The 71,756-nt window shown below is 42.7% G+C and overlaps 3 protein-coding genes across 5 annotated transcripts in view; 2 read left to right on the plus strand and 1 right to left on the minus strand.

The window, feature by feature from the left end:
• The window catches only part of CUL5 (cullin 5), an 87,148-nt gene extending 83,941 nt beyond the window's left edge, over window positions 1-3,207 (plus strand). For both annotated transcript variants that reach the window (XM_084895148.1, XM_084895147.1), the window contains one exon: window positions 1-3,207. This exon is cut by the window's left edge and continues 315 nt beyond it. The gene's annotated coding sequence lies outside the window, so the exon portion shown is untranslated.
• A 21,301-nt stretch (window positions 3,208-24,508) lies between these two features.
• Window positions 24,509-56,497, plus strand: ACAT1 (acetyl-CoA acetyltransferase 1). Its single transcript, XM_084895164.1, has 12 exons — window positions 24,509-24,716; window positions 38,212-38,259; window positions 40,000-40,117; window positions 40,395-40,490; window positions 40,714-40,814; window positions 49,474-49,617; window positions 50,150-50,300; window positions 51,103-51,198; window positions 51,692-51,805; window positions 52,805-52,869; window positions 55,639-55,796; window positions 56,205-56,497. Exons 1-12 carry the CDS (start codon window positions 24,651-24,653, stop codon window positions 56,323-56,325), a joined length of 1,278 nt encoding a protein of 425 aa, XP_084751290.1. The 5' UTR covers window positions 24,509-24,650; the 3' UTR covers window positions 56,326-56,497.
• Window positions 56,498-64,142: 7,645 nt separating this feature from the next.
• The window catches only part of NPAT (nuclear protein, coactivator of histone transcription), a 57,978-nt gene continuing 50,364 nt past the window's right edge, over window positions 64,143-71,756 (minus strand). For both annotated transcript variants that reach the window (XM_084895137.1, XM_084895138.1), the window contains 3 exons: window positions 70,945-71,005; window positions 69,688-70,840; window positions 64,143-66,889 (listed from right to left, as the gene is read on the minus strand). In XM_084895137.1, the coding sequence (XP_084751263.1) occupies window positions 66,812-66,889; window positions 69,688-70,840; window positions 70,945-71,005 (1,292 nt within the window). In that variant the 3' untranslated portion in view covers window positions 64,143-66,811. The remainder of the gene's footprint in view (window positions 66,890-69,687; window positions 70,841-70,944; window positions 71,006-71,756) is intronic.

Here is a 71,756-nt window from a genome sequence, read left to right on the forward strand (position 1 = left end):
TTACCTAACAAAACAACTATATTTTGCCAACCACATTAGTTAGCATGATGGCATTCCCTTCATGTCACACACTCTTTAACAGCATGCTCTTTTGTGGGAGACACTTGCATTCATGAAGAGCCCTTTATGAACTTTTAAAAGGAAATTTGACTTATACCCACGGAAGAAATACAGTTGGGAAGGGTGAGGGTGGGATTCTTACTGCTTTTTCTCCTTTTTTCTCTCTCACAAAAATGTACTTGCACAAGGAAGGATCTTCAGATATTTGTGCACTGAAAAATGTGTCATGTGTTGTTTTTAAAATGCAATTAAAACTAGAAATAGCACACTTGGTTTCCTTTGATCAAAAGAGTGAGCTGGTCTACACAACATTGGGAGAGGAGATAAGTATTTAATACATATCAAATTATTTGTTCAAACACTGCTTCAGTATAATAACTGGATTTTTATGGTGACCTAAAAATCGTATTAAATTTTTCCAACTTACAAATGTTGGCTTTCTTTAATCAAGAGACTGCCGTTTTAGTTGTTTGTTTTTTAATGATAAGGAGTATTTTTTATTTTATATGGCTGGAGAGCTTGTTTTGGAAAAGTGAAGCTTATATTAATTGCTTCTTCAGTTGTTTGAAACATGTATGGAGGTAGGGAGGTCATTTTGATTACAGAGTCAAAATAGCAAAGTTAAGTGTGTTTACTAATACACTTAATATATATACTATATATACCTAATATTGGTTATGCCATATCCAAATTCATTAAAAACAAGGCAGAAATTTCCTGCTATCATATAATGCAGTTATATAACTGATCCCTTACTCCGCAGCATGGAAATATTTTGGTATTTTAGTCTCTTGATTAGGGATTTGTAGCCTCAGGTTTCCTGATAGGAAGGCATTCTGCTTTAAACAAGTAATAAGTACCAGTTACCTACAAGGAAGAGAGAAACCACAACATAGGAAAGACCTGAAAACCATAAGTAAAAGTGTTGCAATCTTCATATGAACAGTGAACTTGCCAAATATGTGTACATATATATTTATATATTTGAAAAATAAACATTTTTTTAAATGTTCAGAAGGCAACTCTTACCTTGTTCCTCTTAGTCAATCCAAAGTAGCAACTGACTAGTTGCTGGTAACTGAATATCCAGAGAAGTGAAGATTCCGAACTTACGGACATGAGCAACTTAAAGAGAAAAACTCACCACTGGGAAAGTATGGCTCAACGTGGATTTTTATTCCTAATGATACACGTTTCAGATTTTCTTAAAAATTAATTTGCTTTTTGTTTGATATTGAGTGAAATGGTTAACATGTGATTTTGAAGCCAGTCGGCTGTGGTGTGCTGGAGCATTCTGGCAGAGTGATTTCAGGGGCAATTCACGGAGTCTGCCCTAACCCCAGAGGCTTTGCGAGCTGCCTGATGAAGGAAAGCTGATTTTAAAACATTTAAGGTTTTGCTGATTATAGTCCAATGCTTGCTCTGAAACTCATAGGAAATTGGAATTTTGTTTCTAATTTTAAATCTTTTACATGAGTTCTAAGATAGCATATGTCAATTATTAGACCAAGTCTGTTGTGAAGAGTTAATTTAGTGCTCATCGTTTTCTCTAATTAAATGACTGCTAACAATGGGCAAATTCTTTTAAGAATTGTAATAATTGTGGTCCTTGTGTTTAGCAGATAGTTTGCTCTTGGCATATTTGCTTATCCAATACAAGAATGCCAAAGGAAGGAAATATTACAGGCCATTTTTTCAAAGTTGAAGATTTGTTGTTTTAAATTATAATTGTTCTCAGAACGTGTTTGTTATTTCTAATCATTTTGGTGATTTAAGAGTGAGAGCCATGATGTTTTGATTTAATAAAGGCAAATTTAATGCAAAAGTGGGTAAACTCATAGCAAACTTTTCTATTAAATTTTATAAATTTTTAATAGCTAATTATGTCCTAACTGTATTTTGGAGAAATAGAACAGCAGTAAATACTGTAGACACAGCTTTCAACATTTTTTTTTTTGTTATGTACACAAAAGTTCAACTACTTTTTGGTGTTTATGAAAACCATTCAGTTGACAAGGTGCCTATGCCATTACTGAATTTTCTTTAAATATGTTTCGACAATAGATTTGCTAATTTAAATAAAAAGAATCTGAAGGAAAAGAACCATTTACCAGCAATTTGCTAAATACTTAATCACAGTTGTATCTTTATCAGGTCCCTTTTCTATAATGTGCACTTAAAATTAGTGCTGTCTGAGCAGGAATGAAACCTGACATAGTTAAGGGGAAAAAATATATACTTTTTTTTTTTTTTCCCATGACTAGTATGGCAATAGGACTCTTCACAGGTTAATTTAAGCTTCAAACATTCATCTTCTAACTTAGAGATGGAGCCATTCGGAAATGTTAACATTTGTTACCATCCCATTGCCAGAGTAAGTAGACGTGAAAAAAAACTTAAAAAGAAAAATACAGAACAATTTTAATACTTACAATGAGGTAAATATTAAACAATTATTGTTTCAATGATTTAATGAAGATCTTGAAAAACATCTGAAGTCTTCCAATTTTTACATTTATTGGAGGGGGTCTCTGCCTTCTGTCAACCTATTTAAGCCTCTTTCTTTGTGCATAAGTGTTGAAATTTCCAAAAATGAAATGTTAGCTTTTTATTTTTACTTCCTATTAAATTTAATGCAAAATATGGCCGCAGTTTAAAAGTATTATGCATTATTTGCAGTAGATTTCATTAGCCCTGCTCAAAGGGCAAATTTTAAAAATTCAATTTGGGTGAAAGATTTGCTAGTTTTCTGGAAAGATTTGCTATCATCAACTCAAGCTGGTTTTTCTATTTTCATGTAAATGACTGGAATGCTATCTTACAGACTCTTCAAGGTCGTGTGTGTGAAGTGAACATTATATGAAAGCTTTCCTGTCATCTACACTATATGTGTCGCCTGGAGTTTTGAACAAATTTGAGTTCCTAAGTTGTAATCTATCCGTATATGGTATGTCCGATTTTGAATGTGTGCCACTACATACTGAGGTGATAACGCTGTACAATTTTAAATAGTAGCAGTTTCTGTATGCAGTAGGCTGAAATATTTTGATGAACTGCTTAATTTTTTGGATTTTATTTTTTAAGTTGTATAATTTATTTTCTTGCAAAATAAAAATGTAATATAAAAGCTTGCACCTACCCAGAAAATGTTGATGTTCTACTGTAAATAGTTTCTGAGCTTAATTAAAAATTTTATGATAGGTACATTTATGTATTTCATGGAGAAATAGTAAATCTCAGCCAGCCTTAGGAATCAGAAATATGAAGAGTAACCCACTTATTTTTCTTTTTAGATTTCAAATTCTAGTTCAGAATGAAAGTTATCAGGAATATAGCTTTTCTGTTGATGCTAGCATATGGCCCTCATGCCTGGAAGAAGTAAAAAATTCTAAACCTGACAGCGATTAATGCATTCATTCACCAGTTTAATAGGCCTTGTCATAACATTTAAATTTCATATCAGATCAAATTTTAAAATATAAGATAATATATATGTGAAAATTTGTAAATTTAAGTTTTGAAGCTGTAATTTAGTAATAAGGTTATGAAAATGGACCATTTATACATTGGCTGCTGTAACAATGTATAAAAACTGGGTGGCTTGTAAGCAACAAATTTATTTCCCACAATTCTGCAGGCTGGAAGTCCAAGGTCAGGGAGCCATCATGTTTGATCCTGGTGAACAGCCTCTTCCAGATCACAGACTGCTGACTTCTCGATGTACCCTCACATCCTCACCATGGCAGAAAGAGGGCTTTATAAGGGCACTAATCCCACCCATGGGGACTCCACCCTCATTACCTAATTGCCACCCAAAGCAAGGGCCCTACCCATTCCCCTAATAACTTCACATATGACTTTAAGGGAGACAGATAATTCAGAGCACTTCATAATGATCCTAAACTAAACCATAGACTTTAATGGGGTTGTGGTGGGGTAGGAGGGTTGACTTGAAATGACGGAAAAGTATGGTGTGAGTGTAAGATTCATCAGAACCTAGATTTACCATTAAGCTTTGAGGCTCTTTACTTGCACAAGCCCTAGGGATTTTGTATTGTATATTTTTCTCAGAGTCCCCAAAATATCAGAAGTTGAATGCAGTCCTGATAACACTCAATGCATAAAGAAACCTGGCACATAGTGGGCACATAATGCCAATCGAATGAAGGAAAGCATGTGTGCTTGGGAACAGAGTAGAGTTCAATGTTTTAAGCTTTAGGTGGGAAAACGTTTATAGTTGCTCATTCTAGGCTATAAAATGTGGACTTTGTCACTGAACTGTTTTGACCAATGGAGCAGGGGTCTTAGATTGTAGTGATATTGCAGATGTTTATGAGCATCTGATTCAAGAAAAGACATGCAGCCCTAACCAGTTTGGCTCAGGGGATAGACCATTGGCCTATGGGCTGAAGGGTCCCAGGTTCCATTCTGGTTAGGGGCATGCACCTTGGTTGCGTGCACATCCCCAGTGTGCAGGAGGCAGCTGATCAATGTTTCTCTCTCATGGATGTTTCTAACTCTATCCCTCTCCCTCTCTGTAAAAGCCAATAAAATATATATATTTTTTAAAAAGACATGCATATAAAAGATACAAACAATTCTGTGCATAAACCTTAAGTGTTCCAACACCCAACATTAAAAACCATTTAGAGTGAGATTCTAGAATGAGGAAAGAGGAGCCGTTTGCTCTGTGGGTTGGTAGTGACCTAATGTCACAATTTTTTTTTTAATTTATTGATTAAGGTATCACATATTTGTCCTCAACCCCCCATTCCAATCCCCCACCCCACCTTCACTCAAGCCTCCACCCCGCTATTGTCCTTGACCACTGGTTAGGCTCATATGTGTGCACATAAGTCCTTTGGTTGATCTCTCCCTTTTATCCCCACCGTCCCTTTGAGGTCCAACAGTCTGACCCATGGCTCCTTATCTTTGAGTCTGTTCTTGTTCTTCAGTCTATGTTCACCATTTCCCCTAGATGAGTGAGATCATGTCATACTGGAAATATAAGAATAAAAAATGAGACAAACAATAATGGTTATGCTGAAAGGCATATGAATCAGTCTGTAGTGAGTTTCTGGGCCACCAGTTCCTTTGAGTCCCAATTTCAATGTCAAACAGTTCCTTATGTGTACATGTCAGCAATGATATTTCAGTTCTGGATGGTAATGTCACAAATTCTTATCCAAACTTTAATTTTGGCTTTTTATCTAAAAAAAAATGACAGGAAATTTTTCTGGGTGTTTTCCTTTTAATGATAAATGCAGTGTGTCCATTATTGTATTGTGGCTACTCAGGCAGACTGATACTACTTAAGATGTTTCCTCCACTGGCTGACATGGCTCAGTGCTTGAGCATAGGTCTATGAACCAGGAGGTCACAGTTCAATTCCCAGTCAAGGCACATGCCCAGATTGGGGGCAATCCCCAGAGTGGGGCGTGCAGGAGGCAGCCAATCAAGATTCTTTCTCATCACTGATATTTCTCTCTCTCCCACTCCCTCTCTAAAATAAATTGTGTGTGTGTGTGTGTGTGTGTGTGTGTGTGTATGTGTGCGTGTGTTTAAAAAGATGTTTCCTCCACAGTGATTGACAGTTCAGTGCTAGCAATGGGAACCAGAAAGGTGAAGTTTGAGGAAAGCGCCAATTTTGAGGAATGAGCTGGGTGTGAAAATGAACGCTCCTTGTTAAGAGAATGTATAAGTTATCTTGCCTATAAGAAGGAGTGGGGCTTGGGAACACTTCCACAAGTTTCTTTACCTGAGACTGAATGTGTAATGGTTCCCTTCTTTACGTTATCCCCTCCATTCTTAGCAGGAGACTGTGCTTTGAGAAACAAGCAGAAAAAAACAAACAGACCTTTGGCCCTCGCTAGTTGCCCCCGTGAATAGAGGTCGGCCTTCGGACTGAAGGGTCCAGGTTTGATTCCAGTCAAGGACACATATGGGATTGTGGGCTCCATCACCAGTAGGAGGTGTGCAAGAGGCAGCTGATCAATGATTCTCATTGAAGTTTCTATCTCCCTCTCCCTTCCTCTCTGAAATCAATAAAAATGTGTTTTTTTTTAAAACAGATCATTGGCGTGAACTTTCCTAACTTGCCTTCTCTCCACCTCTAATTTACCTCTAACAGTGTGTGTCTGCTTCCTGTCTTAGCGGAAAGAGATGCCTCACTTCTTACTCAAGGCCAACTATTTCATCCCTTCACTGAGTCCCTTCTTCACCTCTTCACTGAGTCCCTTCTGCCTCCTGTATTTTGCCCTAAAATATCTACATTTCCTATATCTGTAAAACATCCTTCTTTTGGTTATTTCCTCCTTAACCTCCTTGGCCTGCAGACCTGCAGCGTGATCATCACTTGTAAACTTGGAAATGCACGTTCTTGAGCCCCACCCAGACCTATTGGTTCCAGACTCTTGAGGTGGGGCCCAGCTCTCTGTATTTTAACAAACCCTGCAGGTGCACACTAGCATTCGCTAACCACTGGCTTACAAACATATTCAGCTACCCACCGTCCTTTTCAAAGAAAACTTTTTCCTCTCCCCTGATCGTGTTTTGCGTGACCTTATTTTCCTCCTTCCTCCTTTCTTTGCTAACCCTCTTCAAAGAGTAGTCCAAATCTGATTGTATTTTGCCTGGTACTCCTTTTTTTTTTTTTTTTTTTTTTAAGTTTTTATTTTTCATATTATTACAAATGTTCCTTCCCCCCCCCCCCACCATTGCTCTCCTCCACCAGGTTCCCACCCCACCCTCTGCCCTTTCCCCTCTCCCCATTGTCCTCAACCATAGGTGCACAGTTTATGTTCAGTCTCTTCCCACGCCCCCCTCTCCCCTTTTCCCCAAGAATCGTCAGTTCACTCCCCTTCCATATCTCTGATTCTATTATATTCAACAGTTAATATTGTTCATCAGATTTTTTTAATTTCCTTGGTTTTTAGATTCACTTGTTGATAATTACGTATTTGTTGTTCATAATTTTTATCTTTGTTTACTTTCTCTTCTGAAAGAACCCCCTTCAGCAATTCATATAATTCTGGTTTGGTGGTGATGAACTCCTTTAGCTTTTTTTTATTAGTGAAGCTCTTTATCTGGCCTTCGATTCTGAGTGATAGCTTCGCTGGGTAGCTTATTTTTGGCTGTAGGTTCTTGCTATTCATCACCTTGTATATTTCTTGCCATTCCCTTCTGGCCTGCATGGTTTCTGTTGAGAAGTCAGCTGACAATCGTATAGGTGCTCCTTTATAAGTTACTACCTTCTTTGCTCTTCTTTTAATATTCTCTCTTTATCTTTTGCTCTTGGAATTTTAATAATGATGTGTCTCGGTGTGGTCCTCTTTGGATTCCTTTTGTTTGGAGTTCTGTACACTTCCTGGACTTGTAGGTCAAATTCTTTCACCAGGTGGGGGAAGTTTTCTGTCACTATTTCTTTCAGTATGTTTTCGATATCTTGCTCTCTCTCATCTTCTGGAACCCCCATAATTCTGATGTTGGTTCGCTTGAAGTTGTCCCAGAGGTTTCTTACATTATCTTCAATTTTCTGGATTCTCTTGCCTTCTAGCTTCTGTGGAGGAGTGTCTTCTGGCTCTTTTTGTTCCAAATCTTTGACTTGATTCTTGCGATCTTCCCTTCTGTTTTTAGGACTCTGTAGAATATTTTTTATTTCAGACAATGTATTCTTTATTTCTTGTTGTTCCCTTATCATTTCTTGATGGTCTCTTTTCATATCCTCATAGGCCTTATCCATCTTTTCTAGGAAATTCTTGAAAAACCTTATAAGCGTAGATTTGAACTCTATATCCAGACGCTTTTTGTCCTCCATTTCTTTCGTTTGTGATCTATTTTGTTGTCGCATGTCGCAGTTACAGATGGGACGGGATTTCAGGGTGGAGCCTGCAGCTTTGGCTTCCGTCAGCCCCGCCCTATGCGGGTCCTTCAGTGCTCGCTGCCGGCGCCTCTGAGGAAAAGGTGCCCTCGATTTTCGCCTGCTGCCAAACAGTCTATGCTCTCCCACAATGAGCCCGGTATTGGGGTTCAGTTCAGTTGGAAGTGGAGTTGGAGGTGGCGTTCACAGCAGTCTGGAGCCCCAGTCTCCTTCCCGTCAGGGCAATCCCGCGGCACAGCCGACCGTCCCTTCTCTGGGGGCAGTGTCCGCGCCTCCGGGACCTCCTTTCTCCGCTACCCCGGGGTTCCGACTTACAGCCCAGCTCCCTATGGCTGAGCCTGAGTCCCTGGGGTCTGGCCCAGAACGGGGGTTCAGAGCAGTCAGGGGCCCAGCACAGTCAGAGTTTTATCTCCTTTCCGCTAGGGAACGCCCGCCAGGCACTCGGCCTCCCTCCTCTCCGGCTCCGTCCTCTTCTCGCGCGCCGCGTGTCTCCGTACCTTGGGCTTTTACAGCTCCTCCATGCTTCCTTCTGGTTTTCTCCTTGCTTCTTGTTGTAGGATTTCCAGTCAGTCGACTTTCCTGTAGTTCTGGGTAATGTCCATTTTATATTTTAGTTGTATTTTATTAAAATTGTTGTGTGCGGCTGCGGCTAGTTGCCTACCCGAGCAGCCATCTTGGATTCTCTGCCTGGTACTCCTTGACTTACGTTCCCACGAGTCCTCTTGCCAAGGTCACCAGTGACCTCCCTATTGCTTAGTCCGAAGTTCATTTTCAGTCTTCCTCTTGATCTCTGCAGCATTTCTACCATGAACACTCCTACTTACTGAATTTGTTCCATTAGCTTCAAAGATACCATTCTCTCCTGGGCTCACGCTTCTCTCTCTCAGCTTTCTCAGTCACAATGTCTGGCCCCTTTTCTGCCTGCACACCCTGGGACCTCATCTCAGTCCTCTACTGTGGCTGAGCTACATGCTCTTTCTGGGAGACTTCATCTACTCTGGCTTCACCCGTTGTTTGCATGTTGATACTCCAGAGTGTCTCCCGCCCAGCTTTCCCTCCTAAGAGCAGTGTGTGTATCCAGCAATTTCTTTTTATTTTCTTTTTGTGGAGAGATAGTAGGAGAGAGACGTTGATTTGTTGTTCCACTTATTTGTACATTCATTGATTGACTCTTGTATGTTTGTATCCAACCAGCAACCTTAGCCTATCGGGATGATGCTCTAACCAAGAGCGACCTGGCTCTTGAATATCTCCTCATCTTTCTCAAACTTGCTCCTTTTAGTAGCTAACTCAGCCTCCCAGGTTAGGAATTTTGATGTAATCTCTATTGCTCCCCTCCTTATACCACATACCTCCACTTCTGCATTATCTCTGGAACCTGACCTTTATTTACTTGTACTGTGTTCACTGAGTGAAAAGGAACATTTAATAGTATGCTTATACTGTTTGAGGTAGGGGAGGACTAGCTGCTGGGTTGTTTCTTGGCCATTTTTTTAAAAAAAATGATTTCAAAGAGGAAGGAAGAGGGAAATGGAGAGAGAGAAACATCAATGATGAGAGAGAATCATTGATTAGCTGCCTCCTGCACATCCCCTACTGGGGATCAAGCCCGAAACCCAGGCATATGCTCTTGACTGGAATCGAACCTGGGACCCTTCAGTCCGCAGGCCAATGCTCTATCCACTGAGCTAAACCAGGGCTTGGCCTATGTTTTGAAGTAAACTAAATGTACAGAATGGTAAGATTGTATTTGCTTTAAGTCTGTGGCATTTCTGGACCCAATTTTTCTCTGTATTGAGCCTATACCCCAGAATCTGAGGCCTGAGACACCAGATGTGAAATGGATCATTCCCTTTAGCCTATGGCTGAGGAATCACTCCAAATCTAAAGCATACAAGCAGGGAGAGGATTTCCATCATTTAAAAAGTTCTTACACTTCCTAGCACAGTTCTTTGCTCGATTAGGGGCTCACTCTTTATAAAATTGAAATCATAGGCATGGGAAGCACTGTTGACAGAGCTACATCTTCTAAAGATGGAGAAATGTCATTCTCTGGATAGTAAAACTGCTGTCTTACACTCATTAAGAACTTCTGCCGGGACTGGTTTGGTTCAGTGGATAGAGTATTGGCCTGCGCACTGAAAGGTCCCGGGTTCGATTCTGGCCAAGGGCATGTTCGATTCTGGTCAAGGGCACATCCCCAGTAGGGGGTGTGCAAGAGGCAGCTGATAGATGATTCTCTCTCATCGATGTTTCTAACTCTCTATCCCTCTCTCTTCCTCTGTGAAAAATCAATAAAATATATATTTTTTTAAAACAAAAAAAAACCTTCTGAGCCCTACCGATGTGGCTCAGTGGTTGAGCATCGACCCATGAACGAGGTCACAGTTTGACTCCCAGTCAAGTACATGCCCGGGTTATGGGCTCATTTGCCAGTAGGCAGCCGATCAATGATTCTCTCTCATCATTGATGTTTCTATTCCTCTATGCCTCTATTTTCCTCCAAAATCAATTTAAATATTTAAAAAAAAAAAAAGTTGCCAAAACCGGTTTGGCTCAGTGGATAGAGCGTCGACCTGCCGACTGAAGGGTCCCAGGTTCGATTCCGGTCAAGGGCATGTACCTTGGTTGTGAGCACATCCCCAGTGGGTGGCGTGCAGGAGGCAGCTGATTGATGACTCTCTCTCATCAATGTTTCTAACTCTCTATCCCTCTCCTTTCCTCTATGTAAAAAATCAATAAAATAAACAAAAAACAACAACACTGTGATATTTTTTTAAATATATTTTATTGATTTTTTTTACAGAGAGGAAGAGAGAGGGATAGAGAGAAACATTGATGGGAGAGAATCATCAATAGCCACCCCCAGCACATACCCTGACTGGGGACTGAACGCCCAAGCCTTTGGTGCATGGGACGACACTCCATCCAACTGAGCCACCCACCCTTGCTTTTTTTTTTTTTTTTTTTTTACCTCAACACTCCATTTCTATCTATAGACGTGATAAAGTAGGCAGCTAGAAAGATATGAGCTGGATGAGGCAGTTAGGGCTTAGAGGGGAGACATGACGGACCAAAATTCAGCAGTGAAGGCCACAGGCCCCTGTGTGAGGAGAGAGGATTTAGAGCCCCTTCCAGGGGGTGGTCCAACCGGGGCATAACGCCTGGGTGAAGGGGCCTTATAGCTTGAAGATTTCTATTTTTATTTTTAAGAAATAAGGGAGGAGAAGACGTCACTTGGGGACACTCCAGCCTAGCGGTATACATTCCCAAACCCCCGGACTGAGCGGGGCCCTGGGCTTGGCTTCGGCCCGCTCAGCCATACCTGAGGGCATCATTCCTTTTCTGCAAGCAAATCCTCACCTGCTTCTGCAGCATGCTATCGATCTGAATTCATTCCTTCAAGGAGAGGAGGAAGCAGAGTGCTGTCTCCGGCCAGAGGCCGCCCTGACCCCCGCTGACAGAAGAAGTTTCAATGCCATCGATTTCAGCTAACCTCAGTCAAATTCAGTTACTTTTCCTGAATCTCAGGCTCCAGCTCTGTCACTTTCTGGAGTGTTTCCTTCTCCCCGAGTCCGAGGCTCTCAGATGGTCCTGAGCTGCCTGCACGCAGACGCAGTCAGACCCCCACGCTGACTGTGCGGGGAGGGGCGGGTTCCCGAGCGGGGCGGCCGGAGGGCCAGCAGCTCCCGCGCAGAGAGGGGCCATGCCCTCCCCAGCACCCGGAGGAGCCCCCCACGCGCTGTGTGGGCTGGGTGGGGGGTCATGTGGACTTCCTGTGAGGCTACACTGAGGCCCTCATATCCAAGCACCCAGAGCAGCCACCTCAATCTTCTATTTAATCTCTAGTGCTCCTGTGGGCTACTTTTTTGAACAAATCAGCTTGAATCAGAGAACTTGGATAACACTGAATTTTGCGCACGTGTGTGTGTGTGTGTGTGTGTGTGTGTGTGTGCGCGCGCGCGCGCTTCTCAGGGACACTCATCACGGGCTAATCCTCTGACTTTCTCCCGAGTTCTACTTGACCAGTATTGGGTGGTGGTAGGAAAAGCGGACTCTCAAATCTTTCTTCTTTCACTTACACTGGGACTTTAGAATTTTAGAATAAAATATTTGGTGGCCTTTCATTTGTTTTGCTTCTGCTGTCCCTTGGGATGCTCATAACTTCACAGGCTGGATGTGAAGGGAGGAGGGTGCACAGATTTTAAAGGAAGCGGGGGTGGAGGGTGCAGCACATCTGAGCATAACCAATTCTCTGCTCCCTACCTCTCTTCACAATTCTTTTTTTTTTTAAATATATTTTATTGATTTATTTTTACAGAGAGGAAGAGAGAGGGACAGAGAGTTAGAAACATACATGATAGAAAATCATCGATCAGCTGCCTCCGGCACACCCCCCATTGGGGATGTGCCCCTGACCAGAATCAAACCTGGCACCTTTCAGTCCGCAGGCTGACGCTCTATCCACTGAGCCAAACCGGTTTCGGCTCTTCACAATTCTTGCTCTGTCTGCTTTGGAGTGTCCTCTTCCTCCACCTAAATGCAGTCTCCCCAAGTCTCTCTCTCTACGAATGAAATATGGTAGCACTCATACTTGGGTAAAAACTACTGTTTGAATTTTAACTCTACTATCCTGACTTCGACCTTCACTTACTTGCTTTGTTCATCGCGCAATGGGCTTAGGGAGGATGAGTTCAAGTTCTGGGCAAGGTTACAGGCAGAACTTTCTTTTTCATGAAAGAGCCAGCCCTATGTGCACTTAGTGGTTATCTCGATGCTGGCCTCAAAAACAATGCTGTTCTATCCAATTAAAAAAAAAAAAAGTGCACCTGGCATGGTATTGAGATTGTGGGCATATCTGGTCTCTGGGCTGCAAGGTCAGACAGCTAAGTTTATCTTCATCATTCTTCAAACGGGCTAAAGCAAACTAGAAAGCAACATTTTAGCTAGGAAGAACAGCAGAAAATTCCAAACAACAGTTTGTTGTAGAATGGGGGTTTTCCTTCTCAGAACCTTTAAAAAGAACTACCTGCCCCTGAAGCAGCACAGTCGTGTAGGGTCCACCTGCGTGTGGTACTCTTGTGGCTGCCCTGGCCAGTTCAATAAATTCTTGTTTGCTTTTTTTAAATAAATTATCAGCCTCCAGCGGTCTTATTTTGAACCCAGGGTTTGACCCCACAACATTTGGAGGCCCCCAGCGAGATACCTGAAAGAGAGGAGAGAGGGACCCCCCAGGGGCAGGATGCTCTCCCCCGGCAGGAGGAGAGAGGGACCCCCCAGGAGGGGCAGGAGGCTTGTCCTCCACAGGAGGCTCTCCCTCCTTTCGGGGACCTTTGCCGGAGACAGAAGCCGCAAGGATTTATTGAAATCGGGGAGACCGGTCTCATGAGGTAAGTCGCCCGGGTTATGGTTGAGATCTCAAAAGGGCATGGGTCCTTGGAGGGCTGGACGTGGCTTAACCTCCAGGCTCTGGCCGTAGGACACGATGGTGTCCTCGGCCCGGGAGGACACTATGGTATGTGTCCTCGGCCCTAGGTGTCCAGACGGGTTGTCTTGTGTTTTGTCGTGTTTGTATCAGGCCTATTTGTTTTGTGTTTTGGTCTCTGTCAAAATGGGTCAAGGTCTGTCAGTGTCTCTGTGTTCCCCTCTACAGTTTTTTTTTTTTTTTGAAAGATTTCCAGGACTTCAAGAAACGGGCGAACGAATACGTCTCTGATGTTAATGCTTTTGATTTAACCACTCTTTTTCCCAGGTCAACGCCGGTCTGTAGGATAACTTTCCCCTCACAGTTCCTAGAGTATTAGTCTTATTTCCTTTGTCAAACATGAGTGCCATTTCTGTTTTGCTGAAACATTGTAATAGTACTTGTTTACTGAAAGGGTATAAGTACAGACGTTTGTTTGATGTTTTGTTTGTCTACTTGGGTATAATTATTTGTTCATGTAAATGTGAAAATCTATAAAAAAGAGAAAGAAAGAAACCTTTAATTTGTTTAAAGCTGAGTGCTCTGATGGCTAGCAAACCACCCGGAGTGACCACTGGGATTCCTTTTTCCCAGGGGTGCTTTGCTTTCTGTCAGAGGGGAATCGGCCCACCTAAGAAGATTTATGTCTATGTGTATTGATTTAAAGGTATGAAATTATAACAATTGTGGTACAAAAAGTTAAAAGCAGAGACTGAATTCTAAAATTAACTATTTATAAGAAGGAAGCTTGAGCTAGCAAAGTAGCCAAGTCTGCCCAGCAAGCTCAAAAACTAAATGAATCTTATTTCTGCCACCACCCAGTCTTGATCAGTGGTGGAGGAACTGTTTGTTTCAATTAATCAATTTAAGTTTGATGTGATTAATGATTACAGTACATTGTAAAATCTTTAAAAGAAAAGGAAAATATTTTGAGGGCAGCTTGGTCCTTATGTGTGTATGTCAACTCTTAAGTTATAGTTTTAAAATCAGTAATATTAATGGAAACACATGTATAAGAGCTTTTCAAAAAGTTCAGGTGTGTGACAGTCAGCCTAGCCGGCCCAAGAGATAAAGACTCTGGAGACAGACCAGACCAGAGTAGAAAATTTTAAAAAGATAAAGTCAGTTGAAACTCAGTGCCTGGAATTCCTCTACAGTGAAACATGCAAACCTCCCTCTAGATCTAGCTAGGAGATTGCCGTCAGCAAAACCACAGCATCCTGCACTCCTGTTTGGAGTCAGAACAGACATTCTGCCTGAGGCAGAACAGGCAAGGTTGTGCAAACCGTCTAAGGAACAGCTAAGGACTGCCAGTTCTTTGTCCTGAGGGGCCAATCAGGGAGTGACAGACCAACAGTGGGATGGGATGGGGAAAGAGGTATAAGAGGAGGGACTGCCCCTCCATCGGGGCTCTTACCTGGGTGTTTGCCGGCTGCTGTGTCAGCCAGGGTTTGAGCCCGGATTCGAATCTGTAATAAACTCTTGCATGCTTAATCAAATTGGCTCCGGTGGTTCATCTCTTGGGGACTCGCTCCGTAACATCAGGGAGTCTGATTGCAGTATAGGGGTCACCAGGTCGCCCACACCACCTTAGTTAGCAAGCGGCGAACCGCCAGATGAAAACGCCTCGCCTGGGTGGGAGCTCCTCCTTCACCACCTGGGACCCGTGCTCCCTGCCTCCGCCCGCCTCCAGGGGTTGTTTTGAGTAGATGGAGGCGGCTGCGGCTAGGAGAGAAATTCCTTTGTGACCCCCTGCACCCCAATGAGACACCAAACCCCCGGGTGACTGCTTGGACACTTTTCACCGTGTTCTGTTAGGGGCCTTAAAGGCGCAGTTAGAAATTCTCCCATTCCCCATTTCAGGCCTATCAGAATCTGAGATCCTCATCTGTAGGAAAAATGTGGCATTTTAAATTTCAAGCGGCTGGAGGCCTGGGAACAGAGTGCTGAGCCTGCTCCCTCCTCCCTCTACCTTTTCTAAATATTTTAAAATAATGAGATTTGAGGCATGGTTATACATTTTTGAAAAACATAGAAAGAAGGTTTAAAGGCTAATGTAAAATAGTAAAAGTTTTTGTGAAGGTTATACATGTGATGAGAAGGAGAAACAGGGAGAGAAGGAAACAGCAGAAGTAGAGGTCTAGAGTGGGAGAGGGGGAAAGAAAGAGACGGAGACGGTCTGAAAGAAAGGGAGACTTAGACTCCAAGGGTTTTTTAACTTAGAGGAAAAAGACTAAGGACTGGGGCTCCTTTCCATTAAGCCCCAAGGGTAACCTTACAAGTGGAGGGCAAACCTGTTATACTGGGGCAGTCTATTCAGTCTTGACAGAGCCTATGGGACGTCTAGGAAGATATCAGTTCAGGGAGCCACCAGACAAACTGACTGTTTTCCTTGGACATCAAGAAGGACTGTAGACCTAAGAAGGAACACGTACTGGGGGAATGCAGCTGCTGAACTGGACCAAAGTGGAACAACGGGCCTTTGAGGAGCTAAAGAAGGCTCTCATCTCAGCACCTGCCCTATCCTTGCCGGATGTCACAAAGCTCTTCCATCTCTACGTGAGTGAGGTAAGGGGCATTGCCAAAGGGGTTCTCTCTCAGACTCTAGGTCCCTGGAAGAGATCTGTTGCCTATCTGTCTAAGAGGCTAGACCCTGTGGCAGCAGAGTGGACAGCGTGCCTCTAGTCAGTGGCCACCACAGCATTGCTGGTGAAGGAGGCAGATAAGCAGACTCTGGGCCAGGAGCTAACCCTGACAACACCCCATGCCATTGAGACCCTCCTTCGAGGTACTCCAGAGGGATGGATTGAATCACCCAGTACCAAGCTCTTCTCCTAGACCAGACCTGCGTCCGGTTCCATAAGACACTGGCCATCAACCCTGCCAGCCTGCTTCCAGATGATCCAGAGCAGGGGTCCTCAAACTTTTTAAAGTGGGGGCCAGATCACGGTCCCTCAGAGAGCTGGAGGGCTGGACTATATGAACTACTAATTCCTACTGTAACACCTCGGCTGCACTCACTGCCCAAAAAACCTGGCGGGCCGGATCAGACTCCTCTGTGGGCCGCATGTGGCCCGCGGGCCGTAGTTTGAAGACCCCTGATCCAGAGGAACCCATTCATGACTACATAGAGGTAACAGATGCAGTACTGACAGATGTCCTGCTGTCATCACCAGATGAGGTACTGTACACTGATGGGAGCAGTTACGTTCAGGATGGGATCTGATATACAGGGGCAGCAGTATTCACTCTGGGCCACACCATTTGGGCACAGTTCCTGAACTTTTGGGCTTAATCCAAGCCCTTTGATGGGGACACAGTACCATCCACTGGGAAAGAAGGTTACCAACTCCAGCCAGAAAGGACATTATTTTAGACTTATTTGAGGCCATCTGACTCCCAAAGGTAGTTGCAATAGTGCACTGCAAAAAACATCAGAAAGGGGAGGCAATTAAAGCCAGAGGAAATAGAGCCGCAGACCAAACTGCTAAAGAAGATGCCCAAAAAACCAGTGGGGCCTTTACAAGTCTTAGTAACCCTGCCAGACGCCCACCTATACCAAACTAGAGGAGGAATTGGCTGAACAAAAGCAAGCCATCAAAGGACCAGATGGTTGGTGGACCCTACCAGATGACAGACTGCTGGTCCCAGAGGCTCTAGGTCGGACGTTAGTTGCCCAGTTGCAGCAGGTTACTCACTTAGGTGTCACCAAGACTGCTAAACTTCTGTGAGGCAGATACTACCAAGCTTAGATAAGATAATTAAAAGCATAGTCCCTAGAAGTACTATCTGTATACAGATAAATGCTGAGGTAGGATTGTCTCCCTGGGAATTCAGGCCCCAGAGAAATTCCCCAGGAGAGCACTGGGAGGTAAATTTCACGGAGATTAAGCCACCAGCATTGAGGTACAAGTACATACTAGTTTTTATAGACACCTTCTCAGGTTAGGTTGAAACATAGGACAGAAACTGCCTCTATAGTAATCAAAAAATTATTCCAGGAGATTATACCTAGATTCAGGCTGCCAGTAGTCATAGGATCAGATAATAGCCCAGCCTTTGTAGCAAGGTATCTCAAAATATAGCTCAAGCCTTAGGACAGGCATGAGCAAGACTCTAAAAAGTTTAATTAAATTTGTCCTAGAAAACGGTGAAAACTGGATCAACCTCCTATCCTTCGCCCTCTTATGAGCCAGGTGTACCCCCTACTGGGATAGGTTCCCCCCTTTTGAGATCATGTATGGTAGACCTTTCTCCATCCTTCCCAAAGGTCAGGGAGAAACTGAAAGCTGAAATTCATAACCATTCCCTTGCTCAAGTCCTTACAGGCTCTGCAATTTATCCAGAGAGCCATGTATAAGCTTGTTCCAGATGCACTGCCAGTGCCCCCCGTGGACCCTGAATACCCCTTCCAGCCCGGAGACTCTGTGTGGGTAAAGAAGTTCACTGCCCAAGGACTCACCCCAACCTAAAAGGGATGCTACACTGTTGCCCTGAGCACACCCACGGCAGTTGAAGTAGACGGCACCCAGACCTGGCTACACCACTCCCAGCTCCTGCACAGAAAACAACCTGGATCCTGGCAACCAGCGGCCTCATCCGTGAGATCCCTAGCCTGGGCTCCACACAGGCCAGGAGGAGACTTGATGCCTGCAGGAGGGGAATTGGACTTCAGTGAGGACAGTACTGATGGGAACTGTGGTACTAAGGGTTTTGGTAACTATAAGAATGTTGTTTTTTGCTAGCCAGTCAGAAAGTCCGAGGCTAAGTAAGGCTAAATGTACGAGCAAAAATTATATCAACAAATAGACCAGGAGTTAAATAACCTAGATAAATCTATAGAAAAATTAGAAGAATCGGTCAGGTCCCTAGCAGAAATAGTTTTTGCAGAACAGAAGAGGCTTAAATCTGTTGTTCCTAAAGCAAGGGAGACTGCCCAGCTCTAGGACAAACCTGCTGTTTCTACACCAATCATTCCGGGGTCATAAGGGAAAGCCTAAATCAATTGAGAAAGAGGCTAGCTGACAGAAAGGAAGCTCAGAAGACTGCAGGAAACTGGTATGAGAACTTGTACTCGTGGTCCCCTTGGCTCACCACCCTACTGACTGCCATAGCAGGCCCACTATTACTGTTACTTATAGGATTAATCTTTGGGCCATGTCTCATAAAATGCTTGGTTAATTTTGTACAAGATAGAATACAGGCAGTGAAACTAATGGTCTTACATACTCAGTATTCCCCACTAGTAGACACTAGTAATGAATCTAAGGTTTAGATTCATTCCTAAAAGACCAGTAGGGAATGAAATATGGTAGCAATCATACTTGGGTAAAAACTACTGTTTGAATTTTAACCCTACTATTCTGACTTCGACCTTCACTTACTTGCTTTGTTCATCGCACAATGGGCTTAGGGAGGATGAGTTCCTGTTCTGGGCAAGGTTACAGGCAGAACTTTCTTTTTCATTAAAGAGCCAGCCCTATGTGCACTTAGTGGTTATCTCGATGCTGGCCTCAAAAACAATGCTGTTCTATCCAATTAAAAAAAAATGCACCTGGCATGGTATTGAGTTTGTGGGCATATCTGGTCTCTGGCCTACAAGGTCAGACAGCTAAGTTTATCTTCATCATTCTTCAAACGGGCTAAAGCAAATTAGAAAGCAACATTTTAGCTAGGAAGAACAGCAGAAAATTCCAAACAACAGTTTGTTGTAGAATGGGGGTTTTCCTTCTCAGAACCTTTAAAAATAACTACCTGCCCCTAAAGCCTCACAGTGATGTAGGGTCCACCTGCGTGTGGTACTCTTGTGGCTGCCCTGGCCAGTTCAATAAATTCTTGTTTGCTTTTTTAATAAATTATCAGCCTCCGGCAGTCTTATTTTGAACCCAGGGTTCGACCCCACAACACGGAGTCTCTTTTTTGGTGTAATCTCATCTACTTAATTCCCTCAACAATTAGCTCTGTGTATAACTCCCAGTTCTGTACTTTAATCCTGAATCTCTTTTAACTTTTTAAAAAAACTATTTTTATTGATTTCAGAGAGGAAGGGAGAGGGAGAGAGAGATAGAAACATCAATGACGAGAGGGAATCATTGATTGGCTACCTCCTGCACGCCCCTACTGGGAATGGAGCAAAAAAAAAACGAGTAAGTAGCCGCTGACCCAAATCAAACCCCGGGACCCTTCAGTCTGCAGGCTCAGGCTCTACCCACTGAGCCAAACCGATTAGGGCTATTCTAATTTTTTTTTTTTGACAATTGTAAATAAGGATCAGAATTAGGCCCTGGCCGGGAGCTCAGCTGGTAACAGCATCCTCCCAATATGCCAAGGTGATGGACTTGATCCCCAATCAGGACACATACAAGAAGCAACCAATGAATGCATAAGTGAGTGAGTGGAACAACAGATGGATGTTTCTCTCTCTCGAAAAATCAATAAAAATAATTTCTAAAGTGTTCAGAATTTGTTCTTCACTTATTTAGGAGTCTAAATTGTGTAAATGAGAGCAGTGACCACATTTAGCCTGCTGCCTGTGTTTATGCTGTAGCTCAGAAGAGCATTTGCCGTTCTCCCCCAGCTACCTCCAAGTCTGAGCCTCTAGAAGCTGCCCGTCCAGCACAGAGGCACTGTTTGCCAGTGGCGGAGCTTTGGATAGCAGATTGTCCAGTTCAAGCTAACGCCTCTGCTTCTAGAGCAAGTGTCTCCTCAGAAAAACTAGTGCGGAGGGTCAAAGCCTCTGCGTGGCAGCCAGGCCGCCCGGGTTCGAATGGCAGCTTTCACCGGCAGCTTGGTCAGTGACCTTGGACAAGTTATGTAACTTCTGTGTCTGAGTTCCCTCATCTATAAAACGTGGATAATAATCATCTCTTTGGGGGTTATTCTTTGGGGTTTTGTGAGGAATAAATGACTTAAACTTGTGAAAGAGCTGCCCAATTCTGAGAAATACATAAGTAGCTTATTATAACCCGTCATCTTTTGCTGTTTGATCCCCTACTCTGCTCATCAGCCTTGGCCTCTTAAAACTGCTAATCTCTATGTACAGGGTGGTTCAAAAGTAGGTTTTAAGGTTGGGAGTATAAGAAACATAGAGTTTATTCTTTTTTTTAAAAAAAAAATTTTTTTTTATTTGATTTTTTACAGAGAGGAAGGGAGAGGGACAGAGAGCTAGAAACATCGATGAGAGAGAAACATCGACCAGCTGCCTCCTGCACAGCCCCCACCAGGGATGTGCCCGCAACCAATGTCCATGCCCTTGACCCGAATAGAACCTGAGACCTTTCAGTCCGCAGACCTTTCTATCCACTGAGCCAAACCGGTTTGGGCAAATTTATTCTTATATTGTTTATTAATGATGGCAGTATTTTCCAGAGGAACAACTGTACATCTACTTTTGCCCCATCATGTATTTGCCAGACCAGATGTTTAATTGTGTTATTTTGAACACACACACACACACACACACACACACGCACCGTGAGCACTGACACACATTGTGGTGATTTCCTTACAATAGCTGTTGAAGCGATAGGTATGAAAACGTTTGTGCTTGGCCGAGTGGGGCCAGCCAGAGAGAAGGCATGAGTGGGACTTTCCCAGGGGAGCGGCAGGACGCGCTGACCCACTGAATACAGAGATGGAGCAGCTGCTCCAGGGGTCCTGGGACCCAGGGGCCCATGAACCACCGTGGGTTCCTGGCTTCCCTCAGGAAAGAATTCAAACTACAGCCATCGCGGAATTTAAAGTGACCGTGAGTTTATTAGTGAAGCAGTGAGACAGAGAGTGGCTACTCCACAGGCAGAGCAGCCCCTCGCCAGAGGGATATAATCCCTTTTAATATATATATATATATATATATATATATATATATATATATATATATATATATATATTATTGATTTCAGATAGAAAGGGGGAGGGAGAGAAAAAATAGAAACATCAATGATGATAGGAGGGTCATTGATCGGCTGCCTCCCGCACGTCCCACACAGGGGATGGAGCCCACAACCCTGACCAGGAATCGAACCGTGGCCTCCTGGTTCTCAAGGCGACGCTCAATCAGCTGTGCTGAGAGACTTCTTTTATTGAGGCTCATCTAATTGGGGAAGGGGCGTTCAATGAGGGGAGTGGGAATATGCAGAATCTTTCTGGGAAATGGTTGGAGACTTCTTAAAAAAGCTCCATCAGCTATGTAGTATTCTTTTTTTTTTGGGGGGGGGATGGGGGAGGAGTGTTGATATTTAATTTCATTTTAAAAAATAATTCTTTACTGTTGAAAGTATTACATATGTTTCCCCTCCCCCATGTACTATCCTTATACATGCTTCCATTTCTGATCATGGCGGTGCGGGGTGTGTGGTTTGGTGGGCTACTCTGTTACAATGAGTGTATAATGGGGCTAGGGGTTACCCAAAGTGAAATTAGTCACCATGTTGGATCAAGCTGGTCCCTGCTGGTTCTAAGCCATAAATCTATTGGGGGTCGGTCTTAGTATCTCCAGCATAGACCTTGTGAGGCAGGATAGTAAGGAGCTAGAAAAGTCCCTTGGCAAGTGGAATGAGGGAAACTGACACAATAATTAAGGCCGAACAAATTGAGGAGTTTACAACCAGCTAGGGAATCACCAGGTCTTGTCTTCCCGAACCAAGGACACTTAGGAGTAAATGGTTTACACATTCCGGACCATGTCTCCCCTAACCGAGGACAGAGAAGCAAATGATTTATATATTCCAGATCGTGCCGGGCACATCTGCCTCAGTCCTGGCTCCTCTTCAATGGCATTCTTTCTTCTTCTTCTTCTTCTTCTTCTTCTTCTTCTTCTTCTTCTTCTTCTTCTTCTTCTTCTTTTTCCTTAATATATTTTATTGATTTTTTACAGAGAGGAAGAGAGAGGGATAGAGAGTTAGAAACATCGATGAGAGAGAACCATCGATCAGCTGCCTCCTGCACTGGGGATGTGCCCGCAACCAAGGCACATGCCCTTGACCGGAATTGAACCCGGGACCTTTCAGTCCACAGGCTGATACTCTATCCACTGAGCCAAACTGGTTTTGGCTTCAATGGCATTTTTTATTATTATATTATTGCTACTAATGATTATTATTAGTTCAACTCTCACCTGAGGATATATTCCCCCCCCCCCCCGCCTTTTTTTAAATTGATTTTAGAGAGAGAGGAAGGGAGGGAGAGAAACATAGATGTGAGAGAGAAGCATTGGTTGGTGGCCTCCTCCAGGTGCCCTGACCAGAAGCCTGCAACCTTATGGTGTATGGGGTGATGCTCCAACCAAATGAACCACTGGCCAGGGCTTCAATGACATTCTTTAATGCTAAAACTGGCCCTGGCTGGTTTGGCTCAGTGGATAGAGCATCGGCCTTCAGGACTGAAGGGTTCCAGTCAAGGGCACATGCCTGGGTTGCAGGCTCCATCCTCAGTAGGAGTACAGGAGGCAGCCGATCAAAATTCTCTCTCATCATTGATATTTCTCCCTCTCCCTTCCTTTCCGAAATCAAAAAAAATATTTTTTAAATGACAAAAGTGACTGAAGAAGACCCTGAACCTTCTACTCATTTTGATGAATGAATCAATCAAAGGACACACCTGGAAAACTAATGAATATTCTGTTACAGCCCTCCCCTGCGGCCTAACTTGGATTTCTGCTTGCAGAAGAGAGTAAAGCCTCAAGACACAGGACCCAGCTTGGGTTCTCTCTAGAGCACATGTGTCAAACACAAGGCCCGCGGGCCAAACCCAGCCCGCCAGGCCTTGCAATGTGGCCCGCACCGCGCTGTCATCACTGCACTCCGCTGTCAGTTTATGACATTGTCAGTTTATGAATGTTCAGTCAACCATTCGGCCCGCGATTTAGGCTGGATTTTAGATTTTGGCCCCTTCTCTGATTGAGTTCGACACCCCTACTCTAGAGCATGCCCATGCCTTTTCTCAGGCATACACTTTCTACTTCCTTTCTCCTCAACAATAAGAATCCCCGAGGAACTTGCACCCAGGGGAGCAGTGGGCAGTGGCAGCTCATCGTGGGCTAACCCCCAGAACCTGTCTCCAAGGCCCCCTTTTCTCTGACTTTCCAGCTACCAGCAGCCCCACTTCGGCTCCCTTCGGTCACTGTGACTTGTCCTTCTCAGTGAACTCATGCAGGCCAGCGTGACTCACTTCTTTCCTATAACATTTCCAGAGAGCCAACCCGCCTCCCCTCCTGCTGCCTCTTCCACCCGAAGCCCTTCCTTTGTCTCACTCTCCCCGGCTTTAGTAAATGTCCTCTCAAAACCACCTGGACTCTTGTGAAATCTTTTCTGCACGAAGCCAAGAACGCCTGTACTGCTGGCCAGCCTTAGGCAAACCTATTCTGGGCCAGTTTGCTTTTCTGATAACAGAGGGTTAGCGTGTCTCTGCTCCACAGTGTCTGGGGCACAGTTAGTCAGGTGGAAGGTGAGGAACTGGAAGCATTTGAGGGCCTTTCATCCATATATCTGGCTGGAGTTTTTGTGAATATTAATCATTCATTGTTCAGTAGAGTTAGCTGCTGATATGTATTCTATTTCTCGTTTTCCTCCTTCTGCTGAAAACCAATTGCAAAATTACCTCATCACAAACTAAAAGCTAATTGGATTGCCTAAGAATGCTTTTCATGACTTTCCCTTGTACATTGCAGGTATAAGTGAGAGAACGGGCTCAGTGAAAGAAGAAGGCCCAGTTACACTTAACACCAGTGACTCTGGAAGGTCAAAGTGAGATATCCCGTCCCTGGCCGCTTGGTTCAGTTGGACTGAGTGTGGTCAGGATTAGATAGGCCAAGGTTGCAGGTTCCATTCTGGGCCAGGGCACCTACAAGGAAACCAATGCATGCATCAATGAGTACAACAACAAACCGATGTTTCTCTCTCTACCTTCCACTCTCTCTGAAACAAATAAAATTTTTTTTTAAAAAAAGTTGTGTATTAGAACCTAACAGCGTGGTAAGTGTGCGCCTGGGTTCCCAGCTGGCACCGCCAGCTCCTTGGAGCTTGCTGATTCTTGCCAGCCAGGGCGGTGGGCGGGGCTAAGGGCCTGGGGCCAGGCGGCCCCGCCCCCCTCTGGCTGCCGGCCAATCGCCGCGGGCCCCTCGGGCGGAGGCTGCCATTGGTGGAGGGCCGGGCCGGCGCCGGGCCAGCGGCGGGAGGCGGCGGGGCGCCGGCAGCCCTCCCGCCTGTGCCCTTGACGTCTCCGCTCCGCTCGCTCTCTCGCTCGGCGACCATGGCGGTGCTGGCGGCCCTTCTGCGCGGCGGCGCCCGCGGCCCCCTGCTGCGGAGGCAGATGCAGGTGAGAGCGGCCGGGCCCCGGCGGGTGCAGCCCGCGGCCCCGGGGGACGGAGCGGGGCCTGGAGGCCCGGGGCCCGGGGCCCCGCCTGGTCCGGAAGCCCCGGTGCCGGCGGCGCGTGCGGCCCGGTTCTGGCCCAGACTGGCGCGTTTCCGCTCCCGGGTTTCTCCGGAATCGTGAGGATTGCTCAACGGGGTGTGGAAGGGGCCACGGAGCTTGGCAGGCGCACATATGGGCTTGGCCCGGCCTTGCCTGACAGTATCCAAGGCCCATAAGACTATTTCCCAGCCTAAAAAAAGAAAAGAAAAGAAAAGAAAAGAAAAAGTCTGTGTTATTGTCAAGAGGTTTTATTTTCATGCAGTAGGTGATCACTGGGCTCACAAGGTGCGAGGAGCTAGGTGATAATGCAGAGGTGCACCTGCTCCGGTAAACGCAGAGATTCCGCCTTTCCAGGGAAATAGCAGGCGCTCCTAGTTCGCGGACTGAGTCGCACAGGTGCCCTCGATCGGCTCAGGGGTTGGTTCCAGGACCCCCCGGCTCAGCCCCTTGTAGAAAACGGCTTAGCATTTCCAAATAGTGCAACCCTCCCCATGTGCTTTGTCATCCCCAGCCTACTTACCATCCCCAATACAATGTACACAGTTGTTGATTCTTGCCTGCCAGGGCGGTGGGCGGGGCTAAGGGCCTGGGGCCAGGCGGCCCCGCCCCCCTCTGGCTGCCGGTCTCAGGTCACCGGGACAAATGTACACAGTTGTTATACTGGATTGCTTAGGGGGAAAAGGCCTGTACATGTTTAGTATAGATGCAGCCGCCAACCATTTATCAGGCTTAGCTAAGCAGAGCCCGTCAGCCGCAGTGTAACAGTTTGCCAGATGCCTTCGCTTTGCGGCTGGCTGCATCCCTAGATGCAGAACCCCTGGATGTGGAGGGCGGGCTGTGCTGGACAATCAAGCTTCCGCACGGATGGTGTCCGGACACATGTCTCTCCTCGGGCTGTTCAGGGAAAGCATCCCGCCGAAACCGGTCTGCCTCAGTGGGTAGAGCGTCGGCCTGCGGACTGAAAGGCCCCGGGTTCGATTCCGGTCCAGGGCATGTACCTGGGTTGCGGGCACATCCCCAGTAGGGGGTGTACAAGAGGCAGCTGATCGATGATTCTCTCTCATGGATGTTTCTAGCTCTCTAACCCTCGCTCTTCCTCTCTGTAAAAAAAATCAATAAAATATATTAAAAAAAAGAAAAAAAAAAGAAAGAAAGCATCCCTTTCCCCGTGTATCTCAGCGAGGGAGCGCACGCACCCTGCAGGGTCAGAGGCTGGCGAACCCCAGGAGCAGGGGGAGAGCCTGAGACGGTGCAGAGCCGCAGGGTGTGGTTGGTGAAGCGGGAGTTCTCCCCTTGGGTTGGGGGGATGATACTCTGAAATCCAGTTGTGTTGGGAGAGTTTGGATTTGGCCGTTGATATTTATGTTTTTTGTCACAATCAGTGGGGACCGTTGATATTTATGTTTCTTGTCACAGTCAGAGGTCAGGGGAGATTGAGTTGGGGAGAAAACGACTGTTTCGGGTGTCAGGTCACTGGGACGGGTGTGCTGGCAATAGGCGAGCATTGTGCAAGGGGCTGTGAAAAAATCCATGTAGAACCTGACAAATACGGAGTGAGGGCGCGGAGCCAGGGGGAGAGGAAGAATCTGAAATTAATCCCAGGTGTCTGGGCTAACTGAAAAGTCAGGAGGAGCAGGTTTCCAGGAAAGATGAGTTTTTCTGCTTTCTCCTTTTGTTTCTTTTTGGAAAGATTAGTGTGTTTTTTAAATATATTTTATTGACTTTGCACAGAGAGGAAGGGATAAGGACAGAGAGTCAGAAACATAAAGAAGAGAGAAACATTGATCAGCTGCTTCCTACACAGCTCCCACTGGGGATGTGCCCACAGCCCAGGTGCATGGCCTTAACGGGCATCGAACCTGGGACCCTTCAGTCCTCAGGCCAACACTCCGTCCACTGAGCCAAACCAGGTAGGGGTGGGAAGATGAGTTTTTAATCAATGTATTTGTTTGTTTCATGGAATGACTTGGGAAATCACAAAACATGGAATTAGGTTAACCGAGGTTTCAACCAGTGTTGAGCAGGTGAATTAGGTAGGTTCTCTATGAAGAAAAGAAAAAAAAAGAAAAAAAAAAGCAAGAGCAGACCTTCTTATAGTGAAAGAGTTTACAGTTAAACACAAATGTTGGTGATGAGAAAAATGAAGCTGTAGGTTGTATAGGATGTGACTTACTGTGTTCATTTTATTGAACTCGGGGAATTAGTAGTAGAGACAAACCTCGGAGAGATTGCAGGTTTGGTCTCAGACCACAAGAGCGAGTTGTAATCTTTTTGCTGATGGAGGGTCTTGCCTACGATTTGTATTAAACACACACACACACACACACACACACACACACACCCCATGAGGCACAGTAAAGAAGGCATGGCCTTTTTGGTTACTTGAATTAAGTGGTCACTTACTAACCATGACGATATGTTTGCTTTAACAGGAATTTCAATATTCGGTCTCATTCTGTAAATGGACCTTGGCCTGCCTATACTTTCAGTCTCCTTACCTGTAAAATAAGAATAATAGTACCTACTGGCTGCTTCTAATTCTAAAACAGCAATTTTCAGCATGTGTGCTGCAAGAATTTTAAAACATGCAATACATGACTATTTAATCAGGGGTACTGACCTCTTTTCCCTTAGATTGTCAAAAAAATGATAACAGCTGACACAACAATAGCTGTCTGGTGTGAATGCATCAAAATTATATCAATTGTTTTGTCATATCCGCAAAAACTATATTTTTTTGGTGTGTGGCAGAATTTTAGTAATTCGTTTATGTGTGCCATGAGATGAGAAGGGTTGAAAAATCACTGCTCTTTTTTAAAAATATATATATATATGTTTATTGATTGATTTCACAGAGGGATAAAGAGAGAAACCACACCGATGAGAGAGAATCATTGTTCAGCTGCCACCTGCACGCCCCACACTGGGGATTAAGTCTTCCATCCAGCATGTGCCCTGACCGGGAATCGAACTGTGACCTCCTGAATTCATAGGTCCACACACTGAGCCACGCCAGCCCAGCTGAAAATCACAGCTTTAAGACATATTTCAGATCTCTGTTTGTATACAACCCTTCTGTGACTAGCCACATAATATCTTGCTGGGCACCTCCTTTTTCTACTCCTGCCTGTCCCTCTACACTGTGGTCGCTCTGAGCACAGTCAGTTCTCTACACCGTGGTCAGGGTGACCTTTCTGTAACAGGAGAGCCGGTGGTGGCTTCTTGTTGCACAGACCAGGAGACAGACTCCTCCTCATGGCCTGCTGGGTCCCCGCTCACGGACCCAGCCTGCGCTCGGCTCTGCCTGTGCGTTCCTGAGGATGTGGCTCTTGCCACAATACTCCGCTGTCTACACTGGGCACGTGCCAGGCTTGTTCCTAACCCAAGGCCTTTGTCCTAGTCCTCCCCTGAGCCTCCACCACTCCGTCCTAGGTCTTCCCAAGGCTGACACTTTCATAGTTATTTCTCTGCTCTAGAGAGCTCTGTTTTCACCCTCTCGTATAAACTAGGCCCTCGTCATCCCATTTTGTGGCTTCATAATGTATTTACCCTGCCTGAAGTGATTCTGAGCTGTTAGTAAGCATCAGACTTTGTTCAAATATTTGTACAGCATCTCCTGCCATCCCTGGGATAGAAAACAAAATCAATCTCTTCTTGGAACTCACAGTCCCGTGGGGGCCTCTGAGGGTTACAGAATTATGTCTTCCTGGGAAAATGAGGGTGTGCACGGGGCACTGTGGCAGTTGGCATGGGAGTTCCTGTCTCTGCCTAGCATGGGCAGGTGAGGCCTGCAGACTGGGTGGTACAGCTGAGCTGTCCTTGGAAGATGAAGGTGCTATGAGTTTGTCATTTCTTCCTGAGGGATGGAATGAGCTAAGTGGGCCCAGGGCCAGCGCGGTAGCAGGGAAGGTCAGACAGCTGTGCTCACAGGAGGCCTGCTGTTAGGTTGAGAGAGAGACTAAAGATGTGAACCCCATGTTTACACAGTGTGAGAGGCGCTTTGAAGAAGGTAAACATGTGGAAATAAGGGAGGGCAACTCTAACCAGGGCAGCCAGGGAGAACCACTCTGGGGATGTGTCTTTGGAGCTGAGGCCTAAAGAGTGAAAATGAACCAGCGGTGAAGCTCGCGGGAAAGACTCTCACGGGCAGAGGCACAGGCAGAGACCTGGAGGTGGGAATGGATGCAGAGCCCGGCAGAGGCCGGAGTGCCTGGCATACAGCAGGAGCGACGTGAGTTTGAAAAGAAAATCAGGAGCCAGATCATACTGGTTCTTGTAAGATAAGGGGAAGAGTTTGGGCACTATTCCAAGGGCCATGGAAAGCCATCAGAGGATTTTTTAAAACTGGATGAACTGGAAGGGAAGTTGGGAGGTAGGAAATTAGGTAGAAGGTTATTATAGTAGCAAGTACATGACGGTAGTGGGATGAAGCAGAGTGGAAGAACTGAGGTGTATTTTGGACACAGTATGAACAGTACCTGTGATAGAGTATCTGGGTTTTATGGAAAGATGAAAGGCGAGTCCTAAGATTTTGGCTTGAGCACCTAATTGTGACACAATGTTGTGAGGTGGGAGATACTGGGAGAAAAACGAATTTCCTAGGCATGGAGGTTGAGAGCCATGAATTGGTCATTAAATTGAAGCTACCAGGCCCAGCTGGTGGATTGAGCCACAAGCACCAAGAGGTCTGGTTCAATTCAGGGTCAGGGCACATGCCTGGGATGCGGGCGCTGTCCCTAGTAGGGAGTGTGCAGGAGGCAGCTGATCAATGTTTCTATCTCTCTCTTCCTCTTTCCAAGAAAAAAACAACATCCAAAAAAAAAAAAAAAAAAAAGAAAATTTACAAAATTGAAGCTGTCAGGTCAGCAGTTGGATCCATGAGTGTGGAGGTCACTTCAGAGGGAAGGCTGGAAATGGAAATTTGGAAATCATCAGGACGCTAATGCTGTTTAAAGCCAAGGGACTGGATATGGTTAAGGAGACAGTGAAGCTGTAAAATTAAAAGGGGCCTAGAACAGAGCCCTGGGACATTCTGGCACTTAGAAGTTGGGAGAGGGAGAAGGAGACAGGAAATTAGGGAGGTCTGAGGGAAACTCAAGACTGAGTTAAGATAGAAGCTGAGGAAAGGGAGTGGATTACATATGTCACCTCATTTCACGCTCAAAACAACCCATTTGAAAAAAGCAAGGGAAGCTCTGCCTCTCAACTACTGTGTGTTAGAGTTTGGGCCTGTGACGTGGGCTAAGAAGGAATTCACACCTGAGAGAAGAGAGAGATTCACAGAGTTTATTTTACTTTCCCGAAGGGAAAGGGCCTGTGCACACTAATGGATATAAAGGCGAAGAAATGAACAGAGGCCTGCTCCTTTAACGGCCGGCCGCTGTTGCCAGGTGACAAGGAAGGGAGGAGGATTTGGGGGCTGGAGTTGAGCGATGTCTGGGGGTTGTCTTTGAAAAGTTTGTTTGTTTTTAGTGCAGGCAGATGTCCTAGAGAGGTGTCGTTAGCAGGGTCTTCACAAGCCTGTAACACATTCTTAGAGCGAATGTTCAAAAAGGGACCAGCCTGGGTTTGAAAGGAGGGAGTAGAGTCCTTCTAACTAGAAACTTTCTGGCCCCACTCTCTGTGGGGTCGTTAAAACCGAAGGGAGGAGGAGTATGTAAGGTGTAGCCTTGAAAGTAGCTTACCTTGTCTTGCAGTTGGAACAGAGGGGCTGTTTGAGTCAGGAGTGAGCAACCTTGTAGTTTGACTACCAGGTGCTTTTTCCTATATTGTGGAAAAGAAAGGGAAAAGCCTGCTTCCCCCTCCTAGCACTGAGCATGATTCCCGAAGAAGAAAAGCGAATCCGATGTTGCCAAGAGGGGAATTATAGTGTTTATTGGGTTTTGCTCAGAGCCAATAATAGTATAGCTGACAGCCAGACTGGAGGAGGTTGCACAGAGAACAGGAGGTGAGGACAAGGAAACAGAACCTGTTGGAGAACTTACATTGTACAAGGGAGCTGAGGAATGAGGTGAGCTCAGTGGGAATGTGGCCTCAGAAATTTGTTCTGTAGGTGGGAGGACCCGAGCCTGTTGTTTGCTTATGGTAGGAACAGGAGTAAAGGGGAGGGGGGTGATGTAGGGGAGAGGAAAGTGATCATGGAAGATGTGGCTTTTTTTTTTTTTTTTTTTTTAATGTTGATTGTATTCCATTTTGTTTTAAAAATATATTTTTATTGATTTTAGTGAGGAAGGGAGAAGAAGAGAGAGATAGAAACATCAGTGATGAGAGAGAATCATTGATCAGCCACCTCCTGCCTCCCCCTAGGGTTTGAGTCTGCAACCCAGGCATGTGCCCTGACCAGGAATTGAACCATGATCTCCTGGGTCATAGGTTGATGCTCAACCACTGAGCTGACCGGGCAGATGGGGCATCTTTGAAAAGGCAACTGGAGTTGGGATCCAGGGCAAAGCGAAGAGACCAGGCAACTTCTAATTAAACAGAACCAGAAACAGGAAAGAAGAGTCGAAGTTGCTTAAAAGGCCCTTGGATTGCAAGGAACAACATCCCATTCCAAACTATTGATAAGTAGAAAGGGGCATATTTGAAGATATAGAAAGGCAAGCTCTGGACATCCAAGGATAGAAAATAAAGTGCAGCTGGCCTTGCTGAAAACCTAACTAGATCACTGAGCAGAGAATCTTCCTGGACGATTCGCGTGAGCCATGGCCATTTCCTCCTTTTCTCTGTGTAGGTTTTCCTCCTTCGCTTCTCTGCTTACTCATGACTTTTCTCTTTGCTGTAACCTCTGCTTTTACATGGCATTTGCTTGCCATGGTGCTGAGTAGCTCTAGCCCTTTGTGATCTTTCAGTTCCAGTGCCATCATCCGGTAGTTGACCCTCAGGGTGCTTGCGTGGGCCAAAGGGCCTTCCGTTCTCTGTCCCGTTTGCTCTGACTAGTGGGAGGATATGGGAGGCACATTGTATGTGCCTAAGGCAGGGGTCTTCAAACTACGGCCCGCGTGCCACATGCGGCCCGCAGAGGAGTCTGATCCGGCCCGCCAGGTTTTTTGGGCAGTGAGCGCAGCCGAGGTGTTACAGTAGGAATTAGTAGTTCATATAGTCCGGCCCTCCAGCTCTCTGAGGGACCGTGATCTGACCCCCACTTTAAAAAGTTTGAGGACCCCTAGCCTAAGGCTTTCCCTTACAGACCCTATGATGTGGAGAGCAATGACTGGCATGTTTACTACAAGTAGGAACTTGTAATTCAAAATTGGGTCACAGGTAATATGTTATAGAATCCTTCATAAGTCGGTTAAGTAAGCAGCAGCCCAAGTTAAGACTTGTTAAGGGTACGCATGTTATTGCACAGCTGATACTGAGGAGCACATGCACTAAGCAGGTGCCCTTGGGACTTGCCTACCGAGTACAGATGGGTGCTGGCCTGGGCCGGCATGTACACACTCAAGTGTGGCCATGAGAAGCTCAGGAGAGTGAAAACACAAGCCTTGCTAATCTAAGGACATGGCTTTCAGGGGTGCAAGTCTAACCTGATGTGGTTTTCCTCGTAGGTCACTTCCTTCTTTCCCCTGGATGCTTTGAGAACTTTTTCTTTTTCATTAATTTTTTTTATAGTTTTAATAGAGTGTGCCTTGGAGAGCCCGGCCAGCATGGCTCAGTGGTTGAGCATTGATCCAGGAACCAGGAGATCATGGTTTGATTCCCGGTCAGGGCACATGCTCCTGTGGTCTCAATCCCAGTGTTGGACGTGCAGGAGGCAGCCGATCAATGATTCTCTCTCATCATTGATGTCCTATCTCTCCCTCCCTCTCTGAAATCAATAAAAATATATTAAAAAACACACACACAAAACAAAACAAAGAAAACAATGTGCCTTGGAGAGGGCCTCTTTGGATTAAGGGCCTCTTAAGGATTAAGGGGTTCTGTTTGCTTCTTGGATTCAAGGATCTAGTTCTTTCCATAGGGTTGGGAAATTCTCATCTACTGTTTGTTTGAAGAGGCTCTCTCTTCTCCCTCCCTTCTGGTGTGCCTGTTATTCTAAAACTAGAAGCCTGGTGCATGAAAATTAGTGCCCTGGGGGTGCGGGTGGAGGGGTCCCTCAGCCTGGCCTGTGCCCTCGCATTCTGGGACCCCTTGGGGGATTTCCACCTGCTGGCTTAGGCCAGCTCCCTGAGGGATAGAGCCTAAGCTGGCAGTCAGACATCCCCCTGGCAGCCTAGGAACCCTCAGGGAATGTCCACCTGCCAGCTTAGGCCTGCAGTTGGATATCTTTAGTGCTGCTGAGGAGGTGGGAGAGGCTCCCACTTGTGGCTGAAAGGAGCAGCTCCTGCTCTGAGGGGGCAGCTCCTGCTTTGAGCATCTTCCTCCTGGTGGTCAGTGCACCTCATAGCAACTGGTAATTCCCTGACGTTCCGCTGTTAGGATCAATTTGTATATTACCCTTTTATTATATAGGATTGCATTTTCTGGTGAAGTCAGGTCCCATAGAGCTCTTTCCTTTTTTCTCTTTCCCTCCCTCCCTTCCTCCCTTTCTTCCTCCCTCCCTCCCTCCTTCTCTCTCTCTCTTTTATTTCTTGCTCAGGTCTCTCTCTTCATCCCTCTGTGTCATTTCTAGATTCTTGTTTTCCATGTCACTAATTCTTTCCTCCCTCTGGTCAGCTGTTGACTATGCTCACTACTTCACTCTTAATCTCCTGTGGCTGTCTTTTCTTATAACCATTATTTGTCAAATATACTTGTTTTTATCTGTGCTTTTGTTTATTATTTGCAGTGAGGACAAAGCCTGTTTAATCTCTGAAAAGCTAAGTTCTTGGGTCAGTTTAAAGTTTTTAGATGTCTCTAGACTTATTAGCTAGTGAGTTATGTTTGGACATAACTATCAACAAGATTATGTTCTAAATATAAGTTGTCATGTTTGAATAGTTATGCTTTCTGACCTCAGAGGACAGAAAAATCTCCTTTGTTCTTTGTCCTGTAGATTGTCCAATTTCAGATGAATTAGGTCTCTGAACTGTGACCTGCATTTTTTTTTAAATCAATCTTTATTGTTCATATTATTACAAAGGTTCCTCATTTCTTCCCCCCTCCACCAGGTTCCCACCCCACCCTCTGCCCTTTCCCCACCCCCCATTGTCCTCATCCGTAGGTGCAAAGTTTATGTTCAGTCTCTTCCTGCATCCACCACTCCCCCTTTCCCCCCCGAGAATTGTCAGTCCACTCCCCTCCTGTATCTCTGATTCTATTATAATCAACAGTTAATATTGTTCATCAGGTTTTTTAATTTCCTTGTTTTTTTTTTAATTAATAAACTTTTATATTTTTAAAAATAAGTTTTATTTATATATTTTTTTATTTTTTATTTTTTAAAATATATTTTATTAATTTTTTACAGAGAGGAAGAGAGAGGGATAAAGAGTTAGAAACATCAATGATAGAGAATCATCGATCAGCTGCCTCTTGCACACCCCCTACTGGGGATGTGCCCGCAACCAAGGTACATGCCCTTGACCGGAATCGAACCTGGGACCTTTCAGTCCGCAGACCGATGCTCTATCCACTGAGCCAAACCGGTTTCGGCTTAAGAATAAATTTTAAAATCTAATAATTTTAAACCTTGTTTTTTCTGCCCTGGGAACTGAGAAGCAAACTTGTTTACATGTAAACTTGCCCTTAGGCTATCAAAAGGTGTAGCCCTTCAAGTGTAAATGGACACGTTGTTTAAACATAGCTGCTGGCTGGAATTGGATTACCTGTTCTGGGGGGGAAGGGCTTGTCCTCCCCTTTCTCCATTGAAATTAAGGTGTTAGCTTTAAAACCTCTTTTTGGCAAGAGACCTTAAACTTTCAGAACTTTAAATTTTTCAGGTAGTAAATCAATTACCTAATATTTTCTCAAATCAATAATACCTCCACATGCCCAAGGATACACTTCAAACAAAAGACACATCCAAATAGATCAACCAATCTCATCCAGACCCCACACAAGGCACTCACAGATCAACACCCCAGCGCTATACTAACTCAACACATCCAGATATAAGCCTTCATCACTAGATTCGGCAGACCCTCAAGTTCCCCCAAAAGTTTCCAGCCATGTCTGAGAGGCAGCCCTGGGGCGGGGGCAGGCGAGGAGCGAGCTGTTACAGGCCCGGCTGCTTCGGGCCTGGCTTCTGTTGCTCTGGTCCGCTCCACAATCAGCTGCTCCGGGTCTGGCCGCTGCCGCTCCGGGCCTGGCTGCTGGTGCTCCGGGCCTGGATGCTCCCGACCCGGCTGCTCTGGGCCCGGCTCCAGGCCTGGCCGCTCTCAGCCTGGCTGCTGCTGCTCCGGGCCTGGCTGCTATAGGCCCGGCTGCTCCAGGCCCGGCCTCTCCAGGCCTGGCCGCTCTTGGCCTGGCTGCTGCTGCTCCGGGCCCAGCCGCTCCGCTCCTGGCTGCTCCCGGCCTGGCTGCTCCGGGCTTGGCTGCTGCTGCTCTGGGCCTGGCTGCTCCCGACCCGGCTGCTCCGGGCCCAGCCGCTCCGGGTCTGGCCGCTCCCGGTCTGGCTGCTCCGCGCTTGGCTGCTGCTGCCCCAGGCCTGGCTACTCCGGGCCTGGCTGCTGCTGTTCTGTTCTGGTTCTGGCTGCTGCTGCTCGGGGGCCTGGCTGTTGTTGCTCCAGGCCTGGTCGCCACTGCCCTGGGCCTGGCAACTCTGAGTCTTGCTGCTCCAACATTGTCCTTTTTTTTTTTTTTTTTTTTTTTGGCTGTTCTGGTTCAGGCTGCTGCTGCTCTGGGCCTGGCCGCTCCGGGTCTGGCTGCTGCTGCTCCAGGCCTGGCTGCTTCCGACCCGGCTGCTCCGGGCCCAGCTGCTCAGGGCCTGGCTGCTCCCGGCCTGGCTGCTGCTGCTCCGGGGCCTGGCTGCTGCTGCTCCGGGCCCGGCTGCCACTGCCCTGAGCCTGGCAACTCTGGGTCTGGCCACCGCTGCTCCAACATTCTGTCCTTTTTTTTTTTTTTTTTTTTTTTTTTAAACGTATTTATGTTGCAATGTTGGCTGCTGAGTTGAGTTCTGTCTTAATCTTCGATTTTTCAAGATCGTCTTTTTATTCTTTCTTAAGTAATTTTACTATCTTTTGCTATAACTTGATTTCTTCACATTGAAAACTTCTTCGGTTTCTTCCTCCTCGTCCTGGAAGCTCAACAGGCTGGCCTGAGGTGCCCCTTTGTTCTCCACGGCCTTCTGCGTGGCTTCAGCCTGTTGCTGGGGTCAGCGCCACCCAAGAAGCAGCCCCTGGCCTCCGCTCTGTGGCCCGAGATCAGCGGTTGAGGGCCCAGTGGCACCTCCCCCCCAGGGGCCCTGTCGCCTGGCTCCTTGCTGGCGCCCAGCTTGCTGGTGCCCGGCAGCAGTTCCCGCTCCTCATCGCATTCTTCCCAGACTGGAGCTTTTGTCTCCTTCCCGCTAGGGCAGTCTAGCATCAGAGTCAATAGACCATCCTTTGCACGCAATGTGCATGACTTAGGGGCTCTGCTTTTCACTGCTCCCCTGGGATTCCGCCTCTCAGCCCCGTCTCCCTCTGTTTGAGGCTGGGTCCCCAGGGTCTGGCCTAGAACTGGGGTTCAGAGCAGTCGGAACTGGGGCCCAGCACAGCCGGAGGTTTTGTTCCCTTCCCGCCAGGGCAATCTACCATCAGAGTCAACATTCCGTCCTCTGCACGCAATGTCCGGGACTCCGGGGGCTCTTCTTTTCACTGCTTCCCTGGGGTTCCACCTTACAGCTCCGTCTCCCTCTGTTTGGGCCTGGTTCCCCAGGGTCTGGCCTAGAACTGGGGTTCAGCGCTGTCGGTTCTGGGGTTCAGCCCAGTCCGGGTCCTTCATTTCCTTCCTGCTAGGGAACGCCAGCAAGTAACTCAGCCTCCCCCTCCTCTCTGGCTCCGTCCTCTCCGTGCGCGCGCAGCATGTCTCCGTACCTTAGGCTTTTACAGCTCCTCTGATTTTCTTTCTGGTTTTCTCTTTCCTTCTTGTAGAATTTCCAGTCAGTCGACTTCCTGTAGCTCTGGGCAATGTCCATTTTATATTTTAGTTGTATTTTATTGAAATTGTTGTGTGCGTCTGCGTTTAGGTGTTTACCTGTGCAGCCATCTTGGATCCTCCTCTGTGACCTGCATTTTTAGAATTTGTTCTCACTGGCATTTGCTCTTAAGAACAGTGTGGGAAAAACTGAGATGTAGGGACAAGCAGTTATTCTTTTCTTTCTTAAAAAAAAAAAAATTATCTGGTAATATAGACCAGTGTTTCCCAACCTTCTCTCATGATGAGAATCACCTGGTGGAGTTGTTAAAACACAGATTCCTGAATCCCAACTAAGAAGTGCTAAACTAGAATTTTTGGGAACATATAGGTAAAATTGTATACTTAACTAGTGCTCTAAGACAGATGTTATATACAGAGCACTAAGTTAGGTATGCAATTTTACCTATATGTTCTCAAAAATTCTAGTTTAGCACTTCTTAGTTGGGATTCAGGAATCTGTGTTTTAAAACTCCACCAGGTGATTCTCATCATGAGAGAAGGTTGGGAAACACTGATATAGACCATGTTTATGTAAGGTGTGTTTGTTTCACATAAATCAGAAACATTTGTTAGTGGGTAGGGAAAAATAGCAAGTTTTACTTAAATATCTTTTTAAGCGATGAGGATGTTTTCTTTTAAAAAATATTCTTATTGCCGAAACCGGTTTGGCTCAGTGGATAGAGCGTTGGACTGCGGACTGAAGGGTCCCAGTTTCAATTCCGGTCAAGGGCATGTACCTTGGTTGCGGGCACATCCCCAGAAGGGGCGTGCAGGAGGCAGCTGATCAAACATCTCATCGATGTTTCTCTCTATCTCTCTCCCTTCCTCTCTGTAAAAAATTAATAAAACATATTTTTAAAAAATATATTCTTATTGATTTCAGAGAAGAAGGGAGAGGGGGGAGAGAGATAGAAACATCAATGAGAGAGAATCCTTGATCAGCTGCCTCCTGCACGCCCCCACTGGTGATCGAGCCTGCAACCCAGGCATGTGCCCTTGACCAGAATTGAACCTGGGACCCTTCAGTCTGCAGGCTGACGCTCTATCCACTGAGTCAAACTAGCTAGGGAAGGATAGTTTCTTATAGTGTTTTAAAATTACTTAATTTAAAACTTAAAAAATTTAACTTGTACTATATCAGCAATTTTAAGATAACATACATTTCCAATGAACAGTTAATCAGAAGAGTATATTACCAAGTAGTAATTTTTTCTCCATGTAACACTGATATGTTAACTAGAAAATTTGGAAATGAAAGTATAAAGCAGAGAAATCACCGTGTCCTCATCACTAATAAGTAGTATAAAATGATATACATTAATATTTTTATATCATAACATCGTAAATATTTATATTACAGGAAATAAGATATGTGGAGCGAAGTTACGCATCAAAACCTACATTGAATGTAAGTATAAATTTAAATTGTGCTTTAAGATGAAAGAATTTAAATGAAATGTAGTTAATAAAAATGCATGTTTTTATGATTCGTGTATATGGGAGGGTCAGCTTGGGATGATGCAATGGTTAGAAATAGCTAATTATTGAAATACTAACTTCCAACTTACCATAAAAATGTTTAATCCAGTGCCCTGAATAATTTCTGCTTCTTCCTTTTTGTCTACTGTAAAACCACCTTCTCCCAAAAGCCGGGCAGTGTCCTTCCCTCACTCTCGGGGACCCTTATATGTTGTATGTGACACACGCAGAGGCCACTTGGAAGTCAGTAGAAGAAGGGGCTGACCCAGGCTGGGTGTTAGACAGGAAGGAGCATCACCTGATCACCAAGTGCTTTTCCTCTCTCTGTTTCATGAGGGTCCCTAAAATGAATAGCCTTCTACCAAAATCTGGGGAACAATTCTTATTAACTTGAAATGGGAATGTGGAAGGCAAGTGTAAGGATAGAATTGTTACAGTAGTGTTTTTCTTCTTCTTTATATATATATATTTTATTAACTTTTTACAGAGAGGAAGAGAGAGGGATAGAGAGTTAGAAACACCGATGAGAGAGAAACATCAATCAGCCGCCTCCTGCACACCCCCCACCGGGGATGTGCCCGCAACCAAGGTACATGCCCTTCGCCGGAATTGAACCTGGGACCTTTCAGTCCTCAGGCCGACGCTCTATCCACTGAGCCAAACTGGTTTCGGCCACAGTAGTGTTTTATAATTATTAAAGGGCTCTTGTCTACTTTTTCTAAAATTTCATATAAATATTATGTTAGTCATCATTTAAGAAACTATGGCTCTGGCTTTGTGTCAGTTGTGGTGTGGCCCTGTCTTGTCTAGCAATGCAGGTATTGGTTCCTAGCCCGGAGTCCCCGTCAGCAAGGAAGCCCTTTGGTTAGGGTTATCATACAATTAACAAGGATAATGTTATCATTTCTTTCTTTTTTTAAAAATTTAATTGATTTTTTTACAGAGAGGAAGGGAGAGGGAGAGTTAGGAACATCGATGAGAGAGAAACATCAATCAGCTGCCTCCTGCACACCCCCTATCGAGGATATGCCTGCAACCAAGGTACATGCCCTTGACCGGAATCGAACCTGGGACCCTTCAGTCCACAGGCCGACGCTCTATCCACTGAGCCAAACCAGTTATGGCAATGTTATCATTTCTTAACGTTTGACTAAGGAGTAGATTTGTAACTTAAGCTTCTGGTTTTAAACCTCCTGTGGAGAACTGAGAAGGATCAATGCCTATTTTAAAGTAGGTTTGTTTTAAATTTTTCGATTATATCTTAAATCATTAAGTGCCAGCATTAAACGGACTAGTTTTACTTCTGTTCAAATATTGAGATTATGCCCAGCCGGTGTAGCTCAGCAGTTGAGAGTGTCAACCCAGGAATTAAGAGGTCGCCCATTCATTTCCTGGTCAGGGCACGTGCCAGGGTTGTGGGCTCGATCCCCAGTTTGGGGTGTGCAGGAGGCAGCCAATCAATGATGTTCCTCTCATCGGTGATTCCTTCTTTCTAAAAATCAATAAAAACATATTATTTAAAGTTTTGATATCATTTTAATCTTTGATGATTAACTCAGAAAACTCTGTTTCTGGGATAACAATGTCTATGAATTATGTTTATTTAATAAAGGATGATTTGGGTAAGATATTTAAATATACTAATTACTATCATCTCCTGTCTCACCAGGAAGTGGTCATAGCAAGTGCTACAAGAACACCCATTGGATCTTTTCTGAGCAGCCTTTCCTCCCTGCCAGCCACTAAGCTGGGCTCCATTGCCATTCAGGGAGCCATTGAAAAGGCAGGTCAGTGGTTGCTTTGCTCTTTGTGTGAAAGGGCAGGATTGACTGGAACACATTTATTTTGGACATATGTGACACTTAGAAATGACTCAGTGCCTGCATTTCTGAATTCCCTCGTAAAGAGGTTTTTGTACTAGAGAGTTAGGAATGAAACTCAAAAACTGACAAGAAAAAGAAGCCATTTCTGCTGTACAATGTCAGGTTCCTTACTAAATAACCACTAATTATTCCATTGACTAAAATATGGAAATGCATTTTTGTTTTTTGTTTTGTGAAAAAGGGATACCAAAAGAAGAAGTGAAAGAAGCGTACATGGGGAACGTTATTCAAGGAGGGGAAGGACAGGCCCCCACACGGCAAGCAGTGCTGGGTGCAGGTACGAGGGATACATTTTGGCTTTCGTACTTCAAATGTTTGACACGGCAAGTGGAGGTCATTTCAGCTTAAATGAAAAGTTAAATGCATAATATAATTTAATACAAGTACAGACTTGTATTGGCCGAAGTCATGTTTTATACTCTATTAATTTTAGCTCTACAGTTTGTGTTTGAAGAGTATCTTTGTTTTTCAAAATTATGACTTGTCTGTTTTGGTTTTAGGCTTGCCTATTTCTACACCGTGCACCACTATCAACAAAGTTTGTGCCTCAGGAATGAAAGCCATCATGATGGCCTCTCAGAATCTTATGTGTGGACATCAGGTAAGAAGGACCTTCTTTCCTATGTTATAGTTAAAATAATATACAGCGCTAAAAGACACAAAAAATCTAAGCACATTCATGCTTTAGAAGTGCTCCTAAGTATAGCTGCTGTGTTTTTTCAGACACTCAGGAGTGTCTAATGTGCATTAATCCCTTTAAAATAGAGGTCAAAATGATACCGAAGTATCTTATAATAAAAAGTAGTTTTCAGCCAAGATATTTTAGTCTTCAGATGACCCTTAGAGTCTTTCTCTGAGATTCTTGGTAATTTCAAACATCATAAATTTTATATTTATCAGAGTTAGGGATTTCGTCATACATGAGAAGAAGGTGCTGACGCTGGGAATCAAGTAGTTGATTGACCCAAGAATTGATGACTGATTTGTAGTTCCTGTGTGCCCAGGTGCACTTGTTAAATTGTACAGGTTTCTATTGGCCTCCAGTTTAGATCTTCTCTTTACTTGGGATCAAGCAAGAGATAGCAGTACACGCTGTGGTGTGGGGCGACTAGACATAGGCTTTATTAAATCTAACCCTTTTTTCAGTTGAGGGAAGTGAGGTTGAGAGGACCACAGACACAGCCAGAGGGTTGAAAATAGAAAATGGATGTCTCTATCCCTGCTTGGTGCATCCCAACTGATCCGGGCATAACACACCAGGATAAAAATTGATTGAGATATTTGCAAATTGTTTCTTCATATACAAGAACCACAATTCTGTGTGCCCTTGATGATATTCCTGCTTTGCTTTGTTTCCATTGTAAGGCAAGCCAACAAAAAAATATAGTGATTTCTGAGCTAACATATCAGAGACGTCATAAGTATTATGTGCACATGCTAAAACCTGACGGTATAGAAAAGTATAAAATGAAAAATAAGTCTTTTTTGTTCTCACCCCTCTCTGAGTGTCTGACTTGTTTACCACTTCTGTATTCTGACACTCAAGAGCAGAGAACTTTGGGCAAGTTGTTTAAACTCTGTGCCTCACTTAAGGTCTTGGAGATTCTTTCTGTATCAGCACATAAGATGGTTTTGTATTGAACGAAACAACTATATTTTATGGGTCCTTATTGAATGAACACTTAGGCAGTTCCAAGTTCTTCACTATTTTATTTATTTAATTTTTTTTTATTGATTTGAGAGAGGGAGGAAAGGAGAGGGAGAGAGAGAAACATCGATGTGAGAGAAACATCGATTGGTTGCCTCCTGTGTGCACCGGACTGGGGATCACACTGGCAGCGTGGGCATGTGCTCCCACCAGAAATCGAATCCACAACCTTTCGGTGGATGGGACTAAGCTCCAACCAACCGAGCCACCCCGACCAGGGCAGTTCTTCACAATTTTAAACACAGCAGTGAGTATCCCTATACATACATCTTTGTGATTTATACATATTGAATCACTTCCACGGAGGCAGTATAGTACAGTGGTTAAAAACAAAATCTAGAGCCGGATTAATTCCAAATTCTACATCTGTCTCACATTAGCCGAGCACTTACTATGTGACATTCATGGGAAATCGGTCAATAAAACATTAAAAAATCATCATGTGCAAGACTGTTGGAAAAATTCCCAAGAGGAAAATTTTTGAATCAGAAGATGTTAAAATTTTGATATTTTCAAATGCTTTCCATAAAAGCATAAAAGTTGAAGCAGTTACAGTTTGCAAAGGTTGTGAGAGTTTGTTTGTCTACATATAAGTTAACACTAACATTGCATATTACCAAACCCTTATGAAACCAGTGGGTGAAAATGGTCATGAGATTGTTTAGATGTTACAAAACTTAAAATGAAAAAGAGTTTTATCTCAGTTGAATTTTTGTGGTTCTGTACCAAATGCTATTTGTACTACATTAAAATGCTTTTAGAATTTCAGGATAACTGAACTAATTGAAAATAATGTTTGCTTTAATTAGCCCTTTCATGTAAATTGTTGGTTTGTAATAACAGGTTAATTGATTAATATTTATTGAACTTCTATATATGCCAGGCATGACGATAGATATGACAGGTTTTTTGGACTCAGAGGAGCTTAGTGAGAAGATCTGACGTATAACTATAGCTACAATACATTGTAATAGTACTAATAAAAGCTATACACAATAAATGGAAAACACGAAACAAGGAAGGGAAACTGTACTAAGAAAGGCTGGAAATACGTGATCAAGCAAAGCATGAAGTGGCCATTGTGATTAGTTTTAAAGGAAATGTACGTGTTTTCACACGCTTGTGCACGGTTCAGAGTGCAGAGGTGTTTGAATGGTCCTGGTGTCTTTGAAGACCTTTCAGCCAGTTCTGTGTGACCTGAAGGACAGGTCCGGGCATGAGCCTGGAGAGGGAGAGGCAGATTGCACACGGCCTTGGTAATGTGCCATCTGAAGTCCCTCCGAGGAGTAGGAGGCTCAGACATACATCCTAGCTCAAACACTCAGGTGTGTGTGGAGGACACCTGGTGAGAGGAAGGGCTGCGTGTCAGATCATCAAGCAGATCCTGTTGATGAGGAGCATCTCAATTGAGGAATAATAGGATTAGTTCTGCAAACTGATTATTTCTAGTTTTTCAGAAGACATTAAATTTTAGCAGTTTAAAATGAAGGGTGGGAAGGTAGGAATTTCAGAAGATGGTCTTATATGAAAGACTCCTGGCAGTTTTAAAAAAAGATTTTTAATTTTTAGCAAGGAAGTGAGAGAAAGAGGGTGGGGGGAGAGAGAAACATTGATGTGAGAGATAAACATCGATCAGCTGCCTCCTGCATGCCCCCCACCCCAGATAGAGCCCGCAACCCTGGGCATGTACTCTAAGTGGGAATTGAACAGCAACTTCCTGGTGTTCGGAATAACACCCAACCAACTGAGCACACTGGCCAGGGCTCTGGCGTTCTTAACAATATCTGACTCCTTTTAAAAAAAATTGTTTATTTTTTCAATTACAGTTCACATTGATTATGACTTTGCATTATTTTTAGGTGTACAGCCTAGTGGTTAGATAGTCACACATTTCACAAAGTGTTTCCCAGGTATTTCCAGTACCCACCTGGCACCATAGTTATCACAGTATTAGTGACTATATTTCCTGTGCTGTACTTCACATGAGTATTTTGTAACTTCCAATTTGTACTTCTTAGTCGCTTCACCCTTTTTACCCAGTCACCCCAAGCCCACTCCCCTCTGGTAACCATCAGTCTGTTTTCTGTATCTATGAATCTATTTCTCTTTTGTTTCATATTGTCCTTTAGATTCTACATAAAGTGAGATCATATGGTTTTTGACTTTGACTGACTTATTTTACTTAGCATAATACTCTCTAGGTCCACCCATGCTGTCACAGATGGTAAGGTTTCTTTTCTTTTTATGGCCAAGTAATATTCCATTGTACATACACACCACGGCCTTTTCTCCACTTGTTTATTGATGTGCACTTGGGTTGCTTCCATATCTTGACTATTGTAAAATAGTGCTGCAATGAACATGGCGGGAGGTGGTGGTGGTGGTGGTTCATATATTCTTTCAAATTAGTGTTTTGGGTTTCTTCAGATATGTTCCCAGAAGTGGAATCACTGGGTCATAAAGTAGTTCCATTTTTAATTTTTTTTGAGGGTCCTCAGTGGCTGTGCAAATCTGCATTCCCACCAACAGTGAATGAAGGTTTGCCAACTATGGTCATTGTGGATTTATTGATGATAGCCATTCTATCATCAGAATTACTACATGTAGAGTGTTAACTCATGTCTGAGGAGATATATCATAAAAAACATTGCTATGAGATATGTCTGAGGTTTTACTGCTTATGTTTTCTTCTAGGAGTTTTATTGTTTTGAATCCTTCATGTAAATCTTTTTACCCATTTTGAGTTTATTCTTGTGTATAGTATAAGAAGGCGGTCTACTTTCATTTTTTTTTTTTAATCTGTCCAATTTTCCCAATACCACTTATTGAATGGACTGTTCTTACCCCATTGAATGCCCTGGGCTTATTTTTCAATAATAAAAGACCATTTAGGCATGAGTTTATTTCTAGGGTCTCTATTCTGTTCCATTCAGGTTTTGGCCTGTTTTTATGTTAGTACTATGCTGTTTTGATTACTTTGGCCTTGTAGTGTAGTTTAATGTCAGGTAGCATGATGCCTCCTACTTTGTTCTTTCCTAAGATTGCTGTGGCTGTTTGGGTCTTTTGTGGGTCCCTATACATTTTTGGATTATTTTATTTGTGTGAAATATGCCATTGGTATTTTTATAGGACTTGCATTAAATCAATAGACTGTTTTGGGGAGTATGGAAATTTTTGTTTGTTTTGCTGTTGTCCAAAAGTTTTTTCTTAAAAAATATTTTTATTGATTTCAGAGAGGAAGGGAGAGGGAAAGATAGGAACATAAATGATGAGAGAGAATCTTTGATTGGCTACCTCCTGCATGCCTCACACTGGGGACTGAGCCTGCAGCCTGGACATGTGCCTTGACTGGAAATCAAACCTATAACCTGGTTCATAGGCTGATGCTCAACCGCTGAGCCACGGCGGCCAGGCCAAATGTGTTCATTTTGATGTGAGGCGCTTTTCGAGCTGCTTCCTTCGGAAGGAACATCCTCTATAAGCCTTGCTTTTCCTCCGGGAGGCTCACAGAGGGCTGTTTGTGCGTGGCTAATGATGGTGATTTTATAGCATTCTGGGCATTTCACTTCCATGAAGTAGGAATTGGGGCTCTGACTGGGCATGTGCTCTTGTGTTTCCTCTGTCTTCTGGAGAGGGATGAAGGCGATCGATTGTGAGAGGCATGTTGTTGTGGGGAGGTTGAAACCACCAGAAATCAGTATGGACATTTTAATGGTGTTAATTTTTCCTATCCACAAACATGGTATAATGTTTCCATTTACTTGTATCTTCTTCAATTTCTTCCTTCAGTGTCTTATCATTTTCCAAGTTCAGGTCTTTTACCTCCTTGAATAACTTAATTCCTAGGTATTTTACTTAAATTTTTTCGTTTTTATTCTTTTGCTTTTGTTACTTTGTTATTTTTTATGCAATTATAAATGGGATTGTTTTTCTAAGTTTCCCCCTTTTTTAAAAATTGATTATGGTATCACATAATTGTCCTCATCCCCCCAATCTCATCCCAAACCCCTCCCTACATATGCCCTCTTCCCCCCCCCCCCCCCCCCCCCCCCCCCCCGTTGTCCATGGCCACTGGCCAGGCCCATATGCACGCACACAGTCATTTTGTTGATCTCTTCCCCTTTACCCCCACCCTCCCCTACCTTCCCTCTGAGGTTTGAAAGTCTGTTCCCTGCTTCTCTTTCTCTGGGTCTGTTTTTATTCATCAGTCTATGTTGTTCATCATTTCCTCTAGATGTGTAAGTTTCCCTTCCTGATAGTTCATATAAAAGTGCCTCTGATTCCTAGACATTTATTTTGTATCCTGCTACTTTACTGATTTATCAGTTCTAGTAGTTTTATTTTTTATATAATCTTTAGGATTCTCTATCCACACTATCATGTCATCTGCAAATAATGATGGTTTTTTCTTCTTCCTTTCCAATTTGGATGCTTGATATTTCTTCGTCTTGTCTAATCGCTGAGTAGAACTTCCAGTACTATCTCTCTATATAAAACCCTAAGATGCAAATAGAATGAATGGTGGAACAGCTGAACTGGTTGCTATGACATGCACTGACCACCAGGGGTGTGCACAGACCATGGTGGGCATTGGCAGCAGAGCACAGAACATGGCAGGTGTTGGCTGTGGCGGGTTGTTGGAACAGGTGGGCAGTGGGTGTCAAACCAAGGTGCAGCGCCAGTTGCTGTCATTGAGGTGAGCCTGTGGTTGCTGAAAATTCTTTGTTCCTGCATGGTCCCACATAGCGCTCACACCTGCTGCTGGCACTGGCCATGCTCACACCTGCTACCAGTGCTGGAGCCACCGCTTGCACCCCTGCCAGCACTCAGCGCCAATTGCTTGGCATCTTCAGCGGTTGTGAGCGGCAGCTGCTGGCCCCAGTTGCCACTGAGGTCTTCTCCACCTCTCCCTGCTCCTGAGGGGCGATTGGGGCAGCAGCCACCACTCACACCCATGACAGCACCAGCCCCAATCACTCCGCACTCTCAGTGGGTGCGAGTGGGGCCAATGCAGTCAGTGCATGGGAGCAGGGTTGAGGGCAGGCAAGGTACTAGGGGCCGCAGTGGGAGGGGCCAGGCAGGGGCAAGGAGGATGAGCCAACACCCACCCCTGTGCCCCGCAGCCTTGTGGCCCACAATTCCTTTCAAGTTGCACAAGTTTGTGCTCTGGGCTCCTAGTGTTGAGTAAGAATGGTGAAACTAGAATGTTTGTCTTGTTCTTTTTAAAAAAGTATATTTTTATAAAAATATATTGTTTTGATTTTTTACAGAGGAAGAGAGGGATAGAAAGTTAGAAACATCGATGAGAGAGAAACATCGATCAGCTGCCTCCTGCACACCCCCCACCAGGGATGTGCCCACAACCAAGGCACATGCCCTTGACCGGAATTGAACCTGGGACCCTTTAGTCTGCAGGTTGACGCTCCTTCCACTGAGCCAAACCAGTTACGGCTATTTTTATTGGTTTAAGAGAGGAAGGGATGGAGAAAGAGATAGAAACATAAATGAGAGAGAACATAGATCAGCTGCCTCCTGCACACCCCACACTGGGGATCGAGCTCACAACCCGGTCATGTGCCCTGGCTGGGAATCGAATCAAGACCTGGTTCATAGGTTGATGCTCAACCACTGAACCATGCTGGCCAGGCTCTGTCTTGTTCTTAATCTTAAGGTAAAAAATTTTAGATTTTGCCCATTCAGTGTGATGTTGGCAGAGTGTGTCATATATGGCTTTTATTATGCTGAGCTATGTTCCTTTTATTCCCATTTTGCTGAGAGTGTTAATTATCATAAATGGGTGTTGGATTATATTATTTTTGTCTGCATCTATTGAAATGTTCATATGATATTTATCCTTCCTTTTATTTCTGTGGTTTGTCACATTAATTGCTTTGTGGCTATTGTACCAACCTGCATCCCTGGAATAAATCCCACTTGGTTATGGTGTATGATCTTTTTTTTTTTTTTTTTTAAATATATATTTTTTATTGATTTTTTATAGAGAGGATGAGAGGGATAGAGAGTTAGAAACATCGATGAGAGAGGATCATCGATCAGCTGCCTCTTGCACACCCCCTACTGGGGATGTGCCCACAACCAAGGTACATGCCCTTGACTGGAATCGAACCTGGGACCTTTCAGTCTGAAGGCCGACGCTCTATCCACTGAGCCAAACCGGTCTTGGCGGTGTATGATCTTTTTAATGTATTGCTGGATTCAGTTTGCTGATATTTTGTCAAGGATTTTTTCAGCTGTGTTCATCAGGTTTATTGGCCTATCATTTTCTTTGTAGCAACTTTATCATTTCAGATATTGTATTCATTTATGATGGTCTTTTAAAATTTGTTTTTATGTCATTTTTTATTCTGTAGAAGTTCTCACTAAGTTCTCTCAGCATCCTTATAGTGATTCTTTTTGAACTCTAGATCTCGCAGATTTCTTGCTTCCATTTCATGTACTCCATGTACTTCTTTTTATGAAGACTTATCCTGCTCTTTTCGGGGCGTTTTCTGCTGTCTCTCTGTCTCAGTAGGTGGCCCCATGTAGTAGGAGTTCTGTGGGACCCAGGGGCACCATCTCCTTGAGCACTAAGCTAGGAGCTCTCCCTTGTGCGGGTCTCAGGGTGAGGCTAGCGGAGTTTAGATTTAGCTGTGTGAAGAGAGCGCTCTGTACCAGTTAGGCTTGTGAGGGCAAACTGGCCCCTGCCCCAGAGCCACACAATTCAGTCTCTGACATCTGGAGTCCTCCTGGACCTCTGTACCACGTTCATAGGCAGCTGACTTCCCTGCAGAGCATGAGCACGGCAGGGCAGGACCACTGGGGACTGAGAGGATGGGGCTATTGCATTGATACTGTGAGGAGGGGAGTGCTTTACCCAAGAAAGAAGGTGTTTATGGGCGAGGGACTCAATACAGGGATCCTGATCATTGTCCCTTTAGCTCTGTCCTTGAAGCCACACCACTCTTTTTCTCCAGACACGTGTAGTTCACTCCGAGCTGCCCTTCCTCCACTGGAGCCCAGGGGGTGTGGCCGAGAAAAAGATTTTGACTCCTGTCTCTCTCTGTTGACTGATCTCTGTTGATTTTCACAGCCAGATGTTATGTGGGCTCTGCTTCTTACTCCTGATTCTGGGTGGTGGAGCATGGCATGGCCTCTCTATCCCTGAGGATTCTCAGCTGCCTCCCTTGAGAACTGTCTCTCCATCCTTCCTCCCAGAATCAGTGTGGCTTCTGTAAATCCTTGGTTATACGACTTCTATTAACTAGTCTTTAGTTGGCTATTCTGGCAGACTGCTCTATATTTTAGTTGCAATTGCAGTTTAGTTCTGGAAGATGAGTGTAACTCCCACCTACTCTGTTGCCATCAGATCCCGACTCTAACCTTAATTGTCATTACACATTGTAGACCATTTCCTTTCATCAGGGTTAAGAGGGTACTTCTTGTATTCAATAAAGTCCATGTAAATTACTTGTTTATTGTAGTTGTGTAAAGGGTACAATGGGTTTGCACTTACGTATATTGACATTGCTTTTGTGTGTGTTCTGCTGATCAGGATGTCATGGTCGCAGGTGGGATGGAGAGCATGTCCAATGTTCCCTACGTGATGAACAGAGGAGCAACTCCATATGGTGGGGTAAAGCTTGAAGATTTGATTGTAAAAGATGGGCTAACTGATGTCTACAACAAAATTCATATGGTAATTATTGCTTTTAAAATATATATATTTTGATTTCAGAGGAAGGGATAGAAACATCAGTGATGAGAGAGAATCATTGATTGGCTGCCTCCTGCATGCCCCCTACTGGGAATTGAACCATGACCTCCTGTTTCATGGGTCGACACTCAACCACTGAGCTATGACAGCTGGGCTTAAATTATATGTATTTTAGAAGTTGAAGGATGGGCTCTATAAATGTCTATTTTAGCCATTCATTTGAAGAAAATATTTTTCTGTGCTCATTACATCAGCTTGGCTCAACTATTGAGTAAATTGCTGCACACTGGAGTAGAGCATTTTCTGATTTCTAATAATGGATTCTATAACTATTTAATTATTTGCCTTCAAAATAGCTGAGCTAATTCAAGTAGTTGAAGATGAGACATGAGTGAAAAGTTACCTAGTACAGAAGAGTATATTTTAAAAAACTGCTTTTTTATGTTGTGCAAAGATAATGTATATTTTATAAGGTATGCAAAGTTAATTTTTTAAAAAATTTCAACTTTTTCAGGGTAACTGTGCTGAGAATACTGCAAAAAAGATGAATATTTCACGAGATGAACAGGATACTTATGCTATTAACTCCTACACCAGAAGTAAAGCAGCATGGGAAGCTGGGAAGTTTGGAAATGAAGTTATTCCTGTCACAATTACAGTAAAAGGTAGAGTGATAATGTTCCAAATATATTTTAATTTTTAGTAGACTTTACATGTTGCAAAATTTTTACATTTAAGTTTTAGTTCTTTTGTTAATTTTCACCTGGGGATATTTTTTCCATTGATATTTAGAGATTGTAAAGGAGGGGGAGAAACAGAGAGAGAAACATTGATATGAGAGACACACATTGATTGGTTGCCTTCAACCAAGGTATGTGCCCTTAACGAGAATGGATCCGCCATCCTTCAGTCCGTGGGCTGACGCTCTATTACTGAGCCAAAGTGGCTAGAACTAAATTGAGTACATTTTAATCTTTTTCATTTCAACTGAGGACACCGACTTTTCTGCTTAGTTAAGGGAACTGTTGCCATTTCAGATAGTTCAACCCAATTTAATATAGATTTCATTAAAATTTGCTCAGGCTTCGTAAATTTCTGCCTTTATTCATAGCTCAAAGAGAGCTCCTGACCAGCTCCAGAATAAACCCACAGCAAAGGTTCATTTACCTGGTTTAGGTTGCATTTCCATTCCAGCACGATAGACTATTAGGGCTTACCCAGCCTAGGGCAGACATCTACCCCTGGGTCAGGAGAATGGGATCTGTGATTACCGAGGGAGATGGGGAGACAGGAGAACAGGATGTGTCTGAATAGAAGATGAAGACACTAACAGGCTACAGATGGTAGACTGTACAATAGGATTTACTGGGACTGTTGAAGGTATGATGGCATACAAAGGGAGGCACAGACTACTAGGCACCTAATTGTTGTCTTGATTGGTGATAACCTAAAAGATGTTTGTTTTAGGTAAACCAGATGTAGTGGTAAAAGAAGATGAAGAATATAAACGTGTTGATTTTAGCAAAGTTCCAAAGCTGAAGACAGTTTTCCAGAAAGAAAACGGTTAGTATTAAGAAATGAAGCATAAGAAAAAATGGGAGTATTTATATTATATCTAGTCTTGGAATTGCCTAAGGATTTTTAAAAATAATTATAGAAAACATCTAAGAACTATTTAACATTTTCAATACATCAGGCTCAAGTGAAATTAAGAAAACTAATATTTATCCAAAGTACATTTAAAATTGTGTAACAGTTAATGCCTTTAGTAGATCAATACTAGGAATTAGAAAACCAGTATTTGCCCAGTGCCATCATGCATGTGTTTCAGAGCTAGCTCTGAATAAGATGTTATAAAAATTAACATAAAACAGCATTCTTACATTATAATTGTCATAGTTATATATAGGTTTCCAAAGGGCAGGAGCTATCCCTCTGTATTTGCAACTTTCTGTGCATCTAGCAACATAGGCAGCACTGGATAGGAATTGTTTAATCGAACCAAGGGAACTCGGTGTGGAGGATGTTTTGAATTCATGCACGTTGATGCCCTCAGGCACAGTCACCGCTGCCAACGCCAGCACGCTGAATGACGGAGCAGCCGCGGTGGTTCTGATGACTGCAGATGCAGCCAAGAGACTCAATGTCAAACCACTGGCAAGAGTAGCAGGTAGAGAATGTTCTGAACTTGTTTACTCCTAAACCTCTGCAGGCCGTTCCTGAAACTGAGTTTCCTTGTCAGTAATACATAATATTGAAGCTATTTGTAGCTACATATGTTGTGCTTTGGGACAGAATATAACTACTACATATTTTAAAAAAGGATAGAAGCTACCTTAACATTTTTATTATAATTTTCTTTATATGATAGTAAGCTATAACAATCTTTTCCTATCATGGAAAATGAGGGGGTGCATGTTTTATTTTACCCGGGCACGATAGGGAATGGTAGCCAGATAAAATCCCATATTCATAAAAAGAACATGGGATGAAGAGTCTAGAAATAACAAGTCTAGATGTTCTTCCACTTATTATTATTTCTGGGCTGGGCATACCCTAGGTTTCCTTAAGCCTGTCTTCAGCTGTAAAATCTGCCTTGCCTTCCCTTGCCTTCTTCATAAGGAGTTAAACAGAAATTTTGTTACTTTATAAAAACCTTGTGACTAAATTTATTTTTTGTTTAAATCATAGTTTCTTAACCTTAGCACTATTGATATTTTACAATAAATTCTTTGTTTTTTGGGTGCACTGCAGGTTCGTTTTTTGGCCTCTACTACTAGTTACTATAATAAGTGGCATTGTACCCGTTAGGACAACTAAAAATATCTCTAGTTAACACCAATGTCCCTGGAGGCAAATTTCCCCTAACCGCCCTCTCCCACTTGTGAAATTCAGTGGTTTATAAAGTGTAGAATGGAACAAATACATTTACATTTATTTCAGGGGATAGGAAATTTGCATATTATACAGGGTGTCCCAAAAAATGTATACACACTTTAAAAACTCATAGATCAGTTTTGAAAATGAGATGTATTTCAATAAGCACTAGCTTTATAATTATTCTAAGTATGTGTGTACATTTTTGGGGGGACACCCTATATATAGCAGTTGTTAGACCTCTGGGTGCGTATAAAGAAGATTTTAAAAGCTTTTTATTTTTTTTATAAAGCATTTGCTGACGCTGCTGTAGAACCTATTGATTTTCCAATTGCACCTGCATATGCTGTACCTAAGGTAAGAACATACTCCATTCTGCCAAATTGAACAAAATAAACTGATGAATAAAATAGAACCAGTCATTCAGAGGGAAGGAGGGAGCTGGGGTGTGAAGAGAGTACCAAAGAACATATATGCACACATGCATTACCCAAGGACACAGACCACAGGGTAGTGAAGGCCTGGGGTGGGGAGGGATGTCGGTGAAGGGAGGCAAAAAGGTCATCTGTAACACTCTCAAGAATAAAGATTTAAAACCCCACGAGCTACCAAATGACCCAAGAATTTCAGTCCTATGTATACCAGTATACCCAAGAGAATTAAAAAATAAAAAAGGGCAAGAGTGCCTGAGGCAGGCTAGATGCTGAGAGTTAGAGAAGTGGTTCACACCTGGGTGCCATGTTTTGTCTGTGCTGCTGGAATAGAGGAAGCTGCTTGAATTCCACAGCTTAGAAAGTTACCTAAATCAGAGGTTGGCAAACTGCAGCTCGTGAGCCACATGCAGCTCTTTGGCTCCTTGAGTGTGGCTCTTCCACAAAATACCATGGCCTGGGCAAGTCTATTTTGAGGAAGTGGCATTAGAAGAAGTTTAAAAAATTTGGCTCTCAAAAGAAATTTCAGTTGTTGTACTGTTGATATTTGGCTCTATTGACTAATGACTGTCAACCACTGACCTAAGCTCAATGGAGGAAGAGAGAACAGTTTCTTGTTAATTTTACTGTTGCTCACAACATAAAAACATCTAAAGAAAAAGGGACTAGCAATATTTTATAAAGATAATCATTACAGCCGAAACCGGTTTGGCTCAGTGGATAGAGTGTCGGTCTGCAGACTGAAAGGTCCCAGGTTCAATTCCGGTCAAGGGCATGTACATTGGTTGCGGGCAGGTCCCCATTGGGGGGTGTGCAGGAGGCAGCTGGTCAATGATTCTCTCATCGATGTTTCTAACTCTCCCACTTTTTTCCTCTCTGTAAAAAATCAATAAAATATATTAAAAAAAAAAAAAAAAGATAATCATTACAGTCACAACACTTTCCTGGCTATGAGGAACTACCAAAACAAGAGATACTTAATTTAAAAAGACTTTAAACAGGTAACATAATTTAAATAAATAATTCACAGTAATTCTACAGCTGTGGTTTTCAACCTATGGGTCGCAACCCAAGGTTGAGAACCATTAGCATGGTCCCCTAAGACCATCAGAAAACACAGATATTTACATTACAATTCAAACAGTAGCAAAATTAGTTATGAAGTAGCAACGACAATAATTTTATGGTTGGGGGTCACCACAACATGAACTGTATTAAAGGGCTGCGGCATTAGAAAGGTTGAGAACTACTGGTTTAGGGCATCTTCCGGTACACTGAAAGGTGGTTGGTTTTATTCTCGGCATATACCTAGGTTGCAGATTCAATCCCCAGTTGGGGCATGTACAGATGTTTCTCCCACTTTCTCTCTGAAATCAATAAAAAGCATATCCTCGGGTGAGGATTTCAAAAAAATTAAACAATCTAACATTATAACTAAAGGAACTAGAAAAAGTACAACAAACAAAGCCCAAAGTGAGTAGAAAGATATTACCGTATTTTTCGGACCATAAGACGCACTTTTTCCCCCTCAGAAGTGGGGGGAAAAAGTCCCTGCATCTTATGGTCCAAATATAGCCTACACATATACTGTAAAAAAAAAAGTTTTTTTACTTGCCCGGCTCTCTGTGGTCTCTGTGTGCTTGCCCGGCTCTAAAATGGTTCTAAATGCTGCTGTTTACAGGGTTGATTACATGTGTTTATGACTGTGATGTTGGGTTTTAATGCACATAAAATATTTTAGGACACTATTTGTTTCAGAATCTTTTTTTCTTCATTTCCCTTCTCTAAAAACTGGTGCGTCTTATGGTCCGGTGCGTCTTATGGTCCGAAAAATACGGTAATATCAGAGTGGAAATAAATGAAATAGTCTAGAAAAATGATACAAAATATCAATGAAACCAAGGGCCAGTTCTTTGAAAAGATAATTGAAAAATAAAATGAAATATATGAAAAATAAAACCAAAATTGCAGAATTTCAAGAAAACAAGCTTTTTATTTAATTAATTATTTAAAATATATTTTATTGATTTTTTTACAGAGGAAGGGAGAGAGATAGAGAGCTAGAAACATCGATGAGAGAGAAACATCGACTAGTTGCCTCTTGCACACCCCCTATCGGGGATGTGCCCGCAACCAAGGTACATGCCCTTGACCGGAATCGAACCCGGGACCTTTCATCCGCAGACTGACGCTCTACCACTGAGCCAAACCAGTTTCGGCAAGAAAACAAGTTTTTTAAAATTTCTTTATTAAGGTGTTACATATGTGTCCTTATTCCCCCATTACCCCCCAACCTCTCCACTCATGCTCTTACCCCTCCCCTCCCCCAAATTGTTTAGGCTTATATGCATGCATACAAGTCCTTTGGTTGATCTCTCCCCTTTACCCCCACCCTCCCCTACCTTTCCTTGAGGTTTGATGTTCTATGTAAGAAAAGTTTTGGCCCCGGGCTGGTTTGGCTCAGTAGACAGAACATCGGCCTGCGGACTGGGGGGTCCTGGGTTGCATTCTGGCCAGGGGCACATGCCAGTGTTGCAGGCTCAATCGCCAGTGTGGGGTGTGCAGGAGGCAGCCGATCAGGGATTCTCTGGCATCATTAATGTTTCTATCTCTTTCTCCCTCTCCCTTCCTCTCTGAAATATATATAAACAAGTTTTGATTAATTACTTGAACATAATATGTAAAACATTTTTAGGTTCTTAAAGCTGCAGGACTGAAAAAAGATGATATTGCAATGTGGGAAGTAAATGAAGCCTTCAGTCTGGTTGTACTAGCAAACATTAAGATGCTGGAGATTGACCCCCAGAAAGTGAATATCAACGGAGGAGCTGTTTCTCTGGGACATCCAATTGGGTAGGTAAAATCACAACGAAAAATCTCTAAGTAGATTAATGGATGCCGTCGTGTTTCTATCTAAGAGTGTTTCATGATAACTCCTATTACTCTGTGTTAAACAGATTTCTTTCTTACCCTTCATAAGGCAAACACCATTTATGATAGACTGAACACTGAACACAGATCTGTAACATTTGTTTCTTGAAAATGAATATTTTATTTAGAAGGTTTAAAATTAAAGTCTATGCTTGGACCTTTAGAAAAACCATAACCATTATTAAAACAAGTGTCCCCAGTTTAAGAAAAGTAACAAAATTCAGCTATGATTAATGGTAATAAAACTTTTAAAGAATTTAGAAAAGAACTTTTGGGTACTTATACGTTCTATTACTTCATTAAAGAATCAAAATGCTTTCTTACTCCTAGGATGTCTGGAGCCAGGCTTGTCACTCATTTGGTTCACGCCTTGAAACAGGGAGAATATGGTCTTGCCAGTATCTGCAATGGAGGCGGCGGGGCTTCTGCCATTCTGATCCAGAAGCTGTAAGATGACGGCCTGTCACTGGTGTGGCTGGCTTCCTTGCATCAGCTTATACTCCAAAGAATTAGCTTGTACTCCTTTTTTATTATTTTCTATTTTAACTTTTTCTAAATAAGATGAAAAGATCAAATCCCCAAACATTTTGAAATCATGAATAAATTTTTTCTTCTGCTTTAAATTTTTGTTAATCTTCAGAAGTTTCCTATTTTTGTTATAAAGCTATATTTGAAATGCTAGTATGCAAACTTAGTGGCTTACACGTAGGTAGGAGCTTCTATTTTAGAGAATCATTTGTTTTTGAGGATGTTAAAGCGTGTCATCGTAGCTAATTTAGATTTAGCAGACTCTAATGTGAAAGTGGCTATATTGGGCAAACTAGCAGGGCCTCATAGCGTTAGTTAAGGAGCCACAAACAGTGGGTGCCAATACTGTTAGAAAAGGAAAACTCATGTGCTCAGGCTAGAGTAGGTATAATTTCTCATAAACTCAGCATTCAGGATTTGGGGTAGGGTCACACTGAGAAAATACTGAGGTTTGAGCTCTTAATAACTACAGAAGCACAGAGAATGGGAAATTAGAAACTGTTTAATTGATTTATGGAAGGAGATTGACACTTTCAATATGCCACAATCCTTGTTCCTTATTTTAAAGGGGGGGGGGGGGGCACACTGAGGTGAGAGAAACATCAATCGGTTGCCTCCTGTACAATTCCTGACTGAGGCTCAAAACTGCAACTGGGGCATGTGCCCTGACCAGGAGTCAAACCTGCCACCTTCTGGTATGAGATGACACTCTAAGAAACTGAGCCACACTGGGCAGAGCACAATGCTTGTTAATAAGCAGGATTAGCCGAAACCGGTTTGGCTCAGTGGTAGAGCGTTGGTCTGCGGACTGAAAGGTCCCGGGTTCGATTCCGGTCAAGGGCATGTACCTTGGTTGCAGGCACATCCCCAGTAGGGGGTGTGCAAGAGGCAGCTGATCGATGATTCTCTCTCATCGATGTTTCTAACTGTCTATCCCTCTCTCTTTCTCTCTGTAAAAAATCAATAAAAAATATATTTAAAAAAAAAAATAAGCAGGATTAAATGCAACACAAGTATCTCAAGTTGCATTTCATTTGGGAAAAAAAAAACAAAACCCCACACCGTAGGCAGGAAAAACACACCCTCAGCTGCAGCTGAGAAGGGACACCTCCAACTCTGAGATCAACAGTATAGGGAGAGGGAGGGACAGAAAAGGTCATGTATATACATAGCTCTTGGTAAATAATTCACTGTAGATCCTTACCTTTGAAGAAAAAGAATTATCTGGGGAAAAGGAAATATTGTTTTATTGACAAAGTACTTTCAAAAAAAAGATCTGTATAATAATTGCTAACTTTTATGGCTTTGTGCTAAGTACTGTCCTAGAAGCTTTATTTGTATTAACTTCTTTGGTAATAGATAATAATGGGACCTACCCTCACAAAAACTGAAGAGGGTAGGTCCCAGTATTATCTATTATCATACCAGATAGGTAAGGACATTGAAGCATGGTATGGTAAATAAATTCCAAACACCTGGTAAGTAGGTGAGGGCCTATGTAACTCACTATGCTTAGCTTCTCAGTATTCTCAATAAGTATCTGCCCTAACTGTAATTGGAGCTAGGAAAATACATGAAAACCCTAATATGCAAAAAGACCAAATGGCAGAACAACCACCGGGGGGGGGTGGGGGGGGGCACGCAGAACATGGCAGGCATTGGCCCTGGTAGGATGGTGGAGCAGATGAGTGGGGGCACTAGACCAAGGAGGGACGCCAGTTGCTGTCATCAGGGTGAGCCTCTCGTGGTTACTGAAAATTCTTAGCTCCCATGAGCCACAGTCCCTCTGGTCTTAGGCGACCCACAGGTTGAAAACTGCTGCTGTAGAGCCTAAGACCATGGGAAAACACAGGTATTTACATTACAATTCATTAACAGTAGCAAAATTACAGTTATGAAGTAGCAACGAAAATAATTTTATGGTTGGGGGGTCACAACACGAGGAACTGCATTGAAGAGTTTAGGCATTAAAAAAATTGAGAACCACTGTCTTAAAAGAGAAAAAAAAGTTAAACGTGAAAAAAGAACTCTGAAAAAATAGGAAATAGAAATTAACCAATCAGAAAAATATATAGTCATTACCTTGGTTGTGTAGCTCAGTTGCTTAGGTGTAGTCCAGTGCACCTAAAAAGGTGATCAGTTCGATTCCTGGTCAGGCAATATGTGGGCTCGATTCCTATTAAGGGTGTGTAGGAGGCAGCCAACTGATGTTGCGTTCTCACATCTATGTCTTCCCTCCCCCCCACTTCTTTTCTCTTTGAATCAATAACTTTTTTTTTTTTTTAAAAGAAAAAGAAGAAAAACATGCCCTGTCAGGTGTCACTCAGTGGTTAGAGCATTATGGTTTGATTCCCAGTCAAGGGTTATAGGTCTGATCCCTGCCCAGATTGGGGCATATGTGGGAGGCAACCAATTGATGCATCTCTCTCCCTCTCCCTCCCTCCTCCTCCCTGCCCTTCCACTCTCTCCAAAACTCAATGGGAAAAATATCCTCAGTTGAGGATTAACAACAAAAATCCCAAAAAACAACAACAAAAAGAAAAGTATGCAATTGTCAAATATAAGAGGTGATTTTGGTCAGAAAAAAAATTAATCACATCTAATTTAAAGAGAATAAAAGTAAACATTAGAGGGAAAAAATCTTTAATTCAGAAAAGGCTAAAAGCCTGACTAGACTAATCAGCTAGGAGGAAATTAGAGGTAAAAAACTGAGTTTCTTCTACAAAAGCCTCCAGGCCTAGATGACTTATTGGTGTTTTAGTTCCAAGGAACAGTTATTTCCCATTCTAAATAAACTGTTGCAGAAAATAGAAATAAGAAACAGCATGAGCTAGAATAGCAGCTAGATGTTAGAGTGCTTATGTTCCAGACATTGACCTAAATGCTTTACATATATTGTCTTACTTAAATATTGCACTGATATTAAAGCAGATACTATTCATCATTCCAAAATTAAGATAAACTAGAAAAAGATGGAAATGAGCTTTTCAAATTCATTTGAAAAACTAGCATAAGCTTAAAACCAATCTCATTAGAAGGAAACATTTAAATAAAATGTTAAACCAAATTTAGTTATATCTGAAAAATCATCAAGATTACAAAGTATACGATATTAGGTTATTAATATAAAAACAAATTCATGGGTTTAATAAACATTTTAACTGTTAGAAAAGAACCTAATTAAGTTGATCAGATACTCCTAATGTAAATTCTTAAAACACTATAAACAAAGGCCATCACACTTAACATTCTCACTAAAATGAGAAAACTGCTTTGATTATTATTGTATTAGGAATGTTAATCAGAAGAAATAAATTTGGAAAATAATTATTTAAAGGTATTCTAGCCTTAGTAAGCAAAAACTAACCATGAAGAAAGCCATTTTCTCTAAGAATTTCTCATTAAGAGGCACAAATATAAAATATGAAGTAAACAGATTTCCTATAGTAATGAACATGGCATGTTACTGGCACATCTTTAAAATATAGACTAACGGAACAGACTAGAGTCCAGAAGCACATGTGTGCGCACACACACACACACTTATCAGCTGATGACAATGATAACAGTGCAATGTATTTGGAAAATAATAGTTTTTCTTCAGTAAATGTTGCTGGGTTAATTGGATATTCATATGGAGAATCAATTCCAGATAGATAATCCATGAAAATATAAAAAGTTAAACAATAAAATTTTAAGTATTTAGATATCTACTATCCATCTGAAAAGGGATCTGTGTGTAGAATACAGAAAGAATGTTACATACCAGTGACTAAAGGCATACAATCCAATGCAAAAGTGAGCAATAAATACCAACAGATACTTCACAAAAGGAGATAATACAAGTGGCCAATAAGCATTTGAAATGCTGGTCAAGTTTATCAGGAACAATCAAACCAAAACCACAATGTGAATGAAACTAGACCACCTCCTTACACCATACACCAGAATAAACTCAAAATGGATTAAAGACTTAAATGTAAGTTGTGAAATCATAAAAATTCCAGAAAACATAGGAAGTAAAATCTCAGATATTTTTCATGGCAATATATATTTTTTTCCTGATGAAATGGGACTAATTAAACTAAAAAGCTTCTGTACATCAAATAAACTATGAACATAATGAAAAGACAACCCACTGAATGGGAGAACATATTCACCAATGATACATCTGATAAGGAGTTAATTTCTAAAATTTATTTATAAGTTATACAACTCAACACTGAGAAAACAAGCTAAATGAAAAATGGGCAAAGGACCCGAATAGACAGTTCTCCAAAGAGGACATGCAGATGGGCAATAGACACATGAAAAGATGCTCACCATCACTAGTTATCAGAGAAATATAAATTAAAGCCACTATGAGATATCACATCATGCCTGTCAGAATGGCTACTATCAATAAATCAACAAATTAATGCTAGAGAATGTGGAGAAAAGGGAACCCTGGTGCACTGTTAGTGGCAATGCAGATTGGGGCAGCTACTGTGGAAAATAGTATGGAGTATCCTCAAAACATAAAAAATGGAACTGCCTTATTACACAACAATTCCATTCTGGGAATATATCTGAAGGAATCCAAAACATTGGTTTGAAAGAATATAAGCATCCATATGTTTATTGCAGCATTATTTACAACTAGAGGCTCGATGCACAAAATTCATCCAAGGGCCTCGGTCCTAAAAACCCAGCTGCCTCTGCCCTGCCAGCTCTGGCTTCATTCAGAATGTTATTTGGAAGATCATCAAATGGTCATTCTGTTGTTCCAATTAGCATATTAGCTCTTGAAACTTGGGCTAAATGGGTGTGTGCATCCTGGCTTGCACCCTCTCCAATCAGAAGTCCCTAACACAACATGGGACAGCAAGTTCCTAACAGCTCACCTGCCTGCCCTTAACCCCTCTGCCTGCCTGCCTAATTGCTCCTAACTGCCCTCCCCTGCTGGCATGATCTCACCCCAAATTGCTCTGCCTGCCTGACCACCTGATCTCGCCCCCAATGGCCCTCCCCTGATGGCCTGATCGCCCCTAACTGCCTGTCTCAGCACCCACCACCATGGCTTTGTCCAGAAGAAAGTCATACATTCAGAAGATGGCTGGTTGATCCAGCCTAATTAGCACATTACTCTTTTATTAGTATAGATAGATTACATAGGATAGGATTGCTTAAATGGGGGGAGAGGAAGCCTTTTTCAGCAGGAAGGAGATGCTCTTAGCAGACAAAAATATATAATCCCTATATCTGGACTGACAGCCAGCCATATACACTATACTGCCAAACCGGTCTTTAAAAAATTGAACCGCTTTCTTACACCTTACACCAAACAGCTGTTGACCTTAAAACCCCTCCTCAGCCCCCACCTTAGGTTCTGCTTATGCAGTTCACCCAGATTAGGTTCTGATTGGTCGGTTTCTATGCTAGACAGCATCAAAAGCTTTGCTTCCTAGGCAGCCATTGGCTCCTCACATTTCACTCAGATTTGGTTCTGACTGCTTTGTTTCTATGTCAGTCAGTGTCTCCAGGCCTATCTCTGGGCCTGATCAGAAAGGCAGGGCTGATCAGCAGCCTCCGTAGAGGCCCAGAGAGAGGCAAGGTTGCTGGTGAAGCCCAGAGAGAAAGAGAGGCAAGGGCTAATCAAAGCTGCTATGGAGGGTGTGGATCAGACCCTTCCTCTCTCTCTGGGCCTGATCTGCAGCCTCCTCGGCAGTTAGTGCTGGGTCACCATGCCCGTAGTGGTGGCAGTCAGGGCAGGACTGACTTCTGGTGTTCACTCAAGCTTTTGGTCATTACAGACCCTGGGTTTTTACATATATTAGGATAGCCAAGATTTGGAAGCAGCCCGAGTGCCCATCAACAGATGAGTGAATACAAAAGCTGTGATATATTCACACAATGGTATACTACTCGGCCATAAAAAAAAAAGGGAAAACTTACCTTTTGCAACAGCATGGATGGATTCTGGAGAGTACTATGCTATGTGAAATAAGCCAATCAGAATCTAATAAACTAACAAATAAAGCAGAAATAAGAGTATGGATTTATTAACCAATGTCACCCCAATAAATTCAATTTTAAAAAAAGCATAAAAAAGCCCTTTACCAGGTGATACTAATACTTCAAAATGGGTTGAAGATAACATCAAGCATTAACAATGACCTAGAACAACTGGAGCTCTCCTTATACTGTTGATAGTATGATTTGGCACAACCACTGTGGAAAAATGAAAAATCTAAATAAGGTTGAATATATCAACTCTAGGACCCAGCAATTCTTCTAATTATATATCCAACTGAAAAGTATAATACATTCCACTAAAAGTATGTACAAAACTATTCAGAGAGGCTCTATTCATAATAGCCCCAATCTGGAAATAACCTAAATGTTCAACTATAAATTGGATTATGCATGGTATAATACAAAGTGGATAAACACAATGAAAAAGTACACAGCACTGAGGTTAAGATTGAATTATACACATGACACCTCAGTATGTTCAGCAAAAGAAGTTATGAAAGATTGATTATATAATGCAGAAATCCATGGTTAAAGAAGAAGAAAAAAAAGCTGAAACTATGGTGCTGGAAGTCAGGAAAAGTTACCCCTGAGGCTAACAGTTATGTGAAGGAAGTGTGAGGGGACTCCAGGGTACTGGAAATGTTCCATACCTATCCTGGTGGTCAAGTGGATGTGTACACTTTTAGAAAATTCACTGAACTGTTTGAACTTACTAGTTGGTGCACTTGTTCTGTGATATGCTTCCATAAAAATTTTACATTAACTAAAAAAGCAATAACGAGTTAAAACAATGTAATAAAGAAGTCCCAAAAAATAGCAACAAATAAAATATCCAGTTAAGTAAGACATTTATGAGAATATAAATAACTTTAAAGCTATTAGATACTAGAGGCCTGGTGCATTAAATTCATGCCCTCTTGCAGTCTGGGAAGCCCTTGGGGGATGTCCAACTGATGGCTTAGGCCCGCTTCCCATAAGCCAGCAGTTGGACATCCTTAGTGCTGCTACCACCACTGCTGCGCTCACCAGCCATAAGACCAACTTCTGGCTGAGCAGTGCTCCCTCTATGGGAGCGTACTGACCATCTCCTGCGTTGAGCATCTGCCCCTGGTGGTCAGTACGCATCACAGTGACTGGTCGTCGCACTGCTTGGCTGATTTGCATATTAGCCTTTTATTATATCGGATACCATATTGTCATTACCATTTTCTTTCAGTACCAGGTATTATAGGTACTGAAATGAATATTCCAATAGAATTTAATTGAAATAATACAGGTGATTTTAAAGTTAATCAGGAGGCATAAAAGGGGTGAGTACTTAAAAAATAAGAAGCCACAATGAATACAAAACCATGATTTAATCAGTATCACAGAAAACTTTTATGACATAGTATATAGTGTATGTATATAAACTTACTACAGGCCAAAATTTGATTTTATACCTTTATGGCTAGCTGGGTTTCATAAATCGGATATTTAGGATTTAGAAACCAGTGATGGTACAGCTGAATATACTTCATAAGCATCCTATGGAGGAAATGACAATTTGATAGTAGAAATATAAATTAATTTTCTGGAAGAGTTTGGCAAAATGTTTTGAGATCCTATAAACTGCATTCATTTTGATTTGGTAATTCCACTATCTAAAATGTCTCCTATGGAAGTAACTGATAACCAAAACAAATATTTATTTACTGGTACAAGTATGTTCACTACTTTTTAATAAATAATGTAATTTCAAGAAGCCGGACCTGAGGCTGAAAGATAGTAGCTTGAGAAATGGATCACTGCAGAATATATAGTAACTAGAGGCCCAGTGCATGAAAATTCATGCACTGGAGGGGGGCCCTCGGCCCAGCCTGCCCCTCTCACAGTCTGGGAGTCTTCAGGGGCAGGAGGCGACCTGGCAATCAGGGGAAGGTGACATCCCCATCACACGTCTGCTGCTGCCACTGCTAGCAGCGCAAGACTCGTGTGGCCCTGGGTGGCTGAGGGCAGGTCCAGTTGCACCACCCGCCTGCCAACCCTCTTCCCCCTGCCATGGGGTTGAAAGGACTGGGGGACACCGGTGGGGCTGAGAGAACTGGGCACTACCAACTTTGTGATGATGTGGTCAATTTGCACATTCCCTCTTTATTAGGATGTGCCTTTGAAATTACTCCAATCAAAATTAAATACAGGTCTCCCTAATAGTCCTAACATCTCTTTGGATAAATGCTAATGGATGCTTTTCTCATGTACAATTTCAACATACTAAAGGGTTCCAACTATATCCAGGGTTAAAATAATCACAAATTTTAAATATAAGATTTTTCAGATTTAGCATACACTGACATCAACCACTAAGTAATGTCCAAAATTAAGAGTGTATTTTTACATGTAGTTGTAAAACTAGCTACACGTTTTTTTGTGGTAAACTTTAATCCTAAAATGTCATCACTGGAATTTGTTAAAAACAGGTTACCACATAACAATACTATTATTTAGTCCAGCATGCTTGGACTTTGAAGGTAAAATAGGGATTACGTTTTTGATCTTGAACATAAATGAAAGCTCTAAATACAAGCTGCCTCTGGACATTTCTAGTGGCTGCTGGCTAGTGAACTAAGAATCTTGAACAAAGTGAAATTATTTTATTTGTACATGAATTTTTAGTGCTTAGCACATATAAATACATATTAATTGAATGAAAAGAAAATCTGTAATTCTCAGCATTATGTAAACTTCTGAAAAAGCATGCAAGAATTGACTTCCAAAGGAACGTAACCAAGATAGTTAAATAAGAATGACTGCCAATATGAAAGAATTCAAACTTTAAGTTAATGAAAATATTTATTCAAACCTAACTGTATTACAGTACCAAGTTGAGTTAAACAAATATCAACTGTATGATATTTAGTTCCTTAGGAATAGACTATTGCCACATCAGAAAACTTTACAACATAAATTTCTGCAGTAAGATTCAGCAATAAAGATGTGATATCCACATGGAGAAATGTTGTTCAGAGTAGAATAGATTTAAGTTTTTAAAGGCCCAGTATTAAAAAAAAAAAAAAAAGTTGAGGAAAATGACTCTGTAAATGTACATATATCTGTAAAAAAAAAAAAAAAAAAAAAAAAAAAAAAAGCTTAATATACTGGTATTTAACCAAACAGAAAGCACTTAAGAGAACACACTTTAATGTCTAGGCACAATTGGTCAGGTGCTAATTGTAATTTCTATTCTCATTTAAATTTTTAAATCAATCCATCAACTTACTGAAGTGTGAAAGTCTAATACAGAGAAGGCACCTCTCATTCTCCTTTTGAAAGTAACTCTTTATAACATTTTTAAGGAGCACAAAGACAATGCACTATATCTGAGTATAGATATAGTTACTTAACAGCCCATTTTAGGAGAATCTACGTTAAAATATAAAACTATGATTTCTCTTCTTACACCTTATGATGAGCATGGCTTTCTAAAAGGATATCAGAAGATAATCCTCCACATAAGCTTTAAAATAGGATACAAGATTTAAATTAAGTGTGCGTTGGTCACTACTACATAAGGAGTTCTAAGAATTAGTGCAATTCTTTAAATCCCCAGTATTTAGGGGAAAAGTATATACATCCCAAGAAATCTCAACCAAACCTTTTATGGCTCAATAGTCTAAACACTTAAAGTTCTGTAAAACATTTAGAAAGTTATAAACAAAAAATCAGAACACTTATGTGGTTTAAAAAAATTCTCTCTTTAAAACAAAGAGACCAGAACAACCAGAGGAAGTATAAATTCCAGGAATATAATCTTTACTGCAATTATAAGAAGGGGTGATAAAGTCTTCACTGTAGAAAAACCTCCAAACTGTTAGTTTCTGTTTGCTTTACTACCATTGGAGGTGGTTATCACTTTTGTACTATTTAGTGGCTATGTCTTTATATGTCTCATTGGACAGTTACTGAAGGCAATTTTTAAGGAAAAACATTATCTTCCCTCCCCCAACAGTGAGAAACTATTCCAGATAAATAAAAGCCTCAGAATTAGGTATCATAAGAAGTAAAAAAACACAGTGTTAAGAACATTGGGTTGACTTAACCTCTATTTCAACAATGTTTACACAATATTTACAATATGCAATTGTCAAAGCTATACAGATTTGCAGAATGGCTTTACTTACATATCTGCACCCCTCCTCCCCCCAGCCCCAGCCCAAAATAAAAATATAACAGGTAAATCTATTTACAAGCTAGGAAGCTGCTTCAGAAACAGCATGATTTAGATATAAAGTGAAATTTCAGTATAATGAAAGTGCAGGTCAAGCTTTTAAATTTTGTCAATATCTCATTCCCTACACTCACAGTTTAAGGGATACGAGTTTTAAACAGCTATTGTTCTTATATGTTCAGCATGTTTACTCATCATAATGCAAGGATAACAAAAATTTGTCCACATCCATTCCAGCTGGAAATGAACTGGGCAGCTTCTTTTTCTGTCAAAAAAAAATAAAAAAATAAAATAAATAAAACAAATAAAAAAGTAAACAGAAAAAAGAAAAATAAACCTAAGTTAACATATTGAACTCAAAGCCCCAGAACTTTCTTAAATCACTAAGAACATTTTATCGAGTTCTTCCATATACTAAAAATTTTGACAAATTTTTTCAATTTAGAATTTTAGTTTTACAGAGAAGTAGAGCCAGATATAATAAAATCTGTCTTTTCCTCTCTCTTCCAGTCTCTCTATGAATGAATGAAAAAATATCCTGGGATGAGAATAATAAAATATTCCAATGGTTCTCCAACATTAGGGCAAAAGACATTATACAAATCCAGAGTGTAATTGCTGAATGAAATATGATACAACATAAGGTGATCATTATTGCCAAATCATAGACCTTAGGAAGGTTGACTTAGATTTTAACACTATGAGGTACTTCTCAAATTCTAAACATTTAATATATACCAGGCACTTTACAAACACTACATTTAGGTAAGGTAATGTGGTATAACCTTTGGTTAGTGATGCACCTGAGACTCAGGGAGCTATGGACTTAATCATATCGCAAAAGCAACGAAAAGGAGATGCATGATTCAAACCTAGGTTTGAAGGCAGCAAACCCTAGACTCTTTCCCTGATACATTTTAAACAACTTTCTTTCTATTCAATCCACTTACTGAATGGGTAAACAGATCAGAAACCAAAGAACTTATACTTATTAGGGGCCTGGTACACAAAATTCATGCATGGGGGTATGTTTGTGAGTTCCTCAGCTCAGCCTGCACCCTCTCCAACTGGGACCCCATAAGGGATGTCCGACTGCCCTGTCCCACTGGGATTGGGCTTACATGGGCAGTCGGACATCCCTCTCACAATCCAAGACTGCTGGCTCCCATCCACTCGCCTGCCTGCCTATCCGACTGCCCCAACTGCTCTGCCAGCCTGATCACCCCTTAACCACTCCCCTTCCAGCCTGAATGACTCCTAACTACTCCCTTGCTGGCCGGACCGCCCCTAACTACCCTCCTCTGCTGATCTGCTCGCACCTAATTGTCCTCTCCTGCTGGCCCTGTCACCCCTAACTGCCCTCCCCTCCTATTTTGGTTGCACCTAATTGTCTTCCCCTGCAGGCCTGGTTGCCCCCAACTGCCCTTCCCTGCTGGCCCAGTCACCACTAACTTCCCTCCCTTGCCAGCCTGGTCGCCCCTAACTGCTCTCCCCTGCCAACCCGATTGCCCTTAACTGCCCTCCTCTGCTGGCCCAGTCACCCTTAACTGCCCTCCCTTGCCAGCCTGGTCCCTTTCAACTGCCCTCTCCTGCTGGCCATCTTGTGTGTTGGAGTGACAGTTAATTTGCATATCACCTCTTTATTATATAGGATTATTATATAGGATATGCATAGCCCATGGACATGAGTAATAAGGAAATGAAGACCTGAAGGGGTGAGTAGGGGCTTGGAGGAAGAAGGGGAGGCAAAAATGGGAACTATCAGTAAAACTATCAATAACAAAAAATATATGAAAAAAAGAAAAAAATGAGTTTCATCCCTGCACTGCCTTTCTTTCCATAGTTAAGGAAAAAACAGGTAAGTTTAGTTTTTACACTGCTCCACATATTAACATCTATAAGAGCCCATGAAAACATGACAGGACATGGGGGAAAAAAAGAAAAAGATGAAGATGTAGGAATTCAGTAGTTTTTACTTGGTAATTCCACACACAACAGTAGTTTACCAATTTTTCATACCTTACATCAATCCCCACCCCTCAAAAATTCATCATACCATGATACAAACAAAAAACTCTTTTTCCTAAGGAAGATGCTTATAAACAAACTAGAGGCCCGGTGCACGAAATTCGTGCATGGGGGTGTGTGTCCCTCAGCCCAGCCTGCACCCTCTCGAATCTGGGATCCCTCTCACAATTCAGGACTGCTGGCTCCCAACTGCTTGCCTATCTGCCTTTCTGATTGCCCATAACTACTCCCCTGCCGGCCTGATAGATACCTAACTGCTCCCCTGCCAGCCTGCTTGCCCCTAACTACTCTCCCCTGAAGGCTTGATTGCCCCCAACTGCCCTCCCCTACTGGCCTGATTGTCCATAACTGCCCTTCTTTGCAGGCCTGGGCCCTCCCAACTACCCTCCCCTGCTGGCCATCTTGCGGCATCCATCTTATGTTGGAGTGATGGTCAATTTGCATATTACTCTTTTATTAGTAGGACTAGAGGCCTGGTGCATCAGTGTGTGTGTGTGTGTGTGTGTGTGTGTGTGTTTCCCCTCAGCTCGGCCTGCATCCTTTCCAATCTGGGACCCCTTGGTGGATGTCCAGCTGCAGGCAGTTGGAATTTTCTCTCGCAATCCAGGACTGCTGGCTCCTAACAGCTCACCTGGTTGCCTGCATAATCGCCTCATAACCACCTCTGCCTGCCAGCCTGATCATCCCAAACTGCCCTCCCTTGCCGGCCTGATTGCCCCTAACAACCTCTGCCTTGGCCCCCGCCACCGTGGCTTTGTCCAGAAGATGTCCAGTCTAATGAGCATATTACCCTTTTACGAGTATAGATGCCTTAGCAATTGTTCTGAAATGCTATGTTTCACCTAGACAACTTATGAGTATCATACTAGCTGAGAGACACTGCTATCCTGTAACAATGTGTTTTGTCAATTACACTCAAAGCTGTTTTGAGCAATGTACAGTAAAGTAGCTATGGTAAAAGATGATGAGCTCTCTAATCTGAGCACTGAACAAAGGGCAAAGGTATAATTTTGAAATTAAGACTTTCAAACTTGCCTTGATTCTCTTCTTTTTCATTGGTACTGACGAATTTGAAAGATTTTTATTAGAAGTACGGGAGTTTCGCTCACGCTCATCTAATTCCTCAATTTTCCGCTTTTTTGTGGTGTTTCTTGCAGATGTTCTAAATTGTTGTGTATTGTCCTTTAGAGGAGTTGCTGAAGTAGTCCTAGAGATGGCTGCTCTGGAGAGAATCATCAATGTGTGTGCAGCCATGTTCACACTGTTTTCACTCCCTGCTTCACTGGCAGGGCTGCAGGCCGGCAGGTCAGGGGTGACAGGAGGGACCATTATTTTGGGTGTGCTACCGTCTTCAACGAGACGCCTGCTAGAGGGGATCTTGATACCATCGGTAGGTTCTTCTTTATGTTTTTCCCCTGCCCCTGAGCCAGGTGTCCGGGGCACAGATAAATGAGCACTGTCTACGAGCCTGTTTACTGGGCTATGACGCTGAGCATCCTGTAACATTTCTGTGGTATGTTTGTTTAGTGGGTTAATCAAAGAACTGGCAGATTTGGTTTGTTCCTGTTTTAGATCCTTCACAGCTGCACCTATGGAAATGACATTTTTACTGTTTGAGGATGTGCCTTGTTTTTTGGTTAGTTCTTGCAGTGAGGATATAGTCTTCTCATTTCGTAAACCTCCATTTTGCTGCCCATTAGATAGTTTTAAAATTTCTGGATTTTTCTGTTTTTCCACATCACTGCATAATTCATTCTCCTTATTAGCTGTTGCTTTATGGAAAGACTCAAGTCCAGTTTCTGTTGATGAAACTTTCTTTTCTGACTGAGCTTCTTTTATGGTATGTCTGCCAATGGCAGTTTCTGATTTAGATAAAATCTTAGGCACAGGAAGTTTCTCTCTCTCCCTTTTGAGAGCATTATTAGAAGAAGGTTTTAAGGTAGAGGACATCATGGGTGAGCCAAGATTAGAAAATGAAATATCATTCCTTTCTTTGCTCTGGGACACCATCTTATGGTTTGTCCCCTGTGTATCTGCCACGGGAGCAGTGCTATCAAAGCAGAGCACACGCCTATGGCTTTCCAGTGGTTTGCTAGTTGGAACTATATTCTCTACTGAGAAGGGAACTGTGACTTCTTCGAGTTTTTTTCCATGATCTGTTGTCATATTCTTCTCAGAAACTTCAATTCTTAAAAAAAAGAAAAAAGTTACCGTTAGCAATTTATAAAGAAACCTCTCACCTTTTATATCTGTGCATTCAAGTAATCTGATAGAAACTACTTTTATGCTCACCTTTGTGCATGACATCCAACTAAATGACTTGATGAATCCACCAAATTATTTACCTGCTTTCCTGGAATTATAAATGAGTTAATTAGAAAAGAAAAACATTCCTGAGAGAAAAAGTATATTCCTCTGAAAGAAAATGTAACAGATCACACTGTGTCACACATAATGAGACAAAAATTTAAATGAAAGTTAATGTACAAATGAAAACTTTCACATATTAAGTATAAAAGCAGGTTTGTAATATATATAATATGGTCGCTCATTTATTTTAGAGCAAACAATAATGCCTTACTTCAACTTCAAGCAAGTATTATGAATCTGTTTTTGGATTTATGAATTACAATGTTCACTTAATAGTACTACTTAACTCTAGCTTTTGGCTCAGTGGATAGATTGTTGGCCTGCTGACTGAAAAGTCCTGGGTTTGATTCCTGTAAAGGGCATATACCTTGGTTGCAAGCTTCTCCCTGGCCTGGGCCCTGGTTGGGGTTCATGCAGAAGGCAACCCATTGATGTGTTTCTCTCACATCGATATTTCTCTCTGTCTTTTCCTCTCTTTTCCACTCTCTCTAAAAATCAATGAAAAAATATCCTAGGATGAGAATGAAAAAAAAAAGAAAAAAAAAAAAAAAAAGAGTACTACGTAGATCTAGAAAGACAGTTAAAGAAAGGAGTATGTTTTGCTTATTTTAAAAATGTACCCATATAATTGTCATGTTTGTAAGCCTGTCACCTACAGTACATGTAGGTTTAATAACCATATTTGATTATCATGGAGTTTATGTGAGAGAGCAGCAAGGCATGAAGTTAGAAGG

Source organism: Pipistrellus hanaki (assembly GCF_964339955.1).
Source record: "Pipistrellus hanaki genome assembly, chromosome: 9".
In the NCBI taxonomy this organism is placed as follows: domain Eukaryota; kingdom Metazoa; phylum Chordata; class Mammalia; order Chiroptera; family Vespertilionidae; genus Pipistrellus; species Pipistrellus hanaki.

Bases quoted from the DNA above. Each gene is read 5' to 3' on its own strand.
- ACAT1 (XM_084895164.1), top strand. From the start codon at position 24,651: ATGGCGGTGCTGGCGGCCCTTCTGCGCGGCGGCGCCCGCGGCCCCCTG. The intron at 51,806-52,804 runs GTAGAGAATGTT...TTTTTTATAAAG, and splicing joins ACCACTGGCAAGAGTAGCAG to CATTTGCTGACGCTGCTGTA. The intron at 52,870-55,638 runs GTAAGAACATAC...AAACATTTTTAG, and splicing joins CTGCATATGCTGTACCTAAG to GTTCTTAAAGCTGCAGGACT.